General features: G+C 44.7%; 1 long non-coding RNA gene across 1 annotated transcript; it reads right to left on the bottom strand.

Annotated features, from left to right (window-relative positions):
- Positions 1-28,333: 28,333 nt before the first annotated feature.
- LOC138364937 (uncharacterized) lies at positions 28,334-67,799 on the bottom strand. Its single transcript, XR_011228633.1, has 2 exons — positions 63,718-67,799; positions 28,334-28,672 (listed from the first exon to the last, which is right to left on the bottom strand). It is a non-coding gene; the product is annotated as an uncharacterized lncRNA (long non-coding RNA).
- Positions 67,800-72,089: the final 4,290 nt, after the last annotated feature.

Below are 72,089 nucleotides of genomic sequence, written 5' to 3'. Positions count from 1 at the left end.
TTCTCTGGGACCCTTGGTCAAACAACTCACGGTTATGGACCTTGGCCCTCTTATTCTGGATGGTAATTTGGGCAGAAGGCAAAGTCGTATTACCTTTAGACTTTGCCGATTGGACACTCGTTGTTTGTTGCACCTTGCAGTACTGTACTGTGGTGGGAATGCTATCTTCCACCTTGGGGTTTGGAGACTTTGTTTTGGTATCTCCACACAATGCTGCATGGTGCTGACCCTTGTTACACCTATTACAGGTGTGTAATTGGGTCTCACAGTCGTTAATGTTATGTTTCCTGAGGCACCTCGTGCAATGTTGCAAATCTTTGAGTCGCTCAACACGGGCGTCACTATCAGGAAAATTAGGGCAGTGGTACATTGCATGTTTCTCATTGCAGAACAAACATGTTCCATAGCTTCCTGTACCCTTTGGTGTCACGTTCTTGGGTGACACAGTAACTTGGAGGGTTCCACTGCATATACGCCCACACTGCCACTGTTCCACTTTGGTGTTGAATTATATTGTCTAGATTGATTTGGAGTATCTTTGGTACTCTGTTGTTTACTATTATTGGTATCTGAGGGTTTACTTTGTGGTTTTAATTTGTCATGTGTTCGTAATTGATGAACTACTAAACGTAAACCCTCATTTATTTCATTTATGGATAAGATGCTTTTATTGTAATGAGCACTAATTTGTCTCAATACGTCCATAGGTATTTTCTCCTGGACAAATATTTTCAAGACCCACTCAGCCCTGTTTGTATCTTTTGTCAGGCTGAGGGCAATGATCAATGATTCTACCTCCAGCTTGAAGACTTGGAGTGAATCAGCTGAAGCCTCCGGTGGGGGTAAATGCAACAGCTCATGGACTATATATGATGTTCTTACTTCTGGATCAGCATAATTATCCTTAAAGCTGAAGATGAGTTCATGAGGCCACAGTGGCAAATCAGTGAACAGTAGCCTAAACAGCTACAATTCACTGTGACCAATGTCACTGAACCCACTGCAGTCTCAGAACCATACTTGACTTTAATGATGGGCTATTCAATCCTCTGAATTAACTAAATTGAACCCCAATTTGTCAGCCAAATAAACTCCAGCAAATAAGCACAAGGGAGCTTGACTGACCCAATAAATCTGACGACTGATTTTGATACATTTGTTATTTAATCAAGATGTATTCCATGGACCTCAGTGTTTATAATCCTTTCCCTTAAAAATAGTCTAGTGCCCTTGAGGAGATACCAACTTTAATTTACAAAAAAGCCTCCAGATCTTTAGCCCCTGCTTTTGCATTGCTCTTTAACAAGTCACTTGAACTCCAAACCTTTCCAGATATTCTAAAAAAATGCGAGAGTAACCCCTGTCCACAAATGTGGTGATCTCACAGATGTTAACAACTACAGACCTATATCAATCCTGCCTAACTTGTCAAAAATATTTGAAAAACTAATTTACAAGCAGCTTTACTCTTATCTAGCCAAACACAATATACTTAGCCCTTGTCAATATGGCTTCAGACCCAAAAAAAGCACTAACGATGCACTTATTAGCATGATTAACTTGATTCATGCAGCTCTTGATAAAAATGAGTTCCTGGTGGGGTTATTTGTGGACCTGCGTAAGGCTTTTGACACTGTCAACTACCAAAACCTTCTTAAATTAAATCATTATGGAGTCAGAGGACACTCACTGCAATACCTCAAATCTTACTTTACTGACAGGCTCCAGTACGTTTCTGTGAATAATTCAATTTCTCCCACCCTACCCATCAACATCGGTGTTCCTCAGGGCAGCATACTTGGCCCTCTCCTCTTTCTCCCCCCCCCTCCCCGCTCAGCTCGTTGTTGCCGTGAGGGGGGCTTAGTGGGCGGCTGGTGGAGTGTGATGCTTCTTGGGGCAGTCCTCTGTCCTTTTCTAGCCTTGTGCTCCTACTGCCGTCCTCTCCAATTGTGCTGAGCACCTTTTCCTTTTCCTTCTGTTTCGTTTTTCTCCCCCCTCTTCTCATATCTGCTTGTCGTTTCCTGCCGACCTTTTGCTTGTTTTGGATCTTTCTTGGGACTTCTTCTATTTTGACGCCCGGGTGCTTGAGGAGGCATAATTTTGCACCCGTAGAACTGTTGTACCCAACGCCTCAAGCGAAGGGGAACCTTTTATTGTCAATCCCCCTTTCGTCGCTGAACCCGATCTCGACGGACTGACGGTTCTTAAGGTGGCGTTTGTGGGGCGTATACTCACGACACACCCCTAGGAGGCCCCGGCATTATCGGCGATAGCTTCCTGTTGGGTGTCCTGCCTCTAATTGTGGCTCCATGGTGGGTATGGGGGCACATTCGTGGATGAATTTCTTTCTCTTCGTCTCTATGTCGATAAATGTTTCCGTTATACCCTCTCAGGCTCGTGGGGTGGGCGACCAAGCCCCCGAGTCGGCCTGTATTGGAAGATCAGGCTCTGTAGCTCCTGCTGCGTTGGGCCCCGACCTTGCTCCTCCTTTGACCGTCCTGACTTCTTCCCCCAGCTCCCCTCCCTCCTCGGTGGTTGGGTCGAGCCTCCAGCCCCCAGTGGTGACCACTTCGTCCCCTGGTGCGGCTAAGTCTCTCGTTGTGACTCCTGCGCCTTTAAACCCCTCTCTCTCTGGGGGTTCTCAACGCCGTTCGCGCCCAGGCTGCACTCGTTCGATTCCTTCCCGTACTGCCGCGTATCAGGCCTTGTTTGGTCCCGCTTCATGGGCCAAATACTTTGATCTCCTCCCTCTTGATTCTGCACCTCCTGACGATTTCTCCCTCCATCGGCATCTTGTTGATTCCGTGGATGCGTCTGTTACATTCAACCCCACTCGTCTCGGTACAAGTGTCGTTGCTGCTCCTTCTCAGGATGCTGCTTCCCGCTTGGCTGCCTTATCTTGCCTTGGCGAGATCCCTGTTCGGGTCTCCAAGAATGTTCAGATGAATGCCAGTGTTGGCACTATTCTCCTCCCGCCCCATGTTGCAACCGGTGTTCGGAATCTGCAGGATTGCCACGATGATATTCGGCATATCCTTGATGCCCAAGGCCATTCTGTCCTCCAGGTTGACTCGTTTACTCGTTCCCCTCGTGGTTTTCCCCGTCAACCCCTTCGCGTTGTGAAGATCACCTTTGATGGTAGGACCCTTCCATCCTCTGTCATTCTTGCTGGTGCTAGGTGCTCTGTCCAGGAGTATATTCCTTCCCCTCGGCTGTGTAACAAGTGCTGGAGGTTTGGGCATGGTGCCCTTTGCTGCTCTGGGACTGTCTCTCTCTGTCCTTTGTGTGGGGGTGAAAGTCACTCTAAGTCGGAGTGCACTTCTCCCAAAGCTCGCTGCCTTAACTGCTGTGAGACCCATCCTACCTTCTCCCGTGCCTGTATCCATTACAAGCTTGAGGCGGCCGTCCTCAACTTGAAGCACCGGGAGCGTTTATCTTTTCCTGAGTCGAGGCGCCAGGTTCGCCGGCTCCCGCCTTATGCTAACGTCTCTTATGCTCGCGTGTTGCACTCTTCCTCTCCTCGTCCTTCCCTCCTTCCTCAGGCTCACAACCGTTTCTGGGCCTTGGACCCTGATACGCCCACTGCCCCCTCCTCTGTTCCTTTGAGTTCTGTCCCAAAGGGTACCTCTCCTAGTCCTCTGTCTGGGGTTCCCCTTCTTTCTACCCGGTCTGTCATGTCTACTGTGTCTTCTTCCTCGTCTCCCTCCGATCCTCCTTCCCATCCTCTTCCTCCATCTATTGGCTCTACCCGCCGCCTGTCGGTGCATACGGATGTCCATCGCTCTCCTAACGGCCGTTGTGTGTGCTCTCGTTCAGCTTCTCCTGTTGAGACGCAGGAATCCGTTGCCCGGTACGCAGTTGCTGGGACACCTGTCTCTTTAAGTCAGAAGCGTAAGCCTGGCTCCTCTCCTTCCTCCTCCTCGGCAGGTAAGAAGGCTTCGCTTTCTTCCTTGGCCCCTACTTCTGGCTCTGTTGCTCCCTCCCCTCCCATTTCAGTGCTTGCGCCCCCTGTTCCTGCTATGGAGGTTTCTTTGGCCCCTGCTTCCCTTTCGGTTGCTGCTCTTGCTGAGGTGTGCTCCCCTCTTTTAACTCCCCCTCTTCCTGCTGCTGTCCTTGACTGCTCCTATCCGTTGTCTCCTCCTCCGGACCCCGCCCGCCCACCTCTGGTCTGTTCTCCCGCTTCCTTCCCTCCGTCTTTGCTCAGTTTACCCAAGCCCCCTAACCCTGACTTTGCTGACCCTGATCCCGACCCTGATATTCTTTAACGTGTTGTGTTGCTCTTTCGCCTTTGTTTCTTCCTTGTTCTCTGTTGTTGTCCTTTCTCTTCTCGTCGATGTCTATTCTTCAATGGAACGTTCGAGGTTATTACGCAAATTTCCTCGAACTCCAACTTCTAATTTCGCGGTTTTTGCCCCTTTGTGTCTGTCTCCAGGAGCCGATGCTTGGTGCTCGTCCTGGTCGTTTTCGTGGCTATTCCTTTCTCTCCCCCCCCCCCCAGCCGTTGCTTGGGCTTCTAATTCTTCTGCTCTCTTGATTCGTGCTGATGTTCCCTTTGTTCCTTTACTTTTCCTTCGCCTCTCCATTGTTCTGCTGCTCGTATCTTTGTGGGGAAATGGTACACAGTTTGTTCCATTTATCTCCCCCCTTAGTGTCCCGCTTTCTCTTCCTGATTTGAAACACCTCTTGGACTCCTTGCCGGAGCCTGTGCTCCTGCTGGGTGACTTCAATTGTCGTCATTCTCTTTGGGGTGACGTTCTGACGAATACCCGGGGTCGCCTTCTTGAGCCGTTTCTCCTCTCTTCTTCCCTGTCTCTTCTGAATTCTGGCGAGCCCACTCATTTGGACTCTTGGACTCGCACCCTTTCCTGTCTTGATCTTTCTCTCTGCTCTTCTTCTCTTTACTTAGATTTCACGTGGCAGGTTCTTGATGATCTCCATGGCAGTGATCATTTCCCCATCCTTGTTTCCTTTTTCTCGTTTCGCCCTTCCCTCTCTTTTCCTAGGTGGCAGTTTGCTAAAGCGGACTGGAACCTATTTACCCTCAGTGCTGCTCTCTCTGACCTCTCCCTTCTGCCTCTCTCTCGCGCTCTCCTCCTTTTTCATGACAGTCTTCACCGCTGCCCTCCGCTCTATTCCTCGCTCTTCCTCTCGGGGTCCGCGGAAATGCGTTCCCTGATGGAATGCGGATTGTGCACGGGCTGTCCGCTGTAAGCGTGCAGGCTGGAAGAGGCACCACCACCGCCGATTCTTTTATTTTCTTTTGGAAAGCGAGTGCGGTGGCCCGTAGGGCCATCCGTATGGCTAAACGTGAATGTTGGGCATCTTATGACTCAACAATTACGTCCGAAACTCTTCTGCCCCAGATCTGGAAGCGTATCGGCAAGATAGCGGGTAAGTTCGTTCCCGATGTTTCCCCGGTCCTTCACCTCCATGATACTCTTGTGGCGGACCCGTTGCAGGTCGCTTCCGAACTGGGTTCCCACTTTTCTTCTGTTAGCTCTGGTCTTCATCTTCCCCAATCTTTCCTTCTTCGTAAACCTGTCCTTGAGTCTCGTCCTTTAGATTTGTGCACTCGTCTTCAGCTTCCCTATAATGATCCCTTCTCTCTCTCTGAATTTCGTTCTGCCCTGGCCCTCTGCGGTTCTACGGCGGCGGGCTCCGATGGTATTCATTATGAGATGCTTCGCCATCTCCCTTCGTGCACGTCTCAGTATTTACTGAGTCTGTATAATCGGATCTGGGAGTCGTCGTCAGTCCCTGAGGACTGGCTTGATGCCGTTGTCCTCCTTGTTCGCAAACCGGGGTCTCTGGGTACTTCCCCTAAGGACTTTCGCCCTATTGCCCTCACAAGTTGTCTGCAAACTCTTTGAACGTATGGTTAACGTTCGTCTGATGTGGTTCCTGGAACACCATCACCTCCTCTCCCCTTCTGAATTTGGTTTCCGCAAGTGCCGCAGCACGACAGATGTCCTGGTGAACTTGGAGGTCTATATTCGTACTGCTTTTGCTGTGAAGACCTCCGTTGTTGCCGTCCTTTTTGATCTGGAAAAGGCTTACGACACCACTTGGCGATATCATATTCTATCTCAACTTCATTCTTTTGGCCTTCGTGGTCATCTCCCTCTCTTTCTCCGCAGCTTCCTCTCTCGTCGTTCCTTTCAGGTGCGCCTTGGTACCGCGCTCTCTGCCTCTTTTCAGCAAAATGAAGGTGTGCCCCAGGGTAGTGTTCTGAGCACTACTCTTTTTCTGGTTGCCCTCAATGGTCTTCTTTCCTCTCTTCCTTCAGGTGTCTTCTCCGCTCTCTATGTCGATGATCTTACCCTTTGCTGTCAGGGTGATGATTCGCCTCTCCTTCAGCGCCGGCTTCAACTTGCAATTGATGCCGTGTCGTCTTGGGCCACCGATCATGGCTTCAAATTCTCTACTTCTAAGACTTGTGCCATGACTTTTACGCGGAAACGGATCGTTCTTCGTCCCTCTTTGTCACTTTATGGACATCCCCTTGAGTACAAAGATTCCGCGAAGCTTTTGGGGTTATTACTTGACACTCGTTTGTCTTGGTCTCCCCATATCTCTTACCTCTGTGTTGAGTGCTCTAAGGCCCTTACCCTCCATCGGGTCTTGTCCCATACTTCTTGGGGGGCAGATAGGCGCACTCTCCTTGCTTTACATTCCTCTCTCGTCCTGTCTAAGATCGATTATGGTTGCCCTGCTTACTCATCTGCTTCTCCTTCTACTCTTCGCCGTCTTGATGCTTTGCACCATACTGGGTTGCGCCTCAGTTCTGGTGCCTTTCATTCGACTCCCGTCCTTAGCTTGTATGTTGACACTGGCTTCCTGTCTCTCCAAGACCACCGTGATCGCTACTGTCTTCGCTATCTTGCGCGGTCCTTACAACATCCTTCCTCTCGCCTCTGTCGTGCTTTAACTTTTATCCCTCCTGCGGTTCCTGTTCCTGTTCACCACCTCCCTCTTTCTGTCCGGTTATCTCGCCTACAGGATTCTCTTTCCGTTCATATTTCTAATGTTTCTCCTCGTGTTGTTCCTTCTTTGCCCCCGTGGAGAGTCCCTCTTCCGCGGTTTTGTACTTCCTTGACCCATATCACTAAAGCTTTTACCCCTCCTACGGTTCTCAAACGCCTTTTCCTTGAGCACTTTTCTTCTCACTCCCGCTCCGTTTCTGTCTTCACCGATGGGTCTAAGTCTGCAGACGGTGTTGGCTACTCTGTTGTTTTTCCTGATCGCACTTGTATGTGTCGCTTGCCTCCGGAGACTAGCATCTTTACAGCGGAACTTTATGTTATTCTCTATGCTCTTTGTCTCCTGCTTTCTCGTTGCCAGTCTTCCTTTGTCGTTGTTGTTGACTCTCGTAGTGCCCTTATGGCTCTCGGGTCCTTTAATCTGGTTCATCCAGTAGTTGTCGAGATCCAGCATTGGCTGTTTCTTGTTCACAGTAAATTTAATGTCGGTTGAGTTTTGTTGGGTTCCCAGCCATATTGGTGTGTCTTTAAATGAGCGTGCGGATGCTGCCGCCAAGGAAGCTGTTCGCTCTTGTCCCGTCTCTCGTAAAGGTATTCCTTATTCCGACTTTTACCCGGTTATCCATCAACTAGAGCGCCACTACATATTCTCCTGAGACTGATGGACGCCTACTACTACTACTACTACTACCTCTGTTTAGTGCTTTGCATTTGTCAGTGGTAAAGGAAAGTGACCATCTGTCCGGCCACCGCTTGAGCGCATCTAGATCTCCTTGTACTCTCCCTGAAACGTCTTGGTTTGTAAATCTCAGACATGATGCATAATCCGCAAGTGAATACACTTAAGACTTTCTTCCATTAGTTTTATCATTAGTTTTTAAACATAGCACTTATAAACTCGTCAGGGATTATCTGCCTTAACTGAATAAATGTTGGTGCTTTGAGAGAAATCTTCATTTCTTAAGTGTTCCAAGAGACACTTAAGACAGACAAGAAGCTTGCAAGGAAACCCTAGCAAGCTTCTCTAGCACCTAACTGAGAATGGTCGATAATGAAGCTACAGTGTAGTTTAGTGGCTCCTGTGTCCTTTCATTCTGGCACATTGGCACTACACTGGCTGTCTTCCATTCCTTTGGCAACTTCCTCTTTTTCAGTGATGAGTGGAAGAGTTAATGGGAGGCTCAAGTCCGCAGCTACAACTTTCAGTCTCTGCAAATACCATTTCTTGCTTACAGTATAATGGTGGGTGAGTGTTCATGATTCTAATGTTGGTTACAGTAAGGCAGTGGATAAGTGATTATGGTCCGAATGTAATAGTAAAGTTGGATACAATGTGTTTTACAACTTCATCTGAGTCGTTAAACTTCATTTAAAAAACTTATTTAATTTGTAACTTTCTATTGAAGTACACATCAAATCAGCACTTGCATGCTCATGTGAATGTCTGAGTGACTGTTTGTGTTGGTGTGTGTATGTGTGCTAATTATGCCTGGACCATACATATATAGACATCATTTACGTTACTTTCACTTATTCAAACACATTCCAAAGTTCATCAACAGTAACCAGTCAACAAATATTATTCATATACTGTTTACTTATCTATTAATTTGGTAACTCACTAACCAACACAAAACAAACAACACACTAGATCTCATTTTGCTTATTAGATTCTTGTGTTTATGCAAGATAAGATCTGTGTTTATGAAAGAGTAATCAGAAGCCGTCGTAGCCCAGCTGTGGGAGCGTCCTCCGCGGCCTCGTAGCCCAGCTGTGGGAGCGTCCTCCGCGGCCTCGTAGCTCAGCTGTGGGAGCGTCCTCCGCGGCCTCGTAGCCCAGCTGTGGGAGCGTCCTCCACGGCCTCGTAGTCCAGCTGTGGGAGCGTCCTCCGCGGCCTCGTAGCCCAGCTGTGGGAGCGTCCTCCGCGGCCTCGTAGCCCAGCTCTGGGAGCGTCCTCCGCGGCCTCGTAGCCCAGCTGTGGGAGCGTCCTCCGCGGCCTCGTAGCCCAGCTGTGGGAGCGTCATCCGCGGCCTCGTAGCCCAGCTGTGGGAGCGTCCTCCGCGGCCTCGTAGCCCAGCTGTCGGAGCGTCCTCCGCGGCCTCGTAGCCCAGCTGTGGGAGCGTCCTCCACGGCCTCGTAGCCCAGCTGTGGGAGCGTCCTCCGCGGCCTCGTAGTCCAGCTGTGGGAGCGTCCTCCGCGGCCTCGCAGTCCAACTGTGGGAGCGTCCTCCGCGGCCTCGCAGTCCAGCTGTGGGAGCGTCCTCCGCGGCCTCGCAGTCCAACTGTGGGAGCGTCCTCCGTGGCCTCGTAGCCCAGCTGTGGGAGCGTCCTCCGCGGCCTCGTAGCCCAGCTGTGGGAGCGTCCTTCGCGGCCTCGTAGCCCAGCTGTGGGAGCGTCCTCCGCGGCCTCGTAGCCCAGCTGTGGGAGCGTCCTCCGCGGCCTCGTAGCCCAGCTGTGGGAGCGTCCTCCGCAGCCTCGTAGCCCAGCTGTGGGAGCGTCCTCCGCGGCCTCGTAGCCCAGCTGTGGGAGCGTCCTCCACGGCCTCGTAGCCCAGCTGTGGGAGCGTCCTCCGCGGCCTCACAGTCCGGAGTTCCACCCAGTAACGTGAGCGTCTTCTTTTAACGTTCAAGTAATAAATGTTTTTTCTTGTTTCCTTTCTTATTAAAGATGTGAGTATTAATTTGTAAAGAATCTTGTACATTATCATTTTTATCAGACAATCTGGAGAGAAAATTGGAGATCATATCAATATGGATGTGAGTGTTGAACATTAGTAAGTCTGGGACACTGCGTTGTCTAGATAATAGTCTTTTGGTCACCTAAACGTTTCTCACAACTTTGATGTAAATTATCTGTCCATGTGAGCGTGTACCATCCTAGCAGTCTTCACCTTGTTGTGTTAACAGAATCAAGAAATAGCTTTCTAGCCTATACTATTCCTGGTGCCATCTCTTCGTCTCACCTATGTTTAGATCTTTGCATTTGTCAGTGTTAAAGGAAAGTGACCATCTGTCCGACCACCGCTTGAGCTCATCTAGATCTCCTTGTACTCTCCCTCAAACGTCATCGTTTGTAAATATGAGCAAATACGCATAATGTGCAGATACTTAAGACTTTCTTCTGTTAGGTTGATGCCATATATCACAATCTGAATGACCCCAAATGATCCCGAAGGGATACACTACTTGCGATTTTTAATACTTTATAACTGTCCGCCACGGATTTCTCTTCTCTCAGCATTGCCCTCTGTTTTCAACTAAGATATGTTCTCTCCTAAACACCAGCACTCCTTTAGTTATGAAATCCTGGTCTTCAATTTTGGGATGGTGACCTACTAAATGGAACTGTGGTACACGTTTGTTGATTATCAATGAAAATAACGGCAGCTAACCCTTCTTCCCTTAATTTTATCATTTATATATAACATACCACTTTAAATTCGTAGGGCATCATCTGCCTTAACTGAATCCACGCTGGTGCTTTGAGAGAAATCTTCCGTTTTCAAGTGTTCCAAAAGACGTTTCCTTGCAAACTTCTCTATTGCCTAACTGAGAATGGTCGATAACGAAACTTCTGTGTAGTTTAGTGGCTCCTGTGTCCTTTCATTCTGGCACATTGGCACTACATTGGCTGTCTTCCATTCCTTTGGCAACTCCCTCTTTTCAGTAATGAGTCGACGAGGTAATGGGAGGCTCAAGTTCGCAGCTACATCTTTCACTCCCCACATATTCCATTTGTTGCTCACATTAACGTGTGTATGAATGTTCATGACTCATATGTTGCATCCTTCACCACATATGGTGGTGGATGAGTGTTTGAGTCACATGATGCTTACATTAATGTGGTCGGTAAGCTTTTGTGACTCACATGTTGCTTACAGTTACCTGGTGGATGAGAGTTTATGATTCTTATGTTGGATACTGTAAGGCAGCGGTTGAGTGCTTGTGGGCCGAATGTTATAATAAAACTAGATACAATGAGTTTTACTACGTCATCTGAGTCATTAAATCTTATTGAAAATGTGATTTAATTTGTAACGTTCAATTGAATTATACATCAAATGAGAACTTGCATGCTTATTTGAATATCTGATTGACTGTTTGCATTAGTGTGTGTGTGTGTGTGATAATTATGTCTGTACAATACATATATAGACATCATTTACGTTACTTTCACGTATTCAAACACATTCCAAAGTTCATGAACAGTAACAATTTAAGAAATATTATTCATATACAGTTTTATATTATTTTATATTTTATATTATACAGTTCATATTTTTAATATATCTCTAATTTTCTCTTTAGACTGATCGATAATTTACTATATTTCTTTCCAAATTAATACTCACATCTTATGAAAAAAAAAGAAAAAAAATAATTTTTACGAGAACAGTAAAAGAAGACGTCTTTTGTTATGTGGGTGGAACTCTGGACTGCGAGGCCACGGAGGACGCTCCCACAGCTGGGCTACGAGGTCGCGGAGGACGCTCCCACAGCTGGGCTACGAGGTCGCGGAGGACGCTCCCACAGCTGGGCTACGAGGCCGTGGAGGACGCTCCCACAGCTGGGCTACGAGGCCGTGGAGGACGCTCCCACAGCTGGGCTACGAGGCCGCGGAGGACGCTCCCACAGCTGGGCTACAAGGCCGCGGAGGACGCTCCCACAGCTGCGCTACGAGGCCGCGGAGGACGCTCCCACAGCTGGGCTACGAGGCCGCGGAGGACGCTCCCACAGCTGGGCTACGAGGCCGCGGAGGACGCTCCCACAGCTGGGCTACGAGGCCGCGGAGGACGCTCCCACAGCTGGGCTACGAGGCCGTGGAGGACGCTCCCACAGCTGGGCTACGAGGCCGCGGAGGACGCTCCCACAGCTGGGCTACGAGGCCGCGGAGGACGCTCCCACAGCTGGACTACGAGACCGCGGAGGACGCTCCCACAGCTGGGCTACGAGGCCGCGGAGGACGCTCCCACAGCTGGGCTATTACGGCTTCTGATTACTCTCTCATAAACACAGATCTTATCTTACATAAACACCAAGACTCTAATAAGCAAAAGGAAATCTAGTGTGTTGCTTGTATTGTGAGGGGTAGTGAGTTACCAAATTAATAGATAAGTAAACTGTATATGAATAATATTTTTTTGCATTGTTACTGATCATGAACTTTGGAACGTGTTTGAATAAGTGAGAGTAACGTAAACGATGTCTATATATGTATTGTCCAGGCATAATAAGGACACACCAACACAAACAGTCACTCAGACATTCACATGAGCATGTAAGTGATGATTGATGTATTCACCTAGTTGTGCTTGCGGGGGTTGAGCTTTGACTCTGTGGTCCCGCCTCTCAACTGTCAATCAACTGGTGTACAGATTCTTGAGCCAACTGGGCTCTATCAAATCTACATATGAAACTGTGTATGGACTCAGCCTCCACCACATCACTGCTTAATGCATTCCATTTGTTAACTACTCTGACACTGAAAAAACTCTTTTTAATGTCTCTGTGCCTCATCTGGGTATTTCGTTTCCACCTGTGTCCCGTTGTTCGTGTCCCACCCGTGCTAAAGAGTTTGTCTTTGTCCACTCAGTCAATTCCCCTGAGCATTTTGCAGGTGGTTATCATGTCTCCCCTTACACCTCTATTCACCAGGGACGTAATGTTTAGCTCCCTTAGCTTTTCCTTGTAGCTCATATCTCTCAGTTCTGGAACTAGTCTGGTAGCATACCTCGGAATCTTCTCTAACTTTGTCTTGTGTTTAACTAGGTATGGATTCCAGGCTGGAGCTGCATATTTTAGGACTGGACTGAAATAAGTCGTATGCAAGGTCCTATACGATTCCTTACACAAGTTTCTAAAGGCAGTTCTTATGTTAGCCAACCTAGCATATGCCACTGTTGATATCCTTTTGATGTGGGCCTCTGGGGACAGGTTCAGTGGGATATCAACCCCAGAACTTTCTCTCTGTTTGCCTCTTACAGGATTTCACCTCCCAGATAGCATATTTTATTTAGCCTTTTGCTCCCGTCACCTAATTTTATTACTTTACACTTTCCTGAGTTGAACTTTAGTAGCCATTTTCTAGACCATTCCTCCAGTTTGTTCAGGTCATCCTGTAGTCTCTGTCTATCTTCATCTTTCTTGATTCTTCTCATAATTTCGGCATCATCAGCAAACATTGACAGGAGTGAGTCTATACCCTCTGGAAGATCGTTTACGTATATTAGAAACAGGATGGGGTCCAAGTATGGAGTCCTGTGGGACTCCGCTGGTGACATCTCGCGACTCATAAGTCTTTCCTGGTCTTTCCCCTCACAGTTACTCTCTGTTTCCTATTGCTTAGATACTCCCATATCCACTGAAGCATCTTACCTTTTACTCCCGCCTGTTGCTCCAACTTTTGTAACAGCCTTTTTTGGGGGAGCACTGTGTCAAAGGCTTTTCGACAGTCCAAGAAAATACAGTTTGCCCACCCTTCTCTTTATTGCCTAATTTTTGTTGCTTGGTCATAGAATTCTATTAAACCGGTGAGGCACGATTTACCATCTCTGAACCCATGCTGTTAATGGGGTTACAAACCAATATCCTTCCAGATGCTCTACGAGTCTTTTCCTCGCAATCTTCTCCATCGCCTTGCATGGTATACAAGTTAGGGAAACTGGCCTGTATTAGTGCTTCTTGCCTATCACCCTTTTTGTATTGGGACTACATTAGCCATCTTTCAGCTTTCCGGTAGGTCTCCTGTTTCCAGTGACCTGTTATACACCATAGAGAGGGGGCACACGTAGTGCTTCTGCATCTTGTTTTAGTATCCATGGTGAGATTCTGTCAGGGCCTAACAACTTTTGTCACATTCATCTCCAACAGATTCCTCTTGACTTTATGAGGTCAAATTCCTCCAAGGGTGCTTGGTTTGCCTCCTCATTTAGTGCAGAGGCTTCTCCTTATTCTACTGTGAAGACCTCCTGGAATCTCTTGTTGAGTTCTTCACACACCTCCTTGTCATTCTCTGTGTATATGTTCTCTCCTTTTCTTAGTTTCATCACTTGTTCCTTCACTACTGTTTTCCTCCTGATGTGGTTGTGGAGGGGTTCTGGTTTGGTCTTGGCTTTCCTCGCGATGTCATTTTCATACTGTTCCTTTGCTTCTCTCCTCACTCTGAGGTACTCATTTCTGGCCCTCTGGTATCTCTCCCTGCTCTCTGGTGTTCTGTTATTCCTGCAGTTTCTCTATGTTCTTGTACTCAATTGCTTCGCTACCTTACATTCCTGATTGATCCATGGATTCTTCTGTTGCTTTTCATTTTTCACCTTTTGGGGAGAGATAAACCTGTCTGCAGCTTCCTGGCACTTCTGGGTGACGCAGTCCATCATATCCTGAACAGTCTTTTCTCTGAGTTCTGTTTCCCATGGTATTCCCATAAGGAAGTTCCTCATCTCGTCATGCTTTCTTCTTCGGTAATTTAGTCTTCTCCCTTCCAATTCCATCCTTGGATAGGTTATCCCTACCTATACCAGATACTCAAATGTCAATACACTGTGGTTACTCATTCCCATGGAGGCTTCAAATTTGAATTCCTTTATTTCTGACTCAATCAAGGTGAATATCAGGTCGAGTCTAGTTGGTTCGTCATTGCCTCTTATTCTTGTGGGTCCCTTGACATGCTGGGTCAGAAAGTTCCTTGTTGTCACTTCCAAGAGTTTAGCTCTCCATGTATCTTCACCTCCATGTGGGTTCCTATTCTCCCAATCTATGTTTCCATATTGAGATCGCCTATGATTAAGAGTTCTGCAGGCAATTGAAGCTGCTTTCTCTATTATATTATTGGTAGCCATGTTGTTTCTGTCAAACTCTTGTCAGGGTCTTCTGTCATTTAGTGGAGGGTTGTAAATGACTGCCACTATTATCTTAGGTCCACCCACTGTCATATTTCCCGTTATATAGTTTCTGAATCTGTCACAGCCAGGAATTTACTTCAAACCTCCAGTAGTTCCTTACCAACAGGGCCACTTCTCCTCCTCTCCCTTCCCTCTCTTTCTTTACTATATAGTAGTCCTTTGGAAACACAGCGTTTGTTATGACTCCTGACAATTTTGTTCCTTTGAGTCCTATTACATCTGAGTTTTCTTCCTGCGCCCTTTCTGCCAGTTCACTTGCTTTGTTGGTAATCCCATCGACGCTGTAGTATATTACCTAGAAGCTCACTTTCTTATATCCATTTTCACCCATCCTCCCCACTAGTGCAGGAAGCTGTTCCATGGGAATTGGTACTTGGATAGGCTCATCCTCCTGTGCGGTAGTTACTATGGGTTCTGGGGAGGTAGGGGTGGGGGGGGGGAAGGTGGGGGTGCTGAGAAATTGCCCAGAAAGTTGTGGTGGGTGGGTGTTTCACAATCATGTTCCTTACAGTGTGGTGGTGGGTGAGTGTTTCACTCGCATGTTCCTTACAGTGTGGTGGTGGGTGAGTGTTTCACTCGTATGTTCCTTACAGTGTGGTGGTGGGTGAGTGTTTCACTCGCATGTTCCTTACTGTGTGGTGGTGGGTGAATGTTTCACTCGCATGTTCCTTACTGTGTGGTGGTGGGTGAGTGTTTCACTCGCATGTTCCTTTCTGTGTGGTGGTGGGTGAATGTTTCACTCTCATGTTCCTTACTGTGTGGTGGTGGGTGAGTGTTTCACTCGCATGTTCCTTACAGTGTGGTGGTGGGTGAGTGTTTCACTCGCATGTTCCTTACAGTGTGGTGGTGGGTGAGTGTTTCACTCGCATGTTCCTTACAGTGTGGTGGTGGGTGAGTGTTTCACTCGCATGTCCCTTACAGTGTGGTGGTGGGTGAGTGTGAGATTTTTTTCTACGCCTACCTCCCTTAGGAGGTGGACTACAAGTTTAAAGGCTGCTCACGGCAGTTAAGCATGAGTCCAATAGAAAAAGGAAAAGCGGGAGCAAACCGCCAGGCCTCCACCACCAGGGGTGAAAACCTGTCCACAATAGGCCGCTGGCTCCTCCTAGTTAAACAGGACGTTCAAACTAATAAAGGGTAACCAACGGGTTCTCACAATCAAGTATTTATATTTGATGTGGCGCTATGAATTGGAATTCGAATTCCCAAGAACAGCCGTCATATCAAGATCACATCAACATTTAATCGTAATATGCAGAAATATGGTGGAATAATATGGTTGAAGGGTTGACATCAGAGACCGTTTTGTATAGCATAACACTTTATTAATAACAAGAGACTAACTACTACATTACCGAGTTTACGTTACATTAATGTCCATCCAGTGGCACGATAACAAACAGCTAAATAGCAACCCTTGCTGTGAGGCTGCATACTGAACTAACCTGAACACAGGTGTGCCCACTGATGACGCAATATTGCAAAGCAAAGAAAAATATCACAGACTAAGTTACACCACAGCGAATGGTTACGTTATTGTCCATCAAGTGGCATTTGCAACACAGCTATTCAACAGCCCCTCGAGAAGTGACAGCAGGCTCCATCTTGCTGACACTTCGGGCTGACAACATGAACTAACTGAACAAATAAAGGATATCCACTGAAGACACAAGCATGCAATCAATAGTGTCACGGTTTCCCTGACAGCTACTATAATCACAAGCTTAGGGGTCCTCCCGCCCCCCAGGAGAGACCCACGTAACTAGGCGGGTAGTCCAACAGTGACCCCCCCCCCTATCACAACCCAGTGTGAACACTCTTTGAAACTCCCTACAAGAAGTTGCCCTGTAAACAGTAACAAAGACAGGCAAGGCGGGATTCTGGGACACAGCTCCACAAATCCCTAGATTACTCTACTCTCGTCACCAGACGACAACCAAAAGAAATTGCCTTAAGTGATTAATTACGTTAATTGACTGATCGCAGCAGTCAGCAACAAAGTACTACGGTAATCACAAACAATTGTCTCACACTAGACAACAACATGATGATACTCTACGTTAATCATTAACACTTGTCTCTCTTGTTAACAATAACTCAAACTTATATTGCATCACACTTGACTCCTAGCAAGTATTCAGTGAGTAATTCTTAATTAAGGTCAAACGGACCACTAATTACATCCCCATTGAGTTACGTTAACTAAGCCTACCCTAACTTGATAGCTTCTCAACAGTCTGTGTCAAAAAATTACTAGTGAGTGATAATTACCCTAATTAATTCTGAGCAATTAATTAACTGTCACCAGGACCGATAATTAATCATCCATAAATACGTCTCACTCCGCACTGCCTAAGCAGGTCTCATCAAACCCTGTGAATTCACGGGAAAGGAGTTAATTACTCCACTAATTAACAAGATGTGCCACTAATCCACTGTCCTCAGACAGGATATGATTAATACAACGATTTATGCTAGCTCCATGACCTCGCTTTACCGGGTCATCTAAGCTCTCCAGATGTTAATTACTCCACTAATTAACATGAGCCACTAATTGCTATACCCCAGAAAGGTAATTAGTCTCGAGCAAATTACGTTAACACAAATACTGACAGACTCTGACAAATCCTCTCCCACTACGTGAATTCATGATGAGAAGGCTAATTACATAATTAGCTAGAGTGGTCAATTAGTTGTCACACGGACAATTAATTGCTCCCGAGACGTATCTCATTCAAGCTCAACGCTGTTCTCTCATAACAACCCTCACTCACTCTACAATAAGTGTGCACCCCTTATTCAGTTAATTCCCCAATTATTAACTCACTGAATCCTTAAGTCCTCAACACAACTTAAAGAAACAAAGTAACCCCAGTGTTACATAGGTCACACTACAATGGCATGCAACAACACAAATGCACTGCCCACATACGGTTGCGGCTACTGCAACTCGTTAATTACTGTGCCCACACAATAATGACACACGGTTGTGCAACACACAAGAGTATACCAATATTACTGCCCCCCCCCCTTTTCTTGCAACCGTTGCAAAGGACTACTGTGAACACACACTTACCTCGGCAAGGCAATTAACCAATCAATTGCCTGCTCTCAATAAGTACTGTGAATTCCCCTGAATAATCCTAGAGGTCCCTTAAACCCTCAACACAGCTCTCAGGGCAATAATATCGTATAAACTGATAACAATACTACACAAACCTGCAACATAATGATGCTGTCAGCATACCCCACATGCTAATGACATCATTAGGCAATCAGTCAGCAATCACATCTACTGACTTACCACACAACACAGTACATAAAGCATGCAAATGAACACATAGAAATGGCATTCACATAATCAATGAAAATTATATCATCAGGTAAATGTATCTCTAACTACACAGACCTCAGGGGTACCCACTGACATCCCTGCAACCTGGCCTGCCTACCTCTTATGATACAATTATATACGGTACTCTATGGCATTAATCCAGTCTGAACGATTATATAGAATCGACAGGCTGGATCACTTATATGGTAAATCTCTGCACTGACCGGTACATACTCGAGTCAGTCTACACACTTATATACATCATGATACTACAGTGTGGTCCCGTGTACAACATCTATCTCCAGGTACCGCCCAACCAGTCACCTGGACGTGCTACAGACAGCTGTCTCTCAGCTGCTTCTCTAGCCTGGCAGGGCTATGGGACAACACAGCTTTACCGTGACTTTCCACTAATACTGAGACACTGTTACACTGGCTATTGTACTCACGTTTTTCTCTCCTTTCATTCATTTCCCAGGTCACTACCACTCTAGCTGTCAACACTTAGCTTGCTCCTCATGCGTCGACAAGATGTGGCCCTAGGCTGTCCCGGGAAAGTGGCCAAGTGGCCCAAGGGGGTGGCCAAGGCATGTGGCCACCGCGTGGAGCACAGCGCCCCTCCCGAGCTGCGGGGGGGTGCTGGCGGGTGGGGTAGCCGGGCCATGCGGCGGGTAGCCGGGGTAGCCTAGGGGTGGCCCCCGGGCATACACACGTGGTTGAGGAATCGCCCACAACTCCAGCAAACCAGAGCCTGCCTTGCTCTACACTGGGGTGACAATGGCCGGCGGCGTCCCCACACTGACGCCGCCTGGCGGAATTCAAAGTCCCACAGGGGCCTGTAATCTCACCACAATTAAATTAGGAGGCCCTGTACGTACTCCGCCAATTGTCATTAACACTAGACAGATTATTTGAACCACCTGTTACACCGTGAGGCTCTGCCAGCTGCCTCATGGGTGCCCACTGTCTCAGAGGCTATTTTACTGGTCCTTCCGTGCCTCGTGGGCCCTCAAATTTCACGAAAATTGGGCCAAGACACAACCTGGGATGGCAGGAGTGCCATCCCTGCTAGTTAACACGGTAACGTCCCGATTAACGGGGGTGGAGGGGGAAAACTCCCCCCCCCCCTCCACCCAGACACGTCCTCGTCCACCTGCTACCCTGCTCAGACTCACGATTTCCCGGGCTAAGGAAACTCAAAATGCCCATACCTCCTCCCTACTTTGTCTTGACCAATCAGCACGAAGCCGGCACTGTTCCCTCGTGCCGCTACCAATCACAGCCTCACTCACCCTCAAGCGTCCTATGACGTCACAAGGAGGGGGAGGCCTAAAGTAAAGGCGCAATGTATCACATGTTAGGGGGGGGCAACGTTCACCCCACTCCCCCCCCCCCCCCCCCCCACCTCTAACGGTTTTAGTCAAGTATCCTTTCATACCACTACACTCTCCCCTCCTCATCCTATTTCACAGAAACAGGAAAAAAACTGTAATTCTCTCTACAGAGCAATCACAGACTTCTGACTACTCACAAATGATAGTCCATAACATAAGCTTTCATTCAACACCCCACAAGTATGTGTTAGTTTGAAAGCTTCAGTTTCTAGAGTCCCTAGAGCGACTAGCCTAATCTAGAAACTAGGAAAACTAGCTGAGGGAATCTAGATTCCCTCACAGTGAGTGTTTCACTCGCATGTTCCTTACAGTGTGGTGGTGGGTGAGTGTTTCACTCGCATGTTCCTACAGTGTGGTGGTGGGTGAGTGTTTCACTCGCATGTTCCTTACAGTGTGGTGGTGGGTGAGTGTTTCACTTGCATGTTCCTTACAGTGTGGTGGTGGGTGAGTGTTTCACTCGCATGTTCCTTACAGTGTGGTGGTGGGTGAGTGTTTCACTCGATTGTTCCTTACAGTGTGGTGGTGGGTGAGTGTTTCACTCGCATGTTTCTTACAGTGTGGTGGTGGGTGAGTGTTTCACTCGCATGTTCCTTACAGTGTGGTGGTGGGTGAGTGTTTTACTCGATTGTTCCTTACAGTGTGGTGGAGGGTGAGTGTTTAAGACTCAAGACAAAGACTAAAGACAGACTAAACTAAAGACTAAACACAAGGACTGTGTTTATGAAAGAGTAATCAGAAGCCGTCGTAGTCCAGCTGTGGGAGCGTCCTCCGCGGCCTCAGAATCCGGAGTTCCACCCAGCGTCGAAGGTATGCTTCTTTTACTATTCCAGTAATATGTTTTTTTACGTTTTTTTATTCTTAGGATGTGAACATTAATTTTGAAAGAATATAGTAAATTATCGAACAATCTAAAGTGAAAATTGGAGATCAAATCAATATGGATGTAACTGAGGAACATTAGTAAGTCTGGGACACTGTGTTGCCTAGATAATAGTCTTTTGGTCACCTAAACGTTTCTCACAACTTTGATGTAAATTATCTGTCCATGTGCGCGTGTACCATCCTAGCAGTCCTCACCTTGTTGTGTTAACAGAATCAAGAAATAACTTTCTAGCCTATACAATTCCTGGTGCCATCTCTTCGTCTCACCTCTGTATAGTGCTTTGCATTTGTCAGTGTTAAAGAAAAGTGACCATCTGTCTGATCACCGCTTGAGCGCATTTAGATCTTCTTGAACTCTCCCTCAAGCGTCCTCGTTTTAAAATCTCTGCACTTACGCATAATCCGCACGTAAGGATACTTAAGACTTTCTTCTGTTAGTTTGATGACATATATCACAATCTGAATGACCCCAAAGGATCTCGCGGGGGTACACTACCTGCGTTTTTTAATACATGCAACTGTTTGCCGCTGATTTCTCTTTTTTCAGCATTACCCTCTGTTTTCAACCAATGATATGTTCTCTCCTCCACACCAGCACTCTTTTAGTTATTAAATCCTGGTCTTCAATTTTGGGATATGGTCCTATTAAATGGAACTGTGTTACACGTTTGTTGATTATCAATTGAAACGCAGTCAGCTACCCTTCTTTCCTTAATTTTTGTATTAGTATGTAAACATAATGCTTATCAACTCGTAGGGCATTATCTGCCTTAACTGAATCCATGCTGATTGTGTGAGAGAAATCTTAATTTTTGTATGTGTTCCAAGAGACGTTTCCTTGCAAGCTTCTCTAGCACCTAACTGAGAATGGTGGATAATGAAGCTACTGTGTAGTTTAGTGGCTCCTGTGTCCTTTCATTCTGCCACATTGGCACTACATTGGGTGTCTTCCATTCCTTTAGCAACTCCCTCTTTTCAGGGATGAGTCAAAGAGTTAATGGGAGGCTCAAGTTCGCAGCTACATCTTTCAGTCTCCACAAACACCATTTGTTGTTTACTCACTTTTTAGTACTTACCTATTTGTGCCTGCAGGATCGAGCTCTAGCTGTTGGACCCAATTTTTCTAGCAGTTGGTCGTCTAGTGCAATGGCTCCTGATCTATTTCTCTATCGTACCTGCTTTTAAAGTTATGAATGGAGTTAGCCTCTACAACCTATTCCTTTAGGTCATTCCATTTACTCACTTCTCTTATGCTAATAAGTAAGGTAATTATCAAAAGAAGGCACCAAACCGGGAAGGCTATGTAGCACCATCAAAGTGCGAAATAATCAGAGGGCGCTAAATATCACCAAGAATGCCAATACGAGAACAAAAACGCATAAGGCGAGCGATATCAAAAGTATCCGATTCACCTAGAATTCTATCGAGGGACAAGTGACCGCGAGGGACGGTCGGAAAGCAAGACACACGCTCGTCCTGGAAGTCAGGACATTCAAGAAGAAGATGCACAACTGTAAGAGGGACAATGCAATTCGGACAATAAGGAGCAGGGCGGCGCTCCATTAAGTGACCGTGGGTTAAGCGTGTATGGCCAATCCGCAGCCTTGCTGAAGCAGTTTCTCACCGCCGGTTATGGTGGCAGGAGGAAGGCCACGGGGACACACTATGTTTGAGAGTACTTAGCTTGTTACTAACTACAGAGGACCAACAACCATGCCAACGGGCAAGGATGGAGGAATGAATAACAGGATAAAAGTTGGAATAAGGAAGACCTTTACGGGAGATGGAACAAGAACGGATAGCTTCCTTAGCGGCAGCATCCGCACGCTCATTTAAAGAAACACCAATATGGCTGGGAACCCAGCGAAACTCTACTGATTTGAATTTACTAGAAATAAGAAACAACCAATGATGAATCTCGATGACCACCGGATGGACAGGATTAAAGGACCCTAGAGTTATGAGGGCACTATGAGAGTCAACTACAACTACAAAGGAGGAAAGACAATGAGAAAGCAAGAGACAAAGAGCATAGAGAATAGCATAAAGTTCTGCTGTAAAGACGCTAGCCTCCGAAGGGAGGCGACACATATAAGTGCGGTCAGGAAAAACAACTGAGTAGCCCACACCGTCCGCAAACTTAGACCAATCGGTGAAGATGGAAATAGAGCGGGAGTGTGAAGAAAAGTGCTCAAGGAAGAGGCTTTTCAGAATCGTAGGAGGGGTAAAGGCTTTAGTGACACAAGACAAGGATGTACAAAACTTGGGAAGGGGGACCCTCCACGGAGGCAAGGAAGGAACAATATGAGGAGGAACATTAGAAATATGAACAGAAAGAGAATCCTGTAAGCGAGATAACCGAACAGAAAGAGGACAGGAGCTACAGGAGAAATAAAAGTTAAAGTACGACAGAGGCGAGAGGAAGGATGTTTCAAGGACCGCTCAAGATAGCGAAGACAGTAGCAATCACGGCGGTCCCGAAGAGAGAGAAAGCCAGTGTCAACATACAAACTAAGGGCGGCAGTCGAACGAAAGGCACCAGAGCTGAGGCACAACCCAGCATGGTGCAAAGCATCAAGACGGCAAAGAGTAGAAGGAGAAGCAGAAGAGTATGCAGGGCAACCATAATCGAGTTTAGACAGAACGAGAGAGGAGTGGAAATAAAGGAGTGTGCGCCTATCCGCTTCCCAAGAAGTATGAGACAAAACCTTAAGGAAGTTAAGGGCCTTAGAGCATTCAACTCAGAGGTAAGAGATATGGGCTGACCAAGACAAACGAGTGTCAAAGATTAACCCCAAAAGCTTGGCGGAATCCCTGTACACAAGGTGATGACCATAAAGCGACAAAGAGGAACGAAGAACGACATGCATCCGAGTAAACGTCATAGCACAAGTCTTAGACACAGAGAACTTGAAGCCATGATCGGTGGCCCAAGACGACACGACATCAATCGCAAGTTGAGGCCGCCGTTGAAGGAGAGGCAAATCATCACCCTGACAACAAAGGGTAAGATCGTCAACATAGAGAGCGGAGAAGACGCCAGAAGGAAGAAAGGAAAGAAGACCGTTGAGGCCAACTAGAAAAAAGAGTAGTGCTCATAACACTACCCTGGGGTACACCCTCATACTGCCGAAAAGGGGCAGAGAGAGTGGTACCAAGCCGCACACGAAAGAAACGATGAGAGAGGAAACTCTGGAGGAAGAGAGGGAGATGACCACAAAGGCCAAAAGAATGAAGTTGAGACAGAATATGATACCGCCAGCTAGTGTCGTAAGTATTTTCCAGGTCAAAAAAGATGGCAACAACGGAGATTTTCGCAGCAAAAGCAGTACGAATATAGACCTCCACGTTCACCAGGACATTCGTTGTGCTGCGGCACTTTTGAAAATCATATTAAGAAGGGGAAAGATGGTAATAGTGTTCTAAGAACCACATCAAACGAACGTTAACCATACGTTCAAAGAGCTTGCAGACACAACTCCTGATGGCAATAGGGGGAGAGTCGTTGGGGGATGACCCGAGAGACCCTGGTTTCTGAACAGGGAGGACAACAGCAACCAGCCAGTCTTCAGGGACTGACGACGACTCCCAGACCCGATTTTACAGACTCAGTAAATACTGAGACGTGCACGGAGAGAGATGGCAAAGCATTTCATAATGAATGCCATCAGAGCCCGCTGCCGTAGAACCACAGAGGGCTAGGGCAGACTGAAGCTCAGAGAGAGAAGGGATCATTATAGGGAAGGCGAAGATGAGTACAGAAATTTAAAGGACAAGATTCAAGAATAGGCTTACGAAGAAGGAAGGTTTGGGGAAGATGAGAACCAGAACTAACATAAAAAGTGGGAACCCAGCTCGGTCGAGACCTGCAATGGGTCCGCCACAAGAACACCACGGAGGCGAAGGACCGGCGAGACATCGGGAACGAACTTACGCGGGTAAGTTCGTAATCTTGTGAATACGCTGCCAGACCAGTGGTAGAGGAGTTTTGGACATAACGGTGGAGACATAAGACATCCAGCAAGCACGTTTAGCCGAACGGATGGTCCTATGGGCAACTGCACTTGCCTTTCGAAACAAAAGAATAGACTCAACTTTCTGCCGGCGGCGATGTCTCTTCCAGGCTGCACGCTTACAGCAGACAGCCCGAGTACAGTCCACATTCCACAAGGGAACGCACTTCCACATTCCCCAAGAGGAAGAGCGAGGAATAGAGTGGAGGGCAACATCAAAGACAGTGTCATGAAAAAGAAGGAGGGCATGAGGGAGAGGCAGAACAGAGAGGTCGGAAATAGTAACATGGAGAGTAAAGAGGCACCAGTCAGCCTCTACAAACCGCCACCTAGGGAAGGAGAGAGGAGGGTGAAAAGAGAAAAAAACTAACAAGGATAGGAAAACTGCGGGTAAGTTCGTAATCTTGTGAATACGCTGCCAGACCAGTGGTAGAGGAGTTTTGGACATAACGGTGGAGACATAAGACATCCAGCAAGCACGTTTAGCCGAACGGATGGTCCTATGGGCAACTGCACTTGCCTTTCGAAACAAAAGAATAGACTCAACTTTCTGCCGGCGGCGATGTCTCTTCCAGGCTGCACGCTTACAGCAGACAGCCCGAGTACAGTCCACATTCCACAAGGGAACGCACTTCCACATTCCCCAAGAGGAAGAGCGAGGAATAGAGTGGAGGGCAGCATCAAAGACAGTGTCATGAAAAAGAAGGAGGGCATGAGGGAGAGGCAGAACAGAGAGGTCGGAAATAGTAACATGGAGAGTAAAGAGGCACCAGTCAGCCTCTACAAACCGCCACCTAGGGAAGGAGAGAGGAGGGTGAAAAGAGAAAAAAACTAACAAGGATAGGAAAATGGTCACTGCCATGGAAGTCATCAAGGACCCACCACCCAAAATCTAAGGAAATGGATGACGAGCACAGAGAAAGATCGAGACAGGAAAGGGAGCAAATCCGAGAGTCGAAATGAGTGTGCTCACCAGAATTAAGAAGGGACAGGGAAGAAGAGAGGAGGAAAGGTTCAAGGAGGCGACCCTGGGTGTTTGTCAGCACATCACCCCAAAGGGCATGACGACAATTGAAATCACCCAGCAAGAGCACAGGTTCTGGCAAGGAGTCTAGGAGGTGTTTAAGAACGGGAAGAGAAAGTGGGACAGTGGGGAGGAGATAAATGGAACAAACTACATACCATTTACGCACAAAGACACACGCAGCCAGAACAAAGGAGAGGCGAGGAAAAAAGTAAGGGGACGAAGGGAACATCTGAGTGAATCAAGAGAGCAGAAGAGTTGTGGGCCCCAGCAACAGCTGGGGGGGGGGAGGGGAAGAGAAAAGAATAGCCACGGAAGCGACCAGGACGAGCACCAAGCATCGGCTCCTGGAGACAGACACAAAGGGGGGCGAAAACTGTGAAATTAGAAGTTGGAGGTCAAGGAAATTGGCGTAATATCCACAGATGTTCCACGGAAGAATAGACATTGGCAAAAGGATTGAGAGAAAGGATTGCCACAGAGATCAAAGAAGAAACAAAGGTGAAAAGGCACTCAGCACGTGAAAGAAGCACAGGGTCAGGATCAGCGAAGTCAGGGTTACTGGGCATGGGTAAACTGAGTAAAGAAGGAGGGAAAGAAGTGGAAGGACAGACCAGAGGTGGACGAACAGGGTCTGGAGGAGGAAAAGGAAGAGGAGGAGGAGGAGGAGGAGGAGGAGGGGGATGAGGGGCAGAAAGAGGGGAGCGCACCTCAGCAAGGGCAGTATCCAAGATGGAACCGGGGGCTAAACAAACCCCCACAGTAGAAATACCTCCCGGGAAGGAGGAAGGAGAGGAGCCAGGTTTCCGCTTCTGACTCAAAGAGACAGGTTTCCCAGCAGCAATGTACTGGACAACATACTTCAGCACCTCGAAAGGAGAAGAAGAGCGCGAGGGAACAACATGACCACCAGGAGAGCGATGGACATCGGCCCGCACAGTCAGGTGGCGTGGTGAGCCAAGAGACGGAGGAGAATGACGGGAAGGAAGACCAGAAGGAGAGGAGAAAGAAGACACAGGAGACATGACACACTGGGTAGAAAGAAGGGATATCCTAGACAGAGAACCAGGAAGGGGACTGTCTGGGACAGAACGGAGGGAAACAAGGGAGGTGGTGGTGGGTGTGTCCGGGTCTAAGGCTTGGAAACGGTTGTGAGACTGAGTAAGGTGGGAAGGACGAGGAGAGGAGGAGCACACCACGCGAGCATAGGATACGCCAGCGAAAGAGGGGAGACAATGAACTTAGCGCCGAACCTCAGGAAAAGACAAATGGTCCCGGTGCTTCAAGATGAGGACAGCCGCCTCAAGTTTGTAACATTTACATGTGCGGGAGAAGGTAGGGTTGGTCTCACCGCAATTGAGGCAGCGGACCTTGGGAGAAGTGCACTCCAGCTTAGAGTGACCCTCGCCTCCACACATGGGACAGAGAGAGAGACAGGACTAGAGCATTTGAGGGCACCATGCCCAAACCTCCAGCACTTATTGCAGAGTCGAGGAGATGGAATATTCTCCTGAACAGAGCATCTGGCACCAGCAAGAATGACAGAGGGTGGAAGGGTCCTACCATCAAAGTTAATCTTCACAACCCGAAGGGGCAGACGGCGATAACCATGAGGGGGATGAATAAATGTATCCACCTGGAGGACAGAATGACTCTGGGCCTTGAGGATATGCTTGATATCCTCGTGGTCTTTTCAGTCTTTTAGATTCCTAACACCAGTCGCAACACGGTGTGGGAGGAGAACAGTACCAACACTGGCATTTACCCGAGCGTTCTTTGAGACCCGAGCAGGGGTCTCGCCAAGGCAGGATAAGGCGGCCAAGCAGGACCCGGCATCCTGAGGAGCAGCAACGACACGGGTACCAAGACGGGTGGGGTTGAAGGTAACTGAGGCATCTACGGAATCTACAAGATGCCTATGAAGGGAAAAATTGTCAGGAGTTGAATGTAAAGGATGGAGGTCAAAGTACTTAGTCCATGTAGCAGGACCAAACAAAGCATGGTACGAATTAGTATAGGAAGGGAGCATACGAGAGTAGCCGTGGCGGGGACGGCGATGAGAACCTTTAGAGAGAGATGGGTCAAAAGGCGTAGTAGCCACAATAAGATGGAGCCATGCAAGGGGACGAGGCGGTCACCACAGCAGGCTTGGGGCTCGACCCAACCACAGAGGAAGGAGGGGAGCAGGAAGGAAGAGTCTGGTCTGGGCCTAAACCGGGCTCTGTAGCGGGGGCTACAGATCCTGGTCTTCCAGGGCAGTCCGACTCAGGGGCTTGGTCACCCACCCCATGAGCCTGGGTAAGAGAAGTCGTGTCGTCATCCATGCAGCAAACAATATCAAAAGTTTGGGACCTGGAACCAAGAGATACCACCTACCAGGGCAGCCAGGGAGGCTGAGCGCGGGCCAGTGCAGGAAGGGTGCGTTGTCCCCAGCGGTGCTCCCCCTTTTCAACAGGGGAGTCCTACTACATCGTCCATTCTCCCACACTGGTGCTAAGACCCCATTCCCCCTATCGTCCCAGCCTGGACACCCAACCATCCACTCAGGGCGGCCCCTAACAGGCGACCCCTCCAGCGGGTGGTCCGATGGCTCATAAGGCCCCTACGTAGTGCCCTTCAGCACTTCCACCACCCAAAAAGGGGCAGGAGAGGGGGCAAAGGCAACCTACACCAGTCACAGGGAGGTGTACGTGAGCCCCTCACCACGGCAAGGAGGCACCACAGAGGGGTTAAAAGGGCCAATACCAGTCATCTTGTACTCCAGAAATTATGAAACTTGACAGCAATAATAAGTTTTTAAACTCAAATATACTTTTATTGTTTATTATCAAGACAAGTTGAGGTACACAACTGTTATCAATCAAACCTTTATCTGTATACAAATCATGGAATACATTCTTAAGGAAAAGAACATCACTTGTGATACAGAAATCACAATATCATGATACATTTAATGAACAAATCCACAAAGGCCGTAATGAAGGTTCGAACTTGTGACCGGGCTAAGATGCACGCTAAGGGCCAACTAAGGTTCTTCCGGGATCATCCAGCACATAAATCAGTATAGCCACGATGGGTCGCACCGCTGCGGCCAGATCACTTCGCCACCACACCGACACAAGCAACGCCATATTCAATTGGTGTTCCTGCCAAAGAGAAAAAAAAAGATTCTCTATAATATTCTCTCTACTCCGAGTAAATACCTAACCTGTCCTCCGATAAAAAGCATCACTTTTTGCTCATATGCATAACACAAGGCCAAAAAATTTACGAGAAAATGAAAGCAACTCAAGAAAGTGATATACTGTCCCATTTTCTGTTTTGGAGCCTCTGGTAGGGTAGGAGAGACTACTTTAAATTGACCGTTTTCTTGACATTGTGAAACCTTTGGAGGATGGCCTGAAACACCGTCCATCCCCTGAAACCGGGTAATGATGATCACTGTTATTTATTACCCGAGGCAAACTTACATTACTGTATAGTGTGCCCAAAGCATGGTCTTTGGGCACGTGTGTTACGAACCAAAATAACTCGACCGAGCACGAAGCCGTGAAGTCCACGCCATCTGTGAGTCCGCTCCCGAAAATCCCACAACATGGACAATGCCATCTAGTGATGATGAGAGATGCCAGCAATAAGTGCTCGATGCCTGTCCTAGTCAGCTTGTGATGTAGCCGCTGCTGACCTCTGGTGAGGTGGCGCGTAGACAGTGAACGCCATCTATGGAGCGAATAGGTGGACATTTGTGTCTAAGCTAGTAAGTGATGTTTCCTAGTGTTCCCATGTAGTGTCCCCAGTACTGATGACGTGTCTGCTTTCAGAGTCAACCTAGGATGGCTGTGAGGTACGTTGAATCAGTCTACCCAAGGCAGTCAAGGTCTCTTCACTAGTCTGCTTGGTAGAAGTTGTGAGCCACCCCCGGACGAACTCTGCTGAGCGTGTGATAGCCTGCCTGAGGAGTGGCAGTGACGGGATTCGCCGTCTCCGGGGCTGGCTGGTGGAAGAGACCACCCACTGCGGTGCGACTGAGGAGAGTGAACAGCGAGTCACACGAGGCTCCTGCCTAAAGCTCGCAACCGTGGTATTAGTCGTGGAGTGGCCTAACAGCGAGGCTGACTAATACCTGCCAGCTACAGGCTGGACTGTGGTTGTAGGCCATCACGATGAGGCACCCAGTGGGATTGTAATTTGGCTGCCTGTGGCCAGGGTAGATTCATCGTGGGTTCTGGGCGACGGAAGAGAAAATCAGTTAAGGCTACCCAGAGTGAGCATCGCCAAGTATCCAGTGTCTTCAGAGGAAGATGAAGATGTAAATACTGTGTAGTAATAATTCCTTTTTGTGACTTTAATTTACATATGGTGGTGGGAAAGGAATATATATAATTAAGTATACTTTTGTATTTAATGTACCTCCCCCGTTGATTTTACTTGCGTTACGGAGCTCACCCCTTGAAAGCCTCTACTAACTTGGGGCCGGATACCCAAAAAACTAATACCATCAGAAAAGAACCCGGTTGCATCCCAGTAGGGCCGTAACAACGTGCTCTTAACAAATGAATCAAATTACATCCAAAAGATCTTTTCACGCTCGAACGCTCATCCGCTCCTGACGACCCTGCTGCCCCTCCAACTTTATCAGCTGCTCCTTGAGCCCACAACATCCCAAACATGATGTAACAACCCCAGAAGGCAGCTAAGTACCCAGTGACCTAATTGTGACCGAAATATTCGACAAAACCCAACCTACTAGCTCATCTCGACCTCATTAGTGTTGCTCCCTGGAGGAAGCTAACCTGACGTTTGCTGCTGCCATATCAACGAGTCTACCCCCATCTGCTGCGTAAATCTCTGCTGCTACCATGCAAAACAATTCTAAGCTCGGCAAGGCCGCAAAGAATGATAGCACACCTATCAGGTTGAACCCAACCAGCCAAGCTAGCAACAGGAATAACGCGGCTGTCTCCCCCTTAGTGGCTACCGGGGGGAGTACCGACCCTCCCTGCGTCAACAATAACAAACCTTCTCAGCTGATTGAAGCGTCGTCACTGACTCGAGCCTTACAACAGTTATGTAACCATATGGAGCAACTTAAACGAGCTGCCTCCCCATGTTCTGACTTTAAGCGTCTCGCTGATAATCCATGGCTCAGATTATTGACTCAAATACATGATGACCAAAAGTCTATAATCCGAGAGCAGTCGGACCTGATAATGAAGCTTCAGAGTGATGCTTTGGCCATGCACAAGATTAACCAAGATCTGTCTGCCAGAGTCGGCCACCTCGAACAGGAATTAAGCTCTCTTCAGATCTCGGTTACTAACTTTAAACCAGCAGAAACCTCTAAGAAGCAAGAAGAGATGCTACAAAAGTTAGAGAACCATTTTAACTCCCTACAACAGCAACACACTGCAACCCAAGACGAATCAGACCAACTTAAGCTCCTTGATTCTGTCATCATCTCATCACATGATTTTCCCCATGAAACTGACAGAGAAGACTGTACTGCCATCGTGATACAGGAATTGCGTACTAAGTTGAATTATTCAATCGAAGCAAGAGACATTAAGTCAGCTTATAGAGTGGGTACCAAATCATCTGGTACAAACAACAGAAAGATACGTGTGAAGTTAGATAGCTGCTCCCGCAAGTCAGACCTTATCACTACTGCAGTCGCTAGGAAATCCAATGTTTATGTGAACGAATGTCTTACCAGATTCAGACAAAATCTCTTATTTAAACTACGTGGAATTTGCAAAAGATCCACTGCTATTAAACATTGTTTTGTGCGCGATGGTAAAATAATAGCTAGGAAGACTGACTCTGGAAAAACTTATGTCATAACCACTGAGGCACACCTCACTTCTTTCCTGGATGACTGTGGGATATCAGCTGAATAACCAGAACATAATTTGTAGTCTCACATACAACCAAAGTGTACTTAAGCTCTGCCTTTCCTTTCCAAAGGTGTTTATTTTTATTTTTATTTTATTTTTTTTTGTTTGTCATCTTTGCCTGTTTTATACTCTTAATTATTTGTTCTTAGTTAATCCCCTTGTCACTAAACCTAGGGCTTTTTATTACCCTGTTAATTAACCATTACTAAGCTAATTATCTTCAAGATCATTTTTTTTATGATTATTATTTTTCCTATTATTTTTTATTTTATATTTATATTGTCAGTCTCTACTGATTTTTTGTTTTTTATTTTATGTAACTTCTGTGTCCTCCCTGGCTATCTATTGGATCTTTATTTTACTTCTAAATTGTTACTATTTTATTGTATTTGCTTTTATTCTTGTGTTTTGCTTTATCGTGTATCTTGTATCGTGATCCCTCTGCATCTCTATGCACACTGATATTGATCCTGATCAAAATCTTCTGTCTCATATCTACACCAACCAGCACATAGATCATCATTATTGCAAGTATTTCACAGCACACCAGGCTAAAAACAAACTTCAAAATAGTACCTGTCTATCAGTTTATAACCAAAATGTTAGATCACTTGGTAAACATTTTGACGATTTAAATGCATTACTCACAGCAATAGGTACTAACCTATCGTTCATTATTTTAACAGAAACTTGGCTAAATAAAGACTATACCCAACTCTACAACTTAGCTGGTTATAAAGCCATTCATAACTGTAGGCCTAATAAAAAAGGTGGTGGCACAGCTATATATTACCGAGATACATTTATCTGCAACAGTGTTATTAGTGACAGAGATGACTACTGTGAATATACTTTTGCTCAGTTTACAATTAAATCCCTTAAATCCTCTTTGACTATTGGAGCCATCTATAGATTTCCCAATACTAACATAGCTTCTTTCTCAGACAACCTAAGGAATCTTATTATAAACAACAATCTCAACAAAAACCACATCATTCTGGGAGGAGACTTTAATATTGACCTGGGTCAACAAAATTGCTCTCAAGTTGACTATTTCCTTAACAGCATGAACTCCTGTATGCTAATCCCCACAATCACCAAACCTACCCGAGTCACTCAAACATCAGCCACTACCTTGGACCACATATGGACAAACATAACAGCTCCCCTTGTATCTGGTATAATCTACGACAGAACAACTGACCACTATCCTACCTTTCTCATAGCGAACATGGACATAACACCACCAAAAAGCAAGAAACTTTAATTTAGGCTACACAGTGAATCAGCTTTAGTCAGTCTTACAGAGGCACTTCACAATATTAACTGGGATTCTGAATTCAATAATACCCATGATATAAATTCATTAGCTAACCTCTTCCTCTCCAAAACTCTAAGCCTCTACAACCTTCATTGTCCCCTTCTTACCAAGCAAGTAACTGACAAAAGATTAAACAATCCATGGCTCACAAGTGGCATTCTCAACTCAATCAACAAGAAACATGAATATGAAAAGAAAGTTAGGATTGGCCTAGTTTCAAAGGAAGTAGCTAAAAGGTACTCATCAATGCTTACCAGTATCATAAGAAAGGCAAAACTTGCATATTATGTGAATAGATTCAATGAAGCAAAAGGCAACATGAAAAGCACTTGGAAAACTATCTCAAGTATCCTAGGAACTAAACAACACCCACATAACCAAATAAAACTCTACAAGGATGGGGATATACCGTCAACTGATTTAGAAATGGCAAATGAATTTAATAGTTTCTTTTCATCGGTTGGTGCTAATCTTGCCAGTAAAATCCCACAGACTCAGACACATATTAACACATATCTCTCAGGCAGCTATCCAAACTCTCTTCTTTCACCAATCAGCCCGGCAGATGTTGTGTCCATCATACACTCTCTAAAAACCAAGGCAGAGAACACCAGTGAAATTCCGTCCATTGTGTACAAGAGAGCCTCCCATGCCCTTGCCCTACCCATAGCACTACTGTTCAACAAATCTATAGAGTGTCACACCTTCCCTGATATCCTCAAAAAAGCAAGAGTAACGCCAGTCCATAAAGGAGGCAATCCGGCGGACATAAACAATTATAGACCAATATCAAATCTACCCATTCTATCAAAAATATTTGAAAAAATTATTTACAAACAGCTCTATTCCTACCTCGTAAAATTCGACATACTCAGCCCCTGCCAGTTTGGCTTCCGGTCCCAAAAGAGCACCAACGATTCAATCATTAGTCTCCTTGACGTTATCTACTCAGCCCTTGACAAAAATGAGTTTCCGATTGGACTCTTCATTGACCTAAGAAAAGCCTTTGATACTGTTAATCACAACTACCTCTTACTTAAACTCCAGCATTATGGAATCCGAGGCCTTGCCCTTGACTACATCCGATCCTATCTTAGTGACAGACACCAATATGTAACCATCAATGATATAACTTCTTCCACTCTACCAATTACCGTTGGAGTGCCACAGGGCAGCATCTTAGGACCTCTTCTATTTCTTATATTTATAAACGATCTGCCTAATGTCTCTAATATTCTCAAACCTATATTGTTTGCTGACGATACTACCCTTATCTATTCAAACCTCAACCCACATACACTAAATAATGTTGTGAATAATGAATTAAAAAAAGTCCACTTATGGATGTCAACGAACAAACTAACATTAAACATCGAAAAGACTTACTACATCTTATTTGGAAGCAAATCATCAAATGCAATTCAGCTATACAGATAGACAACATTAACATCAGTAATAAAAATGATGGCAAGTTTCTTGGCCTATTCCTAGACAAGAGACTCAACTTCAGCACCCACATTCAACACATAACTAAGAAAGTCTCTAAGACAGTTGGTATACTCTCCAAAATCAGATATTATGTTCCTAACTCTGCTCTCCTCTCACTATATTATGCACTAATCTACCCCTATCTTAATTATGGTATCTGTGCATGGGGGTCTACCACTGCAAACCACCTTAAGCCCATCATCACACAGCAAAAATCTGCTATCAGAATAATAACTAACTCTGCTTTCAGACAACACTCAGCTACCTTGTTTAAATCCCTAAACTTGCTAAATTTTAACTCCCTCCACACATTCTCTTGTGTCAACTACATTTGCAAAACCCTGTTCTTAAATGCAAACCATGCTCTGAAACTCTCCCTGGACAGATGTAATAGGACCCATTATCACCACACCAGAAATAAATATCTCTTTGATATCCCCAGGGTCAAACTTAATCTGTGTAAACACTCTATGCAAATTAAGGGACCTAGTCTATGGAACTCACTCCCTAGTGAATTGAAAAACTGTAAAACTTTTGCCTTATTTAAAAGCAAAACCAAAAAGTACCTAACTTCATCTTCTTAGTTTCCTACACTGAGCTTTAAATTTGCTCTGTACCTAGTGTTACCCAATCTCCTAATTTTTATGTAATATCAAACAACCTTATCATTGTGTTCATTGCTGTCTTCTTTTATGTGCTAGCCATATGCTGTATTGTGACTACCAATTTTTGTCAACTACCATTCAAGCTGTCATTGCAATCAATCTTATATTGTTTCTGCTGTATTGTGCCTACCAATTTGTTGTCAACTACCATTCAAGCTGTCATTGCAATCAATCTTAGCTACCTATGTGCTTTAATATACTGTATCTACAATTTTCTCTCATCTTCTTTTTTTCATTTCATGTAATCTGTTATCATTTTTTTGTCTATAAATTTTGCAAGTATTTACCTCCTTAAAATTTTCTTAGATTAAGGACCTGCCCGAAACACTGCGCGTGCTAGTGGCTTTACAAGACTGTAATTACCATATTTGTATCCTCACATTCCTTATGTACATTCTTGTATATGCATAAATAAATAAATAAATAAATAAATAAATAAATTTGGTCTCAAGTCTAACACACAATTATGTAAATGAACGCCACAACTCGCCTGCTTGTACCATGTAAGGTAGACAACAACAACAGTTATGGTAAATAAACACTCATCTTGACAATGTCCAAAATGAGCTCATATTCTAGTGTAAAAGTCAAATGTGAAGTAAAGTGTACCTCTAGCACACCCTAACAAACTGTTTATAATTAAAAATAATTTAAAACACAACAAAACTTTTGGCTACACTGACACCACAACCGTTACTCACCAGACTAATCAGACACATTACAATCTCAGATTCTACACACTCACACTGTAAGCTCATTGAAGCGCAAACTAACATTAATAACAGTAGTAACTCCAACAGAACCAACAAGCTAGAAGGCTTATTCAATCAATTCAATTTCAACAATAAGAGGATCGACTGGGAAGAAATAAATATAGACCTTGGAAACATTCATTGGGAAACCATCTTAAGCGACAAAACTCTCACACAGGGAATAGCTCCACTGACAGCTGAAACCTACTAGATCTGCTTAGAGCACATGCCTGTGAGGAGGGTCAGAAAGATTACAACTCTAGAAAGAGAACACGCAGACGACTGTACAGAAGGAAAAAATAACGGAAACTGCTTAAACAGACACAACTGTCTTTAGAAAGGAAAATAAATCTAAACAGAGAGATCGAAGAAATAATTCTATGAATAGAGCAGACGTTGAAGTGAGGGAATATTAGTGTTAAATATTAGTGTTAAATATTAGTATTAAATATTAGTGAGGGAAACAGATAACAGACTGAACAAAAACCATCTAATTATCGCAGGGGACTTTAATATTGATCTCTGCGAGCCTGAGGACCCTCCTGCTGCTAGCTTCCTCAACTGTATGAATTCCTGCTTCCTCATACCCTTAATCACTAGACCTACTAGAATCACTGATAGTACTGCCACGGCTCTTGATCACATCTGGACTAACATAACCTCTCCGCTTACTTCAGGGATAATCATCAATAGCACTACAGACCATTACCCAACATTTCTCCTCACATTAACAAACCACCTCTAGAGACAAGGGAGATAAGATTTAGGCTGCACAATGAAACTGCCATGGGCAATTTTATAGCTGCTGCTGCTAATGTCAACTGGGAGACCGAATTAGGTAACACAGGGGACATCAACTTAGCAGTGCAATCTTTTCTTCAAAAAACTCTCAGCCTTTATAACATCCACTGTCCTATGCTAACGAAACAAGTCACAACTAAAAGGCTAAACAATCCTTGGCTTACAAAGAGAATACTTAAATCTATTAATAAAAACATGACCTAGAGAAGAAGTATAGGTTAGGAATCATCTCCAAAAAATTTTCACAGAATTGCTCATCATTGCTATCTAAAATAATTAGAAGAGCCAAAATTAAATACTACGAAGATAAATTTACCAAAACAAAGGGCAACATTAAGAAAACATGGAGCACAATTTCACAAATATTGGAATCAAAGAAGACTTTAAATAACAAACCAATACTCCTGTCCAATAACGATGGTCAGCTTACAGCCTCTGATACTGTTATTGAGTCAATAGGTTCTTCTCTTCCATTGGGTCATCCCTTGCAAATGATATTCCATCTTCCAGTACTGATGTTTAGGACTATCTTACAGGTAAGTATCCACAGTCTCTGTACCTAACGCCTGCAAATTCCACTGATGTTAATGAGATAATCCTTTCGCTTAAAACCAAATCAAATCTTGAGGAGACACCAACTTTAATTTACAAAAAAGCCTCCAGATCTTTAGCTCCTGCTATTGCATTGCTCTTCAACAAGTCACTTGAACTCCAAACCTTTCCAGATATTCTAAAAAAAAGCGAGTTACCCATGTCCACAAATGTGGTGATCTCACTGATGTTAACAACTACAGACCTATATCAATCCTGCCAAACTTGTCAAAAATATTTGAAAAACTCATCTACAAGCAGCTTTACTCTTATCTAGCCAAACACAATATACTTAGCTCTTGTCAATAAGGCTTCAAACCCCCCCAAAAATACTAACGATGCAATTATTAGTATGATTAACTTGATACATGCAGCTCTTGATAAAAATGAGTTCCCTGTTGGGTTATTTGTAGACCTGCGTAAGGCTTTTGACACTGTCAACCACCAAAACCTTCTTCGTAAAATACATCATTATGGAGTCAGAGGTCACTCCCTGCAATACCTCAAATCGTACCTTACTAACAGACTCCAGTATGTTTCTGTGAATAATTCAATTTCTCCCACCCTACACATCAACATTGGTGTTCCTCAGGGCAGCATACTTTGCGCTCTCCTCTTTCTCATCTACATTAATGACCTTCCAAATGCCTCCCAACACCTCAAACCAATTCTATTTGCTGACGACACGACTTTCATTTACTCCAGTCCTGACCCCTTTGCTCTAAATGTCACAGGGAATACTGAGCTAAATAAAGTCCATCTTTGGCTAACTGCCAACAAACTTACCCTCAACATGGACAAAACTTTCTATATTTTGTTTGGCAATAAATACTCAAATCAAATAAATCTCAGGATAAATAATACCAAAATTTGTAACAAAATAGATGGGAAATTCCTTGGAGTTCTCATTGACCACGAGCTGAATTTCCAGGGACACATTCTAAATATATAAAAAAAAAGTTTCAAAAACTGTTGGCATTCTTTCTAAGATCAGATATTATGTACCTCGCCCTGCCCTGGTGACGCTCTATTACTCCCTCATCTATTTTTATCTCAACTATGGTATTTGTGCTTGGGGTTCTACTACCCAAAATCCTTTACATCCTCTAATTACTCAACACAAAGCTCCTATTAGGACAATATCCAACTCTGGCCCCAGACATCACTCGGTACCTCTACTCAAATCTCTGAATATGTTAGATATTAAGTCAATGCATATCCTCTCATGTGAATTATATATATATAAAATGTTGAACTGTAATGCCAATCCTGACCTTAAAAGCTTCATTGAAGGTTGTAACAGAAGTCATGAGCTTCACACCAGAAACAAATACCTTTTTGATATTCCAAGAGTACGACTTAATCGAACTAGAAATGCTCTACAAATCAAGGGACCAGAATGTGGAATGACCTTCCCAATCATGTTAAAGACTGTACCTCTCTCAACCAGTTTAAGATAAAAACTAAGCACTACCTAACTAACTGTTACCTACCTTACCCCTATAATGTCAACCCATGTCAGTTATTTTTAAACAATGCTGTTTGTCGACCAAATTGTATTTTTGCTGTTTTCTGCCATGTTCCCCTCTTTTCTTATTTTTATATTTTCTCAACACATTTTATACTTTAATCTCAATGAGTATTATGTTTTAGTCTTTAGTGTTTTTCCTGCCTGAAACGCTTTGCGTAATAGTGGCTTTAGGCATTGTATGTACTAGCTCTATCTATAAATTCATGTTATACTCAAATTCTGTCAGTTGAAATGTAACCAATCACAGGCAAGTAGGCCTCTGACGTCATGCCAGACAGAGGAGCATCAAGCCATGCTCCCAGCAGCCTCAGTTATCCTCACAGACTCAGAGTAGAAGGACCTCGGCTAGGCAGATATATACCTTGCTGTCTCAGTCAATAAATATATTCAGAAGCGACTACTGTGTCTACCTTCTACCCGAACAAGGCAAACGAATACTGGTAGCAGCAGTGGGATCCAGAATTTTTTTTTTCTGGAAACAAAAGTTCAAGTACCCAGCATCGCCTCGTGTTCCAGCCGCCACCGCCACCGCCATAAGCCGCCATCCTGCCACCCACGCATCAAATATTGTGCCAGACCGGGGTCCTGCCATCAACCACTACTCCAGGCCAACGTTTCAGAAGTAAGGGTCAATATTTTCCTGTGAGAACGCTAATTCATCAGTGAGGAGGAAGGAAGCTTCCGCGCCAGCCATTTTTGAATCTCGCGCCACTACGTGGGAACCTGCACCCACCACCACCGCCGCCCAAGCTGACAGTATCAAGCTTCGTGAGGGTGCAAGCTACTGCAATCGTCGTCAGCCATCGTCGCAAGTATCAACTGGTTATTCCATCGTCACAATATTGTCGTCGTCAGAATTTATCTTCGTGCTTCTAGCGTGAACAGTGTGGGATCCCTGAGTCTCGCGCCACCGCCGCCAGGAGCGCTGCCATCGCATCCAGTTTGTAAACACGCCTCACATGGGCCTCTTCAGATCTTCACGACGCTTCTCCTACTTTGGCTACTGGTGATCCTCATAAATTACAACCCTGAGATAAGTAATTGCTAGTTGAGAACAACGTGCCAAGTGCTAAAAAGTGACTTATGTCATAATTCCCATAATATCCTGTGAATTAACCATTCAGTGACTTGTTCAATATTGGAGCTGGTTCAGTACTCCACTCCCCACAGTTTTCTTGTGTGATTTCAACATTCCTGCTTCTTACAGTAATTTCATTGAATTTTAATTGATCTCCTAGAGTGTTATTGGTAAATTCAAATTCCAGTGAAGTAAGAAATCCTTGTTTTAGTAGCATTTAAGGATTTGTGCAATATAATTTTTTTTTAATTCCTCCAGGCCTAAAATTGAAATTTATTCCTTCAACATTGCATATTATAACTTTTTTTTACCATAGTTATATACATTCCTGTGTCCAGTTTATGTGCTACATACATATTTCTTGCATTGCCACTTGTTGTGTTGAATCTTTTTAATGAAATTTTGCAATTGCACTTCCAGTTTTTATATTCTCAATTGCTGTGCTTAGTCTGGTTTAATTAATTTACATACATCTAATTCCAGTCATTTTTTAATGAAAGATTGCTAAATTTAGTTTACAATTGCTTGTTCTTAATTATTTTCTTGCCTAGCCCAATTTAATAATTTTATTTGTGCCATTTCTTTTTTTACTTTAGCCAAGTTGATATTTTTTTGTGTGTTTATTTTTGTGTATACTATTTCTGATGCCAGGTGCACTTAATTATAATCTGCGTTCAAATATTACTTCCACGGCTGTGACAATGCCTACCACTGTTGAAACCCCTTCAGAATCAATGGGAACAGTTGCTCGTCCCAATGGCCAGAGATCAGCTCAGGAAATGGCTATTCCTCTTTTTGCTGGGGAATCGCGTTTATTAGAATCATGATTTAGTAAGGTTGAAGCGAAAACAGTTGCACGTTTTTCTAAGCCTACTGATGCCGAATACTTAGCAATTGCACGGTCAGCCGTGGACACAACTAAAGGTGATGCACGTTTTGTTGTTGATGAGAAAGCCATTGTTAGCCTCCAGTCTTGGCCTGAATTTAAGGATTTCTTTCGCCGTCACTTTGTTAATAAAGGAGACCTTGACCCGTATAGGTTAGTCAAGAAAATTGCCAATACCACCATGCAGCCTGGTGAATCGTTTAATGCGTTTACTAGCCGTCTCGATCAGTATCTTTATGCCTTAGTGTCTGCTATGAATAATTCGACTTGGTTAGATAAAGACAATAATCTGTCCCCTGAGGCTATGGCCAAAATGATAGCATTTGGTACTTTAATGCATTTTGCCCCCGAGCATACAAAACCAATCGTTGAGCAACAAAATTTTGGTGTTAAACATGAAATTGGTGAAGTATTTGAGGCTATTAACAATGCCGCAGATAAACTAGCTCCCCGAAGTGCTCAACTGTTGCCACCCTCTGATGCTGTAAATGTAGTTACAAGCTCTCAGCATCCTCCCACAAATTCTCAAAACTCTTGGTCGCAGAAGCGTACCCATGCTCGTAGCCCCCAGTCAAATTCGCCGCCTCATAAAATGCCGAAACGCCATAGTCCACAACCATCCACTCCCTCATGTTGGCATTGTGGTAAGAGTAACCACCTTGCAAGGGACTGTTGGTCCGCCCCTAGATCATCACCTCCTAGACAATTCCCTCGGCCCCCTCATCAATCTAATCATTCTAGGCTTCCATATTGCACGTACCATAAACAAGTTGGTCACCACACTGCGGATTGTAGAGCTAGGCAAAGGACATCTCCACCTCGTAACTCCCATGGTCAGTCTTGGCGAGGCTCACAGCGTCCAAGACATTATCAGAACTCTCGTAATTACAACTCCCAGCCCAGCTATAATGCAACTTCAAATTATAATGCTCAGTCACAGAATGCTGGAGCTCAGAATGTTCACTCCATGTCGTCGGGAAACCCCCAAGGCCATCCGCTAACCAATTCAAGTTAGCCAATCCTAGTGCCCTCCCTGTGTATTCAGTAGCTACCCAAAATAGATTTGGACACTTGACAGAGGAGGACACTGACTCTAGACCAGTTGTAGATGTTGACGGATCCACAGTAAATTTGACACAAACAAGACGCAGATATCCCAGACAATATAAGTCAAAAGTAGTAACTTGTCCAGTCTCAAGTGATGGTCCCCTTGTCTCAGCCATTGTACATGGTAGAGTTTTAAAAGTTTTTCTTGACTCAGGTGCAAAAATTAATATTGTCAAGCCCTCGGCTCTTAGAGACATTGAGAGTAAGCACCCTACTATTTTAAAACAGTCACACATACCTTTTCTAAGTGGTATTTCAGGAAATAAAGTAAAAGTTCAGGGTGAAATTGACCTCCCACTCAAGTTCAATGATGTCACATTGTCTATAACATGTTTAGTTGTTGACATTATTCATTTTCCTGGAGACATTCTCTTAGGTCTGTACACCATGATTGATGAAAATATTGCATTGTTTCCCCATCGTTGGAACATAAGTATCAAAGACCATGTCATACCCTTGTGTAGCATGTATCGACAGGGCCACGAGTTCAACCTTCAATCAGATTACGTTAATTTTGTTGACACCCGCCTTGCTAGCGTAGGGTTGTCAGATCATTGTCGTGGTAGCATACCCGAGAAAACAGGCACTCGATTGAAGCATAGTAGTTGTGCAGTTGTTAAGGAGAATGAGTATCGGGACTTTCTGGAAGGGGACGCCCTAACGGATTCCCGTTGTCTCGCTCGCCTGGCAGCTTTCATCTCTGAAGTCAGTGGTTCCACGGCTACTGACACTGTACTACACCCTCATTCTCTCACCAGAATAAGAGTTAAGGTTCAGGGAGTGCCTGAGTTGTCGGATGTGATTGCGGAAAGTGAAACATGTAAAGTGAATGGTACATTTGTTGAACCCTCCTGGCACACAGTGCAGGATGGTACTGTCACACTTTTTATCGCAAACACAAGTAATGCTGATATCCATCTCCAGTCTGGTACCCATGTTGTAGATTTTGCCCATTACTCGTTACCGGTGCGAGTTGTGGATGATGTCTCCATGGATCATACTGTTTGTACACTCACACCAGGAGAACAGGGATCTCAGCCAGAGGTGCAAGCGCAACACCTCAGTCCTACTGATTTTCCTGACTCTGTGGCTCAGCTTTTGAAAATTTTGAACAAGTAAGTAAGTAATTATCAAAAGAAGGCACCAAACCGGGAAGGCTATGTAGCACCATCAAATACGCAAAATAATCAGAGGGCGCTAAATATCACCAAGGATGCCAATACGAGAACAAAAACGCATAAGGCGAACGACATCAAAAGTATCCGAGTCACCAAGAATTCTATCGAGGGACAGGTGACCGCGAGGGGCGGTCGGAAAGCAAGACACACGCTCGTCCTGGAAGTCAGGACATTCAAGAAGGACATGCACGACCGTAAGAGGGACAATGCAACTAGGACAATAAGGAGCAGGGCGGCGCTCCATCAAGTGACCATGGGTTAAGCGAGTATGGCCAATACGCAACCTCGCTAGAGCTGTTTCCCACCGCCGGTTACGGTGGAAGGAGGACGGCCACGAGGAAACACAACATTTAAGAGTACGTAGCTTGTTACCAGTAACAGACAACCAAGAAGCCTGCCAACGGGTAAGGACTGAGGAATGGATAACCGGGTAAAAGTCGGAATACGGAATGCCTTTACGAGAGATGGGACAAGAGCGGACAGCTTCCTTAGCGGCAGCATCCGCACGCTCATTTAAAGACACGTCAATATGGCTGGGAACCCAACAAAACTCAACCGACATTAAATTTACTGTGAACAAGAAACAGCCAATGCTGGATCTCGACAACTACTGGATGAACCAGATTAAAGGACCCGAGAGCCATGAGGGCACTACGAGAGTCAACAACAACCACAAAGGAAGACTGACAACGAGAAAGCAGGAGACGAAGAGCATAGAGAATAGCATAAAGTTCCGCTGTAAAGATGCTAGTCTCCGGAGGCAAGCGACACATATAAGTGCGATCAGGAAAAACAACAGAGTAGCCAACACCGTCCGCTGACTTAGACCCATCGGTGAAGACAGAAACGGAGCGGGAGTGAGAAGAAAAGTGCTCGAGGAAAAGGCGTTTTAGAACTGTAGGAGGGGTAAAAGCTTTAGTGATACGAGTCAAGGATGTACAAAACCGCGGAAGAGGGACCCTCCACGGGGGCAAAGAAGGAACAACACGAGGAGAAACATCAGAAATACGAACGGAAAGAGAATCCTGCAGGCGAGATAACCGGACAGAAAGAGGGAGGTGGTGAAGAGGAACAGGAACCGCAGGAGGGGTAAAAGTTAAAGCACGACAGAGACGAGAGGAAGGATGTTGCAAGGACCGCGCAAGATAGCGAAGACAGTAGCGATCACGGCGGTCCTGGAGAGACAGGAAGCCAGTGTCAACATACAAGCTAAGGACGGGAGTCGAACGAAAGGCACCAGAACTGAGGCGCAACCCAGTATGGTGCAAAGCATCAAGACGGCGAAGAGTAGAAGGAGAAGCAGACGAGTAAGCAGGGCAACCATAATCGAGCTTAGACAGGACGAGAGAGGAATGTAAAGCAAGGAGAGTGCGCCTATCTGCCCCCCAAGAAGTATGGGACAAGACCCGAAGGAGGGTAAGGGACTTAGAGCACTCAACACAGAGGTAAGAGATATGGGGAGACCAAGACAAACGAGTGTCAAGGAATAACCCCAAAAGCTTCGCGGAATCTTTGTATTCAAGGGGATGACCATAAAGTGACAAAGAGGGACGAAGAACAACCCGTTTCCGCGTAAAAGTCATGGCACAAGTCTTAGAAGTAGAGAACTTGAAGCCATGACCTGTGGCCCAAGACGACACGGCATCAATCGCAAGTTGAAGCCGGCGTTGAAGGAGAGGCGAATCATCACCCTGACAACAAAGGGTAAGATCATCGACATAGAGAGCGGAGAAGACACCAGAAGGAAGAGAGGAAAGAAGACCATTGAGGGCAACCAGAAAAAGAGTAGTGCTCAGAACACTACCCTGGGGCACACCTTCGTATTGCTGAAAAGAGGGAGAGAGAGCGGTACCAAGGCGCACCCAAAAGGAACGACGAGAGAGGAAGCTGCGGAGAAAGAGAGGGAGATGACCACGAAGGCCAAAAGAATGAAGTTGAGATAGGATATGATAACGCCAAGTGGTGTCGTAAGCCTTTTCTAGGTCAAAAAGGACGGCAACAACGGAGGTCTTCGCAGCAAAAGCAGTACGTATATAGACCTCCAAGTTCACCAGGACATCTGTCGTGCTGCGGCACTTGCGGAAACCAAATTGAGAAGGGGAGAGGAGGTGATGGTGTTCCAGGAACCACATCAGACGAACGTTAACCATACGTTCAAAGAGTTTGCAGACACAACTTGTGAGAGCAATAGGGCGAAAGTCCTTAGGGGAAGTACCCAGAGACCCCGGTTTGCGAACAGGGAGGACAACGGCATCGAGCCAGTCCTCAGGGACTGACGACGACTCCCAGATCCGATTATACAGACTCAGTAAATACTGAGACGTGCTCGGAGGGAGATGGCGAAGCATCTCATAATGAATACCATCGGAGCCCGCCGCCGTAGAACCGCAGAGGGCCAGGGCAGAACGAAGTTCAGAGAGAGAGAAGGGATCATTATAGGGAAGCTGAAGATGAGTGCAGAAATCTAAAGGACGAGACTCAAGGACAGGTTTACGAAGAAGGAAAGATTGGGGAAGATGAAGACCAGAGCTAACAGAAGAAAAGTGGGAACCCAGTTCGGAAGCGACCTGCAATGGGTCCGCCACAAGAGTATCATGGAGGTGAAGGACCGGTGAAACATCGGGAACGAACTTACCCGCTATCTTGCGGATACGCTTCCAGATCTGGGCCAGAGGGGTTTCGGACGTAATTGTCGAGACATAAGATGCCCAACATTCACGTTTAGCCGTACGGATGGCCCTACGGGCCACCGCACTCGCTTTCCGAAAGAAAAGAAAAGAATCGGTCGTCTGCCTACGGCGGTGCTTCTTCCAGGCTGCACGCTTACAGCGGACAGCCCGAGCACAGTCCGCATTCCACCAGGGAACGCACTTCCGTGGACCCCGAGAGGAAGAGCGAGGAATAGAGCGGAGGGCAGCGTCGAAGACAGTGTCATGAAAAAGGAGGAGAGCGCGAGAGAGGGGTAGAAGGGAGAGGTCAGAGAGAGTAGCACTGAGGGAAAATAGGGTCCAGTCCGCCTTAGCAAACTGCCACCTAGGGAAAGAGAGGGAAGGGCGAAAAGAGAAAAAGGAAACAAGGATGGGGAAATGATCACTTCCATGGAGGTCATCAAGAACCTGCCATGTGAAATCTAAGTAAAGAGAAGAAGAGCAGAGAGAAAGATCAAGACAAGAAAGGGTGCGAGTTCGAGAGTCCAAATGAGTGGGCTCACCAGAATTCAGAAGAGACAGGGAAGAAGAGAGGAGAAACGGCTCAAGGAGGCGACCCCGGGTATTCGTCAGAACGTCACCCCAAAGAGAATGACGACAATTGAAGTCACCCAGCAGGAGCACAGGCTCCGGCAAGGAGTCTAGGAGGTGTTTCAAATCAGGAAGAGAGAGCGGGACACTCGGGGGAGATAAATGGAACAAACTGTGTACCATTTCCCCACAAAGATACGAGCAGCAGAACAATGGAGAGGCGAAGAAAAAAGTAAAGGAACAAAGGGAACATCAGCCCGAATCAAGAGAGCAGAAGAATTAGAAGCCCCAGCAATGGCTGGGGGGGGGGAGAGAAAGGAATAGCCACGAAAACGACCCGGACGAGCACCAAGCATCGGCTCCTGGAGACAGACACAAAGGGGCGAAAACCGCGAAACCAGAAGTTGGAGTTCGAGGAAATTGGCGTAATAACCTCAAACGTTCCATTGAAGAATGGACAACGACGAGAAGAGAAAGGACAAAAACAGAGAACAAGGAAGAAACAAAGGCGAAAGACCAACAGAGCACGTTAAAGAATATCAGGGTCGGGATCAGGGTCAGCAAAGTCAGGGTTAGGGGGCATGGGTAAACTGAGCAAAGACGGAGGGAAGGAAACGGGAGAACAGATCAGAGGTGGGCGGGCAGGGTCTGGAGGAGGAGGAGGAGGAGGAGGAGGAGGAGGAGGAGACAACGGAGAGGAGCAGTCAAGGACAGCAGCAGGAAGAGGGGGAGTAGAAAGAGAGGGGCGCACCCCAGCAAGAGCAGCAACCGAAAGGGAAGCAGGGGCCAAAGAAACCTCCATAGCAGGAACAGGGGGCGCAAGCACTGAAACGGGAGTGGAAGGAGCAACAGAGCCAGAAGGAGGAGCTGAGGAAGAAAGCGAAGCCTTCTTACCCGCCGGGGAAGAGGAAGGAGAGGAGCCAGGCTTACGCTTCTGACTTAAAGAGACCGGTGTCCCAGCAACTACGTACCGGGCAACGGATTCCAGTGTCTCAACAGGAGAAGCCGAACGAGAGCACACACGACGGCCGTTAGGAGAGCGATGGACATCCGCCCGCACCGACAGGCGGCGGGGAGAGCCGATAGATGGAGGAAGAGGATGGGAAGGAGGATCGGAGGGGGACGAGGAAGGAGACACAGAAGACACGACAGACCGGGTAGAAGGAAGGGGAACCCCAGACAGAGGACCAGGAGGAGGATCCTTCGGGAGAGAACCCAAAGGGACAGAGGAGGGGGCAGCGGGTGCATCAGGGTCCAAGGCCTGGAAACGGTTGTGAGTCTGAGGAAGGCGGGAAGGACGAGGAGAGGAAGAGCGCAACACGCGAGCATAAGAGATATTAGCATAAGGCGGGAGCCGGCGAACCTGGCGCCTCGCCTCAGGAAAAGATAAACGCTCCCGGTGCTTCAAGTTGAGGACGGCTGCCTCAAGCTTGTAATGGACACACGCACGGGAGAAGGTAGGATGGGCCTCACCGCAGTTGAGGCAACGAGCCTGGGGAGAAGCGCACTCCGACTTAGAGTGACCTTCGCCACCACACAAAGGACAGAGAGAGACAGTCCCGGAGCAGCGGAGGGCACCATGCCCAAACCTCCAGCATTTGTTGCAGAGCCGAGGAGAAGGAATGTACTCCTGGACAGAGCACCTGGCACCAGCAAGAATGACAGAGGGTGGAAGGGTCCTACCATCAAAGGTAATCTTCACAACCCGGAGGGGTTGACGGCGACTACCACGAGGGGGACGAGTAAACGTGTCCACCTGGAGAATAGAATGGCCCTGGGCAGCGAGGATATGTCGAATATCGTCGTGGCAGTCGCGTAGGTCCCGAACACCGGTCGCAACATGGGGCGGGAGCAAAATAGTGCCAACACTGGCATTCAACTGAACGTTCTTCGAGACCCGAACGGGGGTCTCGCCAAGGCAGGATAAGGCAGCCAAGCGGGAAGCAGCATCCTGAGAAGGAGCAGCAACGACACGCGTACCGAGACGAGTGGGGTTAAAAGTAATGGAGGCATCCACGGAATCAATGAGATGTCGATGAAGGGAGAAATCGTCAGGAGGCGCAGAATCAAGAGGGAGGAGATCAAAATATTTGGCCCACAAAGCGGGACCAAACAAGGCTTGATAGGTAGCAGAACTGGAAGAAATCGAGCGAGGGCGGCCGTGACGAGAACGGCGGTGAGAACCCCCAGAGAGAGAGGGGTTAAAAGGCGCAGTAGTTACAACTAGAGAAGGAGCCGCGCCAGGGGACGAGGTAGTCACCACTGGGGGCTTGGGGCTCGACCCAACCACAGAGGAGGGAGGGGAGCCAGGGGAAGGAGTCAGAGAGGCCAAAGGAGGAGCAAGGTCGGGGCCCAATGCAGCGGAGGCTACAGAGCCCGGTCTTCCAATATGGACCGACTCGGGGGCCTGGTCGCCCACCCCACGAGCCTGAAAAGGTAAGCCAGAAGCAGCCGAAACAGGGGTTATCATCTTGACGAAATTACGAATTCACTCACGAATGTGCCCCCACACCCACCATGGAGCCACAATTAGAGGCAGGACACCCAACAAGAAGCTATCGCCGATCTTGTCGGGGCCTCCTAGGGGTGCGTCGCGAGTATACGCCCCACAAACGCCACCTTAAGAAACCGACAGTCCGTCGAGATCGGGTTCAGTGACGAAGTGGGGATTGACAATAAAAGGTTCCCCTCGCTCTCGACGTCGGGTACTGCAGTTCTACGGGTGCAAGAGTATGCCTCCTCAAGCACCCGGGCGTCAAAGTAGAAGAAGTCCAAGGGAAGAACCAGAACGAGCAAAAGGTCGGCAGGAAACGGCAAGCAGATAGGAGAAGAGGGGGGAGAAAAACGAAACAGAAGGAAAAGGAAAAGATGCCCAGCAGAATTGGAGAGGACGGCAGCAGGAGCACAAGGCTAGAAAAGGACAGAGGACTGCCCCAAGGAGCATCACACTCCGGCAGCCGCCCACTAAGCCCCCAGACGGCGACAACGAGCTGAGCGGGGAGGGGGAAATTTTGAACAAGAATAGAGCTGTTGTTGCTCTACCAGGAGAAAAATTAGGTCTCACTCCTTTCATTACACATAAAATTCCCCTTGAACAAGGAACTACGCCTATTTATGTACCAGCTTACCGTCTTCCCCATTCTCAGAGAGCAGAAGCAGATAGACTTGTAGAAGAAATGTTACAGAGTGATGTAATTGAATCAAGTAATTCGCCATGGAACGCTCCATTGATTCTTGTACCAAAGCGAGATGGGACTTGGAGACCTGTAATCGATTATCGCAAGCTTAACAGAGTAACAATACCTGATCGTTTCCCACTTCCAGTTCTCAATGATTTGTTGCAAAGTATTGGTCGAAACAAAGTATTCTCAATGTTAGATTTGTTGCAGGGATTCTTTCCCCTTGTATGTACTTTACCTGAATAAACATTTGATTTTTTTATTTATGTACATATTATCTGATTTAGAAAAGAATGCCAAGTGATTTTGAAATATTTTTTAGCTATATTTTGTATGTGGCACTGGAAATTCAGCTTGTTATCAATAAGAACTTCATGGAATTTGCCATCTACTTTCTTACCAATCTGGATATTGCCAATTCTTGATTTAAGAAAATGAGGGTTGTGTAAACAGCAAATAAAACTGGCTTGAGGAATTGACACATTTGGAATTTCATTTATGTAGATGAGAAAGAGTACGTAAGTAATTATCTAAAGAGGGCACCAAGCCGGGAAGGCTATGAAGCACCATTAACTATGTGGAATATAAAAAAAATGGTAAATATTACTAAGAATGCCAATTCGAGAACAAAAGCACATAAGGCAAATGATATCCCCGAGCAAAAATCTGCTATCAGAATAATAACAAGTTCTGCTTTCAGACAACACTCAGCCCCCTTGTTTAACTCCTTTAACATGCTAAACATAATCTCACTCCACAAATTTTCTTGTGTCAATTACATTTACAAAACCCTGTTCTTAAACGCAAATCCTGCTCTGAAACTCTCCTTGGACAGATGTAATAGGACTCATTATCACCACACCAGAAATAAATATCTCTTTGATATCCCCAGAGTCAAACTTAATCTGTGTAAACACTCTATGCAAATAAAGGAACCCAGTCTATGGAACTCACTCCTTAATGAATTGAAAAGCTGTCCAACTTTTGCGTCATTCAAAAACAAAACTAAAAAGTACCTAATCTCATCTGCATAGTTTTTTTACCTTATTGCTTTAAAATTGCACTGTATCTATTGCTACCCAATCTCCCTATTTTTTTGTACCCAATCCGAACATCTTTACCAATGTGATCATTACTGTCTTCTTATATGTGCTATCAATCTGCTGTACGGTGTCTGTTAATCTTGTTTAAATTACCAATCAAGTTGTCAATGTAATCAACCAGAGCTTTAATATATCAATGTGCTTTAATATACTTACTATTCTCTCTCATCTCATTTTTTTTCTTGCAGTGTATCTGTTATCATTTTATTAATTCTGCTAGAATTTACCTACTTAAAATTATCTGTTAGATTAAGGACCTGCCCGAAACGCTGGGCATACTAGTGGCTTTACAAGATTGTAAATACTGTGCTATGTATTCTCTCTAACCCAATGTACCTTCTTGTACATAAATAAATAAAATAAAATACAATATCAAAGGTATCCGATTCATCAAGGATTCTATCGAGGGACAAGTGAGGGACTGTCGGGAAGCAAGACATACGCACCTCCTGTTTGTCAGGTTATTCGACAAGGATGTGTACGACCGTAAGAGAGACAATGCAATATGAACAATAAAGAGCAGGGAGGCGCTCCATTAAGTGCCTATGAATTAAACATGTATGGCTAATACGGAATCTCGTCAGAGCCATTTCTCACCGCCGGTTACGGTAGTAGGAAGAAGGCCAAGGGGACATGCTACCTTTAGGAGAACGCAGTTTGTCCCGAGTAACAGAAGACCAACAACCCTGCTAACGGGCAAGGATTCAAGAATGAATAACTGGATGCAAGACAGAATAAGGAACACCTCTACGGGAGATGGGGCAAGTGCAGAGAGCCTCCTTAGTGACAAAGTCTGCACACTCATTTAAGGACACCATTATGGCTTGGGACCCAGCAAAACTCCACTGTCTTAAATCTGCTGGAGATAAGAAACAGACAATGTTGAATTTCGACAACCACAGGATGAACTGGATTAAATGACTACAGAGCAATGAAAAGGCACTGTGAGAGTTAACTACAACAACAAAGAAAAAGTGACAGCAAGAAAGCAGTTGACGAAGAGCATACAAAATAACATGAAGTTCTTCTGTGAAGATGCTAGTCTCTGGAGGCAGGCAACACATAGGTGTGGTCAGGAAAAACAACAGAGTAGGCTACACCATCTGCAGACTTTCACCCATCTGTGAAGTCGGAAATAGAGCGGGAGTGTGATGAAAAGTGTGCAAGGAAAAGTACGACATAAGTGAAAGTGAGGAGGGTGTTGTAGGGATTGCACAATGTAGCGAAGACAGTAGCCATCACAGCGATCCTGTAGAGACAGGATGCCTGTTTCGACATACAGGCTTAGGGTAGGAGACGAACGCAAGGCACCAGGGCTGAAGAATAACCCAGTATGGTGCAGAGCATCAAGACAGCAAAGAGTAAAATGAGAGGCAGATGAGTAAGCACGACAACCATAATTGAGTTTAGACAGTACGAGAGAGGAGCGTGCTCGTATCAGCTCCCCAGGAAGTATAACTTACCTTAAGTAAGATAGGGACCTTAAAACATTCAACTCAGAGGTAAGAGATATGGGGAGACCAAGACAAATGAGTGTTAAAGAATAACCCCAAAAGTTTAGCAGAATCTATGCACAAAAGGGGATTACCATAAAGCGACTAAGGGGGACGAAGAATGACCTACTTCCGAGTAAAAGTCAGAGAACTTGAGGAGAACTTGTGGAGAACTTGATGCCATGATTGATTGTCCAGGACGACACGGCATCAATCGCAAGTTGAAGATGCAGTTGGAGGAAAGGCAATTCATCACCTCGACATCGAAGGGTAAGATCGCTGACAGAGAGCTGAGAAGATGCCAGAGGAAAGGGAGTAAAGATTATTGAGGGCAACCAGGAAAATGAGCAAGTGTTCAGAACACTACCGTGGGGTACACCTTCGTATTGCCGAAAAAGAGGCAGAATGGTACAAACCCTCACTCTAAAGGAACGATTAGAGAGGAAGCTTTGTAGGAAGAGAAGGAGATTACCACGAAGGCCAAAGTAACAGAGTTGGGACAGAATACAGTATGCCATCTCCAGGTGGTGTCGTATGCCTTTTCCAGGTCAAAAAAGGACAACAGCAACAACAGATTAGCAAAAGCAGTATGAATATAGACCACCAAGCTCATCAAGACATCAGTCATGTTTTGACACTTGCGAAAGCCAAATTGAGAACGGGAGAGGTGGCAATAGTGTTCCAAAAACCACATCATACCGACATTGAACATACATTCAAAGAGTATGGAGACGCAACTCGTGAGGGCAATGGGGCAGATGTCCTTAGGAGCTGTCCCTAGAGACCCTGGTTTCCGAATAGGAAAAACAACCACCTATAGCCAGTCCTTAGGGACAGATGACGACTCGCAGATGCAGTTAAACAGATTCAGTACAGTGGTACCTCGCATAACGATTGCCCCAAAAGACGAATATTTTGGGTAACGAACGTCGATCGTCGAACGTCGATCGGCGTCAAATCGTCCCGTATGACGAACGCTGGTTTGAGTAACGTCAACACCACATGGTGGGGTCGCCCTGCTTCTTGCACATTCTTAGACGCCTCCGACGATGCACATAAATTATGTTGTTCTTGTTTAAAGATGCTAATGATGCTGGGATATAAAAGGGTGACTGCTGAGATGTTGCAAAGCATTGACGTTTTTGTAGGAAAAAAGAAATGAAATGTCTGATATACAACAAATGTCAAAAAGGTTCGTTCGGTGTTCGGCAGGTAGGCTGCTCCATTATAACAATCTTTCATTGTTTCAAATGTGTTCCATTTGTTTTTTATTTGTCATTTGTCTCAATAATGGAGAAGCCTACCTTACATACACTGAATAAACCATTATGACATTTTCCTTTCTTCAAATGTGTTCAATATTTATTTTTCATTTGTCTTATAGCAAAAGATTCATTTGGTGGTCGGCAGGTAGGCTGCTCCATGTTTCTTACATACAAAAAACGTAAATAATAAAAAAAAATGAAGAATTTTGAAAACCAGTACAAATGTCAAAAAGGTTCGTTCGGTGGTCTACAGGTCGGCTGCTCCATGTTTCTTAAAAAAAAAAAAAAAACGAAACATAAAAGAACTGTTGAAACAATTTGAAAAATGGACAAATGTCATAAAGGTTCGTTCAGTGTTTGTGGGGTAGGCTGCTCCATTATTGAGACGTAAGTGACAAATACAAAACAAATGGAACACATTTGAAACAAAGAAAGATTGTCATAATGGAGCAGCCTACCCAACAAACACTGAACGAACCTTTTGCTATAACGAATATGAAAGACTAGGGCTGCTGGCTGGGTTAGTACTGCGTGAGCAACCATTTGTAGCACACGTGCCTCTGGCTCTCAAACACCTGTCCCACACGGTGTTGATAGACTGTGCTCAGTCGGAGCAATTCAGACCCTATTGTGTGAAGAACATAAGGGTCATAACATTGGTGAAGCTTGGCGCAATAAGGGCTTAACACAACGGTCGGATGCCAGTGATACAGCACCTATGAGGATGATACAGCGAGCGTATCCAGGTGTAGCTCTGAGCCCCACCCTTGCCATCTCTAATGTATATAGATGATACATAGATGAATCGTTTTCTGCGTTCAGTGATGATGCATCTGATACAAGTAGCATAGATGAACAGTGTTAGCGGCTTCCATGGTGGTGGTGTTCACTGATATTTTCAAGAATACCTGAATCTCTTCCTGACTGATGGACACTCTTTGAGGCTAGCTGAATCTCTTCCTGTGTGGGACCTTACAAAGCGATCTTTTCAAGACTACCTTACAAATTGAGCTTTTCCTATAATCGTTTCAATACTACTTTATGCTTTACACGCTTGGCTACATATCACCTACAAGTACTAAAGCCAAGGGTGCACGCGAGTGCATTATTTGCAAGCACACAGAACGATGAAACAGGAAACAAAAATCTATCTGTAGCTGGTGCAAGGAGAGCAAAGTCGCGCTGTGTACCATGGACTACTTCATTGACTATTACGCAACTCCAAAGTACTGAGTGTGTAATACAGTGTGTTACTGTGTAAATAGTATGTGAAACTGTACATATTGTAATTTTAGTGAATTTTTACCACGTAATATTGTGACAATAAACATTTATTGTGGACACATTACTGACACATGTATCACAGTTTCATGGAAAATTATGAACATTCTACTGTATACATATTGTAAAGGTCACAAATATGCATCATATACGATAAAAGAAACAAATAAAACCGCATTGGAAATGCATAGAAAAAATATTTGAAAATATATTTGTGGCAACACGCGGTGCTTGAGTGGCCTCCGCGACCGTGTCTGAGAGCTTCACACACGGGCGACCAGGCCCTGATGACGTCACAGCGCACCTTGTCCACGCCCTCACAGCCAAAGTAAGTGGAATTTGGTAATTATTTTTACATAGACATGTTCAGGGATGGTAATTTATCATTTTACAAAGAAAAATTATATTTTGGGGGAACATTTGATGTCATGCACACTGGGGGAATTTCACAATAAACACAGTGCATCACACTGGTTACATGGGGGACACTCGTTTTGTATGACGTCCGTTTTACATGCCGAACATGGAACGGATTAAATTCGTTACTCGAGGTACCACTGTATCTACATTCGTGTTCACCATAGCAAACCACTAAGCTGGTTTGAGCAGCTTAGTGGGTGAGAGCAGACAGTAAAAGGTGGCCACACTGAGTCAGCAGACAATGCTACCTCCCTCCCCACCAAGATTACTCCTCCCACCACAGTGCTAATTATCACCACAATCCTGCTATTATCAGAATCATGGTCATTTTTATCACAGTCAGGAGGTCTTCTGTAAAACTATCACCGCTAAATAATACCATGTACATATATATATATATATATATATATATATATATATATATATATATATATATTTGACATTTTCAGGCGATGCTGTGGTCACAAGCTGAACAGTAGTGCTGTGAGCTCATGCTGCGTGTGCCAGCCTTGGTGGCTCACTCAGAACTGAAGCTCTCACATGAGGATATGTTACCCCACCATTTTTTTCTAGGTGGCGTCTGTTTACTATCAGCTGTGGCTGGACTATAGCTGCCCCTGTCCCTCACGGGGCATATAAAATTGTGCGCTAGACCCTTAATTGTACATGTATGTATTGCGTGGTGTTCGGGAAAGTTACTCCCATCGTATATGTATGTATTCCGCGGTTTAAAGGGTTAATGAATGCCTACCCAAGCAGCATTGATCCTCCTCTACAGAATGCATCATATTCGCAAACAAAACCCAAATTTTATCAAGCAGTGCTATACCAGGAATGGAACGATCATTGCTAAGAAAGAAACGGTTGCAAAACTGAGAAAGTGGGAGAGGGCGACAAGTGGAACGCAATATACGAGTATAAGACATGCCATAGGAACATAAAAGATGGTGTACTTGGCGTCTCACCTCAAGAAAATATAAATGATTCTGATGTTTCAAATTGAGGATGGCTTCCTCAAATTTGTATTGCACACATGTGCGGGAGAAGGTAGGGTGGGCATCACTGCAATTGATGCAGTGAGCTTGGGAAGAAAAGCACTGTCTTATAATGACCTGAGTATCCACACAAGGGGCATAGAGACACGGCACTTGTGCATTTGAAGCGATCATGCCCAAATTTCCAGCACCTATTGCAGAGGGGAGGAGAACAGATGCTCCTTCAAGAGCATCTGACACCAGCAAGAATTACGGAAGACGGAAGGGACCTACTATCAAACGTGATCTTCATTACGCAAAGAGACTGGCCAGGATGCCCACGAGGGAGGTCGGGTAACATATCAATCTGGAGCATTGAATGGCCTTGGGTTTCAAGGATATGTTTACTATCCTTGTGGCAATCTATTGGGGCAATCCCTATATATATATATATATATATATATATATATATATATATATATATATATATATATACAGTACAACCTCGATTCAACGTACTATATGGGACCACCCCCAGTTCGTTGGAGCGTTGGATTTGTTGCAAGAGGTGACCTTCAAGAGGCGTTTGCGTCAGTGTCTTTTTTTTTTTCTTGTACACAATAAAAATGCATTGTATCATATTACTTACTGTACCTATATTTTACTACTCTACTAAAAATTCTGTAATTCATGTATTTACCTTATTGTTGGAGTTATGTCCATCTTGAAGTTTTGTGAAGTTGTGAATGCTCTACAGTAAATAGGTACTACAGTGCATTAAGCCGTTAGCACTGTATTATTAAAAGTGGTTTTGCTGTATGTTGAGTACTACAATACAGTTCTTGAAAACTATTGTACATTAGAATTATTGCAACTTTAATTTTAACACTATGTACACACTTGAATTTAACACTTATTCTAATTGTTCACTTCACACACGATGTTTTTAGATGTTTGCATCAGCTTTGCTGGTGCTCGCTGCTGCTGTGTTGGCTTCAGCTGCTTTTGTGCTGGTTCTGGGTACAGCTGTGCTGGTGCTGGGTACGGCTGTGCTGGTGCTGGGTACGGCTGTGCTGGTGCTGGGTACGGCTGTGCTGGTGCTGGGTACGGCTGTCCTCGTACTGGGTACGGCTGTGCTGGTGCTGGGTACGGCTGTGCTGGTGCTGGGTACGGCTGTGCTGGTGCTGGGTACGGCTGTGCTGGTGCTGGGTACGGCTGTGCTGGTGCTGGGTACGGCTGTGCTGGTGCTGGGTACGGCTGTGCTGGTGCTGGGTACGGCTGTGCTGGTGCTGGGTACGGCTGTCCTCGTACTGGGTACGGCTGTGCTGGTGCTGGGTACGGCTGTGCTGGTGCTGGGTACGGCTGTGCTGGTGCTGGGTACGGCTGTGCTGGTGCTGGGTACGGCTGTGCTGGTGCTGGGTACGGCTGTGCTGGTGCTGGGTACGGCTGTGCTGGTGCAGGGTACAGCTGTGCTGGTGCTGGGTACGGCTGTGCTGGTGCTGGGTACGGCTGTGCTGGTGCTGGGAACGTCAACAGTGCCAGTAACATTTTGTATAATCTCATCATCTGTTAAATGACCATTGATTAAATGATTTATTAATTTTATTATTTCGAAGCCGTAGTCACTGAACTGTGGCGACGAATTGAAACGAGAAACGCATGGTGTGTACAGGGATTAGACCCGTCCACTCGCTCACGCTGGAGTTGTTCCAATAACAAATAATTTCTCAAATAGCAGATGTCTATCATATTACAGTATATTTTCGGTTTTATTTAGTTTAGTTTAATTAGGATAATAAAAAGCTATTAAAGCATTGGTTTTAGAAATGATTTATTAGTCTGAAACTTTCAAAGTCATGGGTCACTGAACTATAACGACACAGACGAAGGAAAACCAAGTGAGGTTTACAGAACAGTATTCCCTTATCTGTCCACCCTCACTCACCTTGTTTTATCACAGAAAATGTGTATAAGGAGATTTTACGACATGTAGCTAGCTAATCACGCTTCAGCCTTTAAATTAATTTACAAAGATACGTCTGCCACAAATCAGTGGGAGGTTGGGAGGGAGGTGGGCAGGCAGAGCTTGTAAGGGAGAGGCAGGGAGGGAGGCAGGCACGGAGGGAGACAGGCACGGAGGGAGGCAGGCAGAGCTTGGGAGGGAGGCAGGGAAGGAGAGGATGGAGATGGATTGATGGTAGGATGGAGGGAGGGATGGATGATTTGAGGGTGTGTGTGTGTGTGTGGGCTGTAGGGGTGGGGGGGGAGGTGTGTCGGTGGTGGTGAAGGGACCGACTCGCTGATAACCCTAACTCTGACCCAGTTAACTTTTTTTTTTTAACTTGATTTGTTTCTTCAATTCTGGATGGATGGAGGGAGAAAGGGGATGGAGGGAGGGGATGGATGGAGGGAGGGAGGGGATGGATGGATGGATGGAGGGGGGATGGATGGATGGAGGGGGGATGGATGGATGGATGGAGGGAGGGGATGGATGGATGGAGGGAGGGAGGGGATGGATGGAGGGGGGGGATGGATGGAGGGGATGGATGGAGGGAGGGGATGGATGGAGGGAGGGGATGGATGGATGGATGGATGGAGGGAGGGGATGGATGGATGGATGGAGGGGATGGATGGATGGATGGATGGAGGGAGGGAGGGGATGGATGGAGGGGATGGAGGGAGGGGATGGATGGATGGATGGATGGATGGATGGATGGATGGATGGATGGAGGGAGGGGATGGATGGAGGGAGGGAGGGGATGGATGGAGGGGATGGATGGATGGATGGAGGGAGGGGATGGATGGATGGAGGGAGGGAGGGGATGGATGGAGGGGATGGATGGATGGAGGGAGGGGATGGAGGGGATGGATGGATGGAGGGGATGGATGGATGGATGGAGGGAGGGGATGGATGGATGGATGGATGGATGGATGGATGGATGGAGGGAGGGAGGGGATGGATGGATGGAGGGAGGGAGGGGATGGATGGATGGAGGGGATGGATGGATGGATGGAGGGGATGGATGGAGGGGATGGATGGATGGATGGATGGAGGGGATGGATGGATGGATGGGAGGGGATGGATGGATGGATGGGAGGGGATGAATGGATGGATGGATGGATGGAGGGAGGGGATGGATGGATGGATGGAGGGGATGGATGGATGGATGGAGGGGACGGATGGATGGATGGAGGGGATGGATGGATGGATGGATGGATGGATGGATGGAGGGGATGGATGGATGGATGGAGGGAGGGGATGGATGGATGGATGGATAGATGGAGGGAGGGGATGGATGGATGGAGGGGATGGATGGATGGAGGGAGGGGATGGATGGAGGGAGGGGATGGGAGGGGACAGAGAGAGAGAGAGAGAGAGAGAGAGAGAGAGAGAGAGAGAGAGGGGGGGGGGGAGAGAGAGAGAGAGAGAGAGATAGAGGGGGAGAGAGAGAGAGAGAGATAGAGGGGGAGAGAGAGATAGAGATAGAGGGAGAGAGAGAGAGAGGGGAGAGGAGGGAGGGAGGGAGGGAGGGAGGGAGGGAGGGAGGGAGGGAGGGAGGGGGAGAGAGGGAGGGAGGGAGGGAGGGGGAGAGAGGGAGGGAGGGAGGGAGGGAGGGAGGGGGAGAGAGGGAGGGAGGGAGGGAGGGGGAGAGAGGGAGGGAGGGAGGGAGGGGGAGAGAGGGAGGGGGAGAGAGGGAGGGGGAGAGAGGGAGGGGGAGAGAGGGAGGGGGAGAGAGGGAGGGCGGGATGAAACAAGCATGGTGAGTGTACAGGGATTAGACCCGTCCACTCACGCTAGAGTTGTTCCAATAACATACAGTAATTTCTCAAAGAGCAGATGTCTATCATGTTACAGCATATTTTCGGTTTTATTTAGTTTAGTTTAATTAGGATAATAAAAAGCTATTAAAACACTGGTTTTAGAAATTATTTATTAATATGAAACTTTCAAAAGTCATGGGTCACTGAACTATGACGACACACAGACGAAAGTGAATGAAACCTCACTGTAAAGTGAGGTTTACAGTACAGTATTTTCTTATCTGTCCACCCTCACTCATCTTGTTTCATCACAGAAAATGTCTATAAGGAGATTTTACCACATGTAGCTAGGTAATCACGCTTCATCCTTTAAATTAATGTACAAAGATACGTGTGCCCCAAATCAGTGAACGAAAATCATGGAAACTCAGTTGTTCACTTGTGTGGATCACTCTGGCTGGTGTTTGTGTGGACCATTTTGGCTGGTGTTTGTGTGGACCATTTTGGCTGGTGTTTGGTTCATATGGTTCACTTGTGTGATCCAACTTCTTATGAAGGAATTATTAATTGTAATCTGTGATAGAATGAGAAAGTTTTCCACCACTCTGTGAACTCTGTCCCAAAATCGTAAGCTTGTGGACCACTTGTGGTCCACATGTATGGTCCATTTGTGTGGTCCACTTGTGTGATCCACTTGTGTGATCCAACTTGTCATATGAGAGAATTATTAATTGTAATCTGTTATAGAATGGGAAAGTTTTCCACCAGTCTGTGAACTCTGTCTGGACATCGTAAGCAAATCCGAACATCCCTCGCTTCGGCGAACCATTGTTCGTCGAACCGGGTGAGTAAATTCGGCCTGAAAAGTGTGCGAACTAGCCGGAGATTCGTTGAATCGGGGTACGTTGAATCGAGGTTGTACTGTATATATATAATATATATATATATATATATATATATATATATATATATATATATATATATATATATATATATATATATATATATATATATATGTCGTACCTAGTAGCCAGAACGCATTTCTCAGCCTACTATGCAAGGCCCGATTTGCCTAATAAGCCAAGTTTTCCTGAATAAATATATTTTCTCTAAATTTTTTCTTATGAAATGATAAAGCTACCCATTTCAATATGTATGAGGTAAATTTTTTTTTATTGGAGTTGAAATTAACGTAGATATATGACCGAACCTAACCAACCCTACCTAACCTATCTTTATAGGGTAGGTTCGGTTAGGTAGCCGTAAAAGTTAGGTTAGGTTAGGTTAGGTAGGTTAGGTCATCGAAAAACAATTAATTCATGAAAACTTGGCTTATTAGGCAAATCGGGCCTTGCATATTAGGCATGAGAAGTGCGTTCTGGCTACTAGGTACGACATATATATATATATACATATATATATATATATATATATATATATATATATGTCGTACCTAGTAGCCAGAACTCACTTCTCAGCCTACTATGCAAGGCCCGATTTGCCTAATAGGCCAAGTTTTCATTGAATTAATGTTTTTTCGACTACCTAACCTACCTAACCTAACCTAACCTAACTTTTTTCTGCTACCTAACCTAACCTAACCTATAAAGATAGGTTAGGTTAGGTTAGGTAGGGTTGGTTAGGTTCGGTCATATATCTACGTTAATTTTAACTCCAATAAAAAAAAATTGACCTCATACATAATGAAATGGGTAGCTTTATCATTTCATAAGAAAAAAATTATGAGTAAATATATTAATTCATGAAAACTTGGCTTATTAGGCAAATCAGGCCTTGCATAGTAGGCTGAGAAAGTGCGTTCTGGCTACTAGGTACGACATATATATATATATATATATATGCGGAAAATCCACAGAGAAATATGAAATGAGGTGAACGTTTCGGCTTTGTTAAAGCCTTTGTCAACACCAGACTGACTGGTGTGTTTGAATGACTGGTTTGAGTCAGTCTGGTGTTGACAAAGGCTTTAACAAAGCCGAAACATTCACCTCATTTCATATTTCTCTGTGGATTTTCCGCATAAAATGATCAGTGTTTTGTGATCGTCAATTGCATATATATATATATATATATATATATATATATATATATATATATATATATATATATATATATATATATATATATATATATATATATGTATATGTTGTACCTAGTAGCCAGAACGCAGCACTCGGCCTACTATGCAAGGCCCAATTTGCCTAATAAGCCAAGTTTTCCTGACATTATATATTTTTCTATTTTTTTTCTTATGAAATAATATAGCTATCCATTTCATTATGTATGAGTTAATTTGTATATATTTGACTTAAAACTAATGTAGATATATGACTGAACATAACAAACCCTACCTAACCTAACCTAACCTATTTTAAGCTAACCTAAACAAACTCAACTACGTCAATAATTTATGTTAAAGGGGCATTAGGTTCCAATTTGCCCAAAAATGCAATAAATGAAAACTCGTTCGATTTCAATCAAACTTTTTTGACAGGTTCTATATGAAAAGTGTTTCATCTGGTCCACGTTTCAGCATCGTAGCATAAATAGGAAGGGAGAAAAAAAATATTGTAGTTGTGAAAATTATGCAAAAATGGTCAAAATCGATTATCAATCAAAAGTGTCAACTGAAATCATAACTACGACTCTTTGCTATCACAATAGCATATATTAAACAAATATTATAATTAGTTTAATTGGAAAAAAAATTTAAGAAAAAAAAAAAGGATTTTTTTCTTTTTTTTTTAATATTTTTTTTTCATTTTTTTTGGGGCGATTTGCATCAAACTACACACCTGACTGTACGTAAGCCTATCTGTAAGGATGCTAATTTTGGAGAAAATTGGTTGATGTCAACCTCAGCCACAGATTTTAGAACCTTAGACTTTATTCATTTCTGTTTTTTTTCAATTGACACAAACGTTTACAAAACTGATTCCTTTTTTATTCAATTTACATGAAACTTACACAGTATATGTGGAGGGCATGTCTCTACATTGGGGGGCTTTCATTTTTCTCTAAGTTCATTTATTGATTTTATAATAGCAACAAACATGACATATTTGCAAACAAAATTTGGGGAACTTTGAACATTTGTATTAGGAAAACTAAAGATGTTTTGGAAATTCTAAAGCCCCAAATCCTTTATTATATGCTAATGTGTCAGAAAAGTGTGACAGAATAATTATATCTGAAATGTGTGTTCTGAAGTGTGGACTTGAAAATGTGTAAAAAACGTTGAAAAAAACAAAAAAAAAACTCCATTTCTATTTACGCTGCAGTACTGAAACTTGGGACAATTTAGGCACTTTTCATATACAACTAGAAAATTAATATTGGTTGACATTGAACAACTTTCACTATAATACTCAGACGCCCCCTTAATATAATATAATAATATCAATTCAAATAAACTAACTGCAAACAATTTATTGAAAATAAAGAAATCACTTGGTTTATTAGGCAAATCGAGCCTTGCATAGTAGGCTGAGAAGTGCGTTCTGGCTACTAGGTACGACATATTTATATATACATATATATGTCGTACCTAGTAGCCAGAATGCACTTCTCGGCCTACTATGCAAGGCCCGATATGCCTAATAAGCCAAGTTTTCCTGAATTAATATATTTTCTCTAATAAGAAAAGCCGACAAAACAGCAGCACATGTATTGATTCCTACCCATGATTACATGAACAAAATTAGCGACATCCTTAGTGACGACTCCAAATTTCAACGAATCACGAGGAACCCCGTAGAAGACCTTAAGCAGAAAGTAAACAAAACAATTACAGCAATCAACGCAAAGAAAGGTAGTGTGCATTTCAATAAACTTCAAGGCGACTATGGCTTAGGATATGCCTACGGCAATGTTAAGATGCATAAACCAGGTAACCCACTACGCCCTATAATCAGCCAAATACCAACCCCAACTTATCACCTGGCAAAAAAACTCAATGAACTCCTAACTCCATACACTCCAAGTAAGTTTAGTCTACAATCATCAGCAGATTTCCTAGAATTGATTAAATCTACCCAGCCCGATGGTATCATCGCTTCCCTGGACGTTGAATCCCTATTTACCAAAGTCCCAGTCGACACAACCATAGGAATGATACTGGACAGAGTATACAGAGACGAGAGCACCCCCAAATTAGACATACCTGAGCCACACTTGAAAAGTCTTCTCGAAGCATCTTCTCCGATCTGAACCGAGGTTTCCCAATGCAGGACAACGAGGCTAAGCAGACAGCTGCTTCCCGAGAAGGCGCTGCAAAGAAACATGTATCAGTAGGCGAGGGGATAAAAATGACAAAAGTATCCACCAAATCAACTAGGTGTTTATGGATGAATAAATCATCAGGACGAGTAGAATCAACATGACTAAGATCAAAATACTTAGTCTATGTAGCAGAACCAATAAAGCTTGGAACGTTTTAGAACTGGAAGGAATTGTGTAAGTGTAACTGCGGAGGGAACAGCACCGAGCACCCCCAGTAAGAGGGGGGGGGGGGGACAAAGAGGCCCAGTTGTTACAAGGAGAGATGGAGCCACTCCATGTGATGAGGTGGTAATCATTGGGAGCTTGGGGCTCAACCCTGCCACAGAGGTGGGAGGGGGAACAGATAGGGGTAGTTGGGACCTGGTGGACCAAGCACTCACAAGTCAGGTAGTAGAAGAGCTCCCAGAACCCCATCAAGCAGGGAGAGTCAGGAGCTGCCTGATCTGGGACCAATGCAGTGTGGGCTACAGAGCCCAGCTTTCCATCACAGTCTGACTTGGGGGCCTGGTCTCCCACCCCTAACGTCTTAGAAGTTAAAAAGAGGGTCAGATATCAGCATGTAAATGAATGAGTAAACATTTCATCAACAAACACGGCCCCATACGAACCATGGAGCCACAATTAGAGGATAGGACAACCAACAAGACAAAGGCCCCCCCCCTAGGGGTGCACTGTAGATATACGCCCTACAATCGCAACCATAGGAATCAACAGCCCGTCAAGATATAATGGAAGCTCAGCACGATATAATTGGGCTCAGCAATGAAGGAAAAGATTGACAATAAAGGTGTCCTCTTGCTCGACAATGCCGAGTACCACAGTTTTACGGGTGAGAGGGTGTGCCTCCCCAAAAACCCGGTGTCTAAACAGAAGAAAACAGAAGAAAGAATAATCAAGAATTGCAAAACGTCACAAGGAAATAGCAATTAAACAGGAGAATTGGGAAGGAAAAATTAAACTTAATAGGAAAAAGTATTCAGCACAATTAGCGAAGATGGCAGCAAGAGCATTAGGCTTCAAAAGGACAGAGGACACTGTCTCATGGAGCATTACATTCTAGCATCTGCCAACCAAGCCCCCTCATGATGGCAATGGGCTGGAAAGGGAGGGGGAGATGAGAAAGACGAGAGGGTGAAGAATACTGCCCAGTGTAACACCAGTGTTAATAGGTAGAGTGGGTGAAATGGAATCATTCACAAAGACATACTGGAGCCTGTCACTAAGGTAAGACTGTAGGTATTGGAGGGATTAACCTCTTACTCCGTAATGTTGTAATTTAAGAAAGTTAATGTGTTAACAGTGTAAAAAAAGTCTTAATGTAGGTCAACAAATAAATGAACAAGGGTACTCATTTCTTCCAAGAGCTGCATATATAAAGTTAATCATACTAATTGGTGCATGATTGGTCCTTTTTTGGGCCTGAAACAATTATGGCAAGAACTAAGTAAATTTTGTTTTGCTAAATAGGATTAAGGCTGCTTGTAGATTAACTCTTTAAAATATTTTAGACAAAATCTGCAGAGTTGATATTGGTCTATAATTGTTGATTTCAGTGAGATTGACACTTTAATGGACTAAGGTTACTCCTTGCTTTTTTTTCCCTTAGAATATCAGGAAAGGTTTGGAGTTCAAATGATTTGTTGTAGAGCAATGAAATGGCTGGAGCTAAAAACCTAGAGGTTTCTTTGAAAATTAGGGTTGGTATGTGAACATATGGTATCTGTGCATGGGGTTCATTCATCCACTGCAAATTACCTGATGCTCATCACCACCCAATAAAAATCTGCTATCAGAACAATAAAACTGTCTTCAAACAACACACAGCCTCTCTGTTTAAATCCCTGAACATGCTAAATATACACTCGCTCTACACATTCTCTTGTGCTATTTACATGTACAAAACCTTGTTCCTAAATGCTAATCCTGATCTGAAGCTCTCAATTGATAGATGTAATAGAACCCACGAGCACCACAACATAAATAAATATCTGTTTGATATAAATTGACAGTCATGCTAATATAATTGCCAGTAAGGTTTATGTAATTCACAATCATCTTAATTAATATAATTGCCAGTTTGGATAATATAATTGACAGAGGATTATACGAATCAGGATAATATTATTGCTAATTAAGCTAATACAACTTTGAATCAGGCTTTTTCACCCACAGGGTTATTGATCAATGGAACTGACTACCCGCCAACGCCATAACTACCAAAATGTGCTGAATTTCAAAATATACCTGGAGAAAATCAAGGAAAATGGGGGGGGGGGGAAGGGAACCTTCAACAAGCTGCCAGCTTCCCATTTTTATCGAGGCCACTAGGGTTAGTGGCCCTCAGGTAAATCGGGTAAAATATTATTCCAAGACAATTACAGCATAACTGATAAAGTTAGGCTAGAGTAATATAAATTTCTGGTAAATTTAGAGTGATGTAAATTTCTAGAGTAATATAAATTTAAATTTCATATTAACTTGACTGACAGTTATAAATGGCAATCTGCCTTCAATAAACTCTTCGGTGAAATATTTATAATCAAGAGTATTATTCATAAATATGCCTAAACAAAAAATATAAAATAGACATCAGTTTGCATATGAATCTGATGAGAAAATTCCTTGATTAACCTACATTTCCCTATCAATCAAATGGTCTCATCTTAAGTACATCTCAGACTGTCTTCTTCACCAGCACCAATGCTAAATAATATTACAACAATAATGTCCATAACTTAGCTACAGAGTATATTACATTTTAAATAAATTTTCACACAGAACAAAAACAGAAAGCACATTATTATTTACATAAATATGAAGAAAAACATTTAAAGCTTTGATTTATCTTTGCTAAACTAAAGAGATATTTCTATACATATAAGCAATTTTGAATTTTCCTATAGTGACAGCTTCTCTAGTTCTTGCTTGGTCATCTAACTTTCATAAAAGAACAATATAATAAAATATCTTGATCTTTACCTTTCATGGTGAAGTGTATTCCTCAAACAAAATAGAATTACCTTTGAAGAACATCCAACTGACATTGTGATAGCACACTGTTAGATTAAAGTTAAGTTACTATACCTGTATGTGCCTCATTATCCTTCAACATTTTCTTAATTACCTTCCACACTCTAAGTGTTTAGCCTATTATCTGCATGTATCATTTTGTGCCTCTTCATATTACCAAGACGACTGAATCTCTTCCCACACTCTGGACACTCGTGAGGCTTGTCACCTGAATGCACTAACAAGTGCTGTATTATATTTCCACGTTCTCTAAATTTTTTGCCACACTCAGCACATTGAAAAGGTCTCTCATCCGCATGCACCATCCTGTGAGTCTTCATATGTCCATGTCGACTGAATCTCTTCCCACACTCTGGACACTCGTGAAGTTTATCACCTGAATGCACTAACATGTGAGTCTTCATATTTCCAAGAATACTGAATCTCTTCCCACACTCTGAACATTCATGAGGTTTGTCACCTGAATGCACTAACATGTGAGTCTTCATACTTCCAAGAATACTGAATCTATTCCCACACTCTGGACATTCATGAGGTTTGTCACCTGAATGCACTAACATGTGAGTCTTCACACTTCCAGGACGGGTGAATCTCTTCCCACACTCTGGACACTCGTGAGGTTTGTCACCTGAATGCACTAACATGTGACGCTTCACATCTTGATGACAGGTGAATACCTTCGGACACTGTGGACACTGGTGAGTCTTCATCTTCTTTATGACAGGTGCAGTTTGTGTGAAGGTTTTCTCCCCCGGATGTTGGGAGAAGCGTCAAGGCTTGAGTGTTGTTTCTTAGAGTTAGACTTGATGTGAGCACTTGGCGGTCAATGGTGGTGCTTCTTCTTTATGATAGGTGCAGTTTGTGTCAAGGTTTTCCCTTAATGCTCGTGCTGGACAACACCGGCTGTGGTGCTGCTAAAATGGCGGCGGTTGTTTACCCTCTTATCACCTAAGCGTTCCAATGTTTTTGTCTGGTTTCACTTATCATTTTTCCTACTGCTTATTTTTGTTTAAAACTGGTCATTTACAATTAACACTTGTATTTATATTCATGTTTTTCAATCAAAGAATGTACTTGGAATTGTTTCTTTAAACATAAGTCAACACGATTATACTTTTTGAAGGAAACAGCTCTCCCGTAGTGGATGCACTACATGCGCAGAGTTGACCAGCAAGAGTTTCATATTCACTTTTATTTATTTATTTATTTATTTATTTATTTATTTATTTATTTATTTATTTATTATTATTTATTTATTTATATATATTCAAAAAGGTACATTGGGTTTTTGGGGGTACATAGCATTGTGTTTACGTTCTTGTGAAGTCACTAGTACCCAGTGATGTACTGAACGGGGTGAGAATAGCTTGAGCTACCTAGCTCATCCCTTTGTGTGTATTTTACATCAATAAACTTATTTCAATTTCATTTTCAACTAGTACCCAAAGCGTTTTGGGCAGGTTCTAACAGATAATCTATAATACAGTCTTACCTGGGACGCGGTCGGGTCAAGAAGTACCTGCTCAGCGATAAGGGGTGATCGAAGTTGGTATTGGTGTTTAGCTCAGTCTACACACAGGAGACTGACTAGCATTAATCGCCTTCTACACATCTCCCCCCCATGCTGGGTACTGAGATGGAGACTCAGTCACCAGAAGAACTGGATACTTCCCACGGCAATATCCACATGGACTCAGAAAGCAGCCAGTCAGTCGAGGAGGGTGAGTTTCAAGAAGCTCTAACCAGGCAACAGAAGAAACGGAGAAGACAGAATGCAAGGCGTAGTGTTGACAGTGATACGCATAACGGAAACGACAAGAGAATGAAGATCGACGCCGAGACTGACCAAATCAGTGTCGGCGAACGGACGGGACGATGTCAGGAAGGTGAGGGTCAGCGGAGATGGAGGCTTCTCTTCCCTGCCTCATGCACGCTGGCCTATCATCAGAAGCTGCTGTGGACAGTCACACTTGGAAGAGAACACCGCAAGTTCGAGCCCCTGCTGAAGGAAGGTGTAAACAGACCTTACTTAACGGTAGGTTCTATGGAGGCAGATCTTACCCAGCAAGGATATGATGGAATTGTTATGGAAATACCGGAGGGGAACGAAAAGCTGACGAAGGAAATTATCTACAAATACCCTCAGATTCTAGACCCCGAATTCATCCTCGACGACCAACGATTTGTGTGGGATTGATTGATTGATGAAGATTAAGCCACCCAAGAGGTGGCACGGGCATGAATAGCCCGTAAGTGGTGGCCCTTTCGAGCCATTACCAGTATCAAAAGATGATACTGGAGATCTGTGGAGGCGCAACTGCACCCTGCGTGACGGGAGATGTCTCCCGGACCAAGTGGTGACCAAATGGTGGAGCCAAGTGGGCTCCACCATTTGTGTGGGCCAAGCGTCACCTTATTAAAGGTGAAGCTAGGAGTCAGGTGGTGGCTCTAGTGAGAGGTGAAGTTCCCGAGAGAGTGTTCATCACCGGGGCTGGCTACAGGCATGTAGCAAAGTATGTGGAAGAGCCCATAATATGCCTGAAATGCTGCAGATGGGGGCATAAATCCTGGAGCTGTCAACATGATCCACGATGTCGTTTCTGCAGAAAGTCTCACCTCTCTAATGTGTGTAGAAACAGACTTAATCTGGGTGAGAAAATAGTTCCCAGATGCTGCAACTGTGGAGGTGTTCACAATGCCAGCTCGGCTGTGTGTAGCAAGAGGCCGAGTAAGGATGTTCCCGGGCCGGTGAATGTTACAGAGCAGGCAAGAGCTCTTACCCAGTCACCGGGAGCACAGCAAAACAGTCTGCCCCAAACAGTGCCAGTGAACCGGACGAATGCGTGGGTAAAGGAGTCACCTTTACTTCGTCAGGCTCAAGCAACAAGCAGTCACGCCACCACTCAGGACTCCGGCAGTGACAGTGTAAAGGTGAGTGAAGTGGCTACTGTGGCTCAGAAAGAGGGCCATAATGATATGGTCAAGGAGGTGTGGGCTGAACTAAGAAAAGTTGGTGAGTTCCTCCGAAATCTTGGGCAGAGAATCGAGTCCATCGAGGCGAAATTAAACGTTCAGGAGGTCAAGGAAAATCACAAAACAGTGAAGGAAAGTCAGGATATAGTGGTTGAGGGCAATAATGAAATATTGAGTGATGAAATGAAGGAAAGTGAAGTGTGTGTGAATGATGATAGTTGTAGTGAAAGGAAGAACTCTATAATTACACATAAAATGAAGGAATCATTTGGGCCAAAAATGGACGTAACAGGACTGAAAAAATCTCTTGAGAATCGCAATGTCGCTTTTACTCGTGAACTTGGGAGGAGGTGGGAGACGTTATACAAGGTATGGCTATCATTTAGTGAACTTATTGGGGATGACTTAGACAGTGCATTGCTTAATAATGAATCACCCTAAACTGAAAGTGTTGTCATGGAATGTTAATGGTTTAAGAAACAGGGTTACAGATGTTCATAGTTATGTGATGGGAAATGATATTGATGTTGTAGCTCTCCAGGAGACAGGGGATAGGAATGAAGGATTATTGAAATTAAATGGTTATAAAGGGTTTCACCTCTTCGCCGCAAATAACATCAGAGGCACGTCGATTTATGTAAAGAACTCTATACCAGCAGAGTTAGTAGAACCGCCATCAAAAACGCAAGGTATAGAGAGTGTCTGTGTTAAATTATCATTAAGGGAAGGGGAATTTATTGTAGTTAATTTGTATGTATCCAGGAACAGCTTCGACGCTAACTATCTACCTGACAGCATTTATACTAATCCTTCACTGGTCATTGGGGACCTTAATGCTCGGCAAACAAGCCTTGGGACAGTGGGTAGTATTAATGCTAATGGGGTCAAGTGGTTACAGTTTCTACAAGATCCTCCAGATACCTGTCCCTTGGGAAACAATGAACCAACTCACATCAGGGGAGGACGGCTTGACTATGCCTGCATTTTAAACTCTCAGGGGATTATGGGGGAGGCTCGGGTTGTTCGGGAACTACATAGTGACCACTTTGCCTTGAACGTTGAATTACCACTGAGGAAAAAACAAGTCCACTTTCAAAGGAAAAGGCTAAATATTAATAAAGATATGAAAAATTATTTTATTCAAAATATGGGAGATTGGTATCAACAATACACGCCGTTCTGCGTTGATAGTCTTTACGAGGACATGGTCGAGAACATAGAGAAATTAGTACAGAGAGAAAATAACGGGGGCAGGGAAAGCAAGAGCAAGCCGCATGGTCCAAAGAAATTTAAATATTCCAATGATCAGCAAGTCAAGAGGTGGGAGAGAATGCTACGGAGTGCACATAAAGAATGGTTAAAAAATGGAATGAGGGATGAAGAGAAAAATACAATGTTGGAAGTGGCTAGCGAATGCAGTCAGGTGAGGAAGGAGGCGCGGGACAGATACTGGCAAGACTTTGCTCAGTTCATTGGTAATACTAAAAACCTTGAAGACATATGAAGAGCAGTAAATAAAATAAGGGGTTGTAAGCCCAAATTCATTGCTCACTCAGATCCAGGGAAGGTTCCTAATGAGTTAGTAGATAAATGGGCTAGTGCTGCTGGTATGGAGTCCTTACCTGCAGACACGAGAGTCACCATTGAGTCATGGGAAAATATTAGAAATGGAGTAACTTTATGTGCCTTAAATACAAGATCTGTAACATGCACTGAGATAACTCACGATGAGCTACTGGATGCTATAAAAAGTGGCAGCTCTACTGCTCCGGGAAAAGATGGAGTAACGTATGACATTCTTAATTATTTAGCCGGTATGAAACCTAGTCCCTTACTTGGCTTGTTTAATATGAATTATAGAGTGGGAAAGTAACCAAGAAAATGGAAAGAGGCTGTCATTAATCCTATCCCTAAATCAAACGGAGACTACAGACCTGTCTCCTTAATATCCTGCTTTTGTAAAATGATGGAAAGGATTTTGTTAAATAGGCTACTCTACCTTGTAGGTGATAACATGTCCAGTAATCTCTTTGGTTTTTATCAAAGGCAAAAGTACTGCGGAGTGTCTCTTAAAGTGTTTGTCTAATGTGGATGACAATTGTAGAGTTTTTGTTGATCTACAAGGAGCATTTGATAAAGCCAATGTGGAAGAAATCTTATACGAATTAGCCAATCTGGGAATAACAGGGAGATTGCTACACTGGATAAGGGATTATCTACAAGGCAGAAAAGGTCAGGTGTATTACCAGG

The sequence above is a fragment of the Procambarus clarkii genome, chromosome 15 (assembly GCF_040958095.1).
Source record: "Procambarus clarkii isolate CNS0578487 chromosome 15, FALCON_Pclarkii_2.0, whole genome shotgun sequence".
In the NCBI taxonomy this organism is placed as follows: domain Eukaryota; kingdom Metazoa; phylum Arthropoda; class Malacostraca; order Decapoda; family Cambaridae; genus Procambarus; species Procambarus clarkii.
The sequence above is the reverse complement of the archived record's forward strand: the minus strand, read 5'-3'. Positions and strand labels throughout refer to the sequence as shown.